At 40.4% G+C, this 72,089-nt stretch overlaps 2 protein-coding genes across 3 annotated transcripts in view; both read right to left on the minus strand.

The window, feature by feature from the left end:
- Positions 1-607, minus strand: part of ubac1 (UBA domain containing 1) — a 19,513-nt gene extending 18,906 nt beyond the window's left edge. Inside the window, exon 1 of the mRNA XM_038703737.1 lies at positions 159-607. Coding sequence (XP_038559665.1) covers positions 159-296 — 138 coding nt within the window. The 5' untranslated portion in view covers positions 297-607. The remainder of the gene's footprint in view (positions 1-158) is intronic.
- Positions 608-1,824: 1,217 nt separating this feature from the next.
- On the minus strand, positions 1,825-48,935 carry LOC119891230 (neurogenic locus notch homolog protein 1-like). Of its 2 annotated transcripts, none has more exons than XM_038702621.1 (34): positions 48,621-48,935; positions 47,760-47,841; positions 33,800-34,062; positions 33,330-33,668; positions 31,581-31,703; positions 31,214-31,447; positions 30,161-30,316; positions 29,597-29,782; positions 28,566-28,679; positions 25,195-25,308; positions 24,776-25,009; positions 24,581-24,691; positions 22,238-22,430; positions 21,397-21,542; positions 21,148-21,261; positions 20,286-20,405; positions 19,718-19,870; positions 19,359-19,587; positions 18,573-18,774; positions 17,989-18,142; positions 17,609-17,793; positions 16,756-16,888; positions 14,252-14,509; positions 13,767-13,879; positions 12,259-12,830; positions 10,870-11,301; positions 10,599-10,747; positions 8,309-8,519; positions 7,894-7,984; positions 7,435-7,597; positions 5,743-6,041; positions 5,049-5,196; positions 4,813-4,910; positions 1,825-4,682 (listed from the first exon to the last, which is right to left on the minus strand). In XM_038702621.1, the coding sequence occupies exons 1-34, from the start codon at positions 48,676-48,678 to the stop codon at positions 3,306-3,308; spliced, it is 7,554 nt and encodes a 2,517-aa protein (XP_038558549.1). In that variant the 5' UTR covers positions 48,679-48,935; the 3' UTR covers positions 1,825-3,305. The 2 variants fall into 2 exon arrangements, with proteins under 2 accessions (XP_038558549.1, XP_038558548.1); XM_038702620.1 differs by having other exon boundaries at positions 7,435-7,600.
- Between the last annotated feature and the right edge of the window lie 23,154 nt (positions 48,936-72,089).

The raw sequence follows: 72,089 nt of genomic DNA on the forward strand, positions 1-72,089 counted from the left end.
ATAAATAGCAAAGTCTACCCAGTTACTATAAATACAAAGCCAGTGACACCGACACTTGACAGTTTACACAGAGGGCATGATAGACTGCAAACACCCCAGGCAGAGGAGTGACAGGACAAAAAAGCAGCAAGGGAGACACAAACAACCCTAAAACCTACATGTTTCAAGCACTTCTCCTTCAGTTTCTCAATAGTGGTGTCTTCCGTGACCTCCTCCAACCACTCCGTGCCGTCCATGGTGCAGATGTGTATTTTCAACACTTTCCCGGCGAATATCTTCTCCTCCTGGACGAACATAGCTAAAGCTATGACGGTAACGTTAAAGAGTACCAGTCCAGTGACGTTAGCTAGCAGCAGTTGCTATGTGCTCCTGGCAAGCTAGCGTGCTAACGTTAGCACCCAGCAAGCCGTCTTTCTGTAAATCCGCCGACAACAGCGCAAGAGCAGGCGCCGATTAGCTGAAGGCCATTTTCGATTTCCTCTGGCAGTACTCGGTGCGGTGGTAACCTATTAGCTCTTTGACCACCAAGCTGTTTATTATCCCAACGACCACACAGCCATCCAGCGAGTACCCTATTTTTACAGTAACATTTGAACTTTGAACTTCAACGGTGCTACTACCGCTGCATCATGGGAGTCGTAGTCCTCTCAGTCGATCCAAACTGGTAACTTTCCCTAGTTTTAAAAACAGACTAAAAACTATAACTACGAACACGGTACAAAGTCAGCATCTACAGTATTCTCTTAACCTGTGATAAGCAAGGATGGATTACCATCCTGGCAAAGCCTGCAACTGCCCTGAGGCCCCAGACCTCAAGGGGCCCCATAAGCTCCTCAACCTACAGTCTATGGTGTCAGCTGGTTTGTACTAATTTTATTGAAACGTTGGGAATTTGCACCACTAAAGCACAATATCAACTGACTCAATAAGATTCATTATCGATTATCTGGCAATTACTTTATCAATTAATTGATTAATAGTTTTGTCAAAAAAAATCAGAAAAAAATTGAAAACTCACAATTCACAATTTTCTAAAGCCCAAGATTATGTCTTCAAATGTCTTGCTTTGTCTGAGCAACCCAAAGTTGTTCAGTGTACAGTATTTCTGACACTTGGCAATGGCAAAGTAAGGGCTTTAAGATGGGTGCTGCTTTTTTACCTGATCTTAAGGTCATATGTTGAAGAGGGGCCCTCTATCAAAATATCATTAAAACATCTTGATTATTTCGGTTTTGTGCTTACATGTTCCACAGTTTATGTATATAATCAAATTAACACACAGCAAACATGGAGCCAGGTACTATTCTAGTTAATGTTTTACACATTGAACGCACAGTTTAAAACTGGAGATTATTTGGGACCCAGTACCCTATTTTTTCCCTGGATACCCTATCAGGTTAATCTGGCCATCGTCATGGCCTAGTCATGCAAATATTGCTTCATTTAGTTTTGATTTTACGCAATATACACAAGCTGCAAAACTAGTGCATCTGAACCTTCCATTTAGGTAAATGAATTGTTATATTTACAGCTAATAATTACCACCACTAGAGGGAGACACACTACATCAAATATTTGTACTTGGCCCCTTCAGCAAATTAAAAAACGTGCTACAGGTATAAAGAGAAAGATCACTTTTATTTTTTACTTGTCTAATGACATTAATAATTGTTGCCCAGAACTGTAAGAGGCATGTGTTTATACAGTATTTATTGTTTTAGATCTATAATTATTAAATGAATCCCTTGTTTCACATAGAAGTCTAGAAGATATTGATCTTTTGAGATCTTGTAAAGTAATTTAAAGAAAAAAGAGACCGTTTTCATAAGTTCAAGACACACAGGTGCCCTTTATTATAGCAAGAAACATTTTTACAGATTGCAAATGAAAAGGGAAATATATTTCTTGCAAATTATAACTTTATAAGAGGAGAGAAACATATTGCAGATATTACAATTTCACTACAACCTAATATTTTTGTTAAATTATAACATTTTGCAAACTAAACCAGGGAGCGTCTCACAAAGCACTGAAGTGGACACAACTGAGAACTTAGCCAATGGTTTTTCCATTACAAAAGCATTTCATAATTTACACAAATTGTTGCCTCAATGGATTTTTATGTGTAACAGAACAGTAAATAAATATGAATTTATAAAACGTCCTTATTTATGTATTTTACCTTTTTTATGAGAAAAATGTCTCCGAACAATATAATGTATCTATTTGTATATAGTTAAAATTTATTTATGCATAAGGGACAGTAAAATACAAAATATATATTCTGTTCTGTTTGACATTTTAGAGGCTGTTGAGTGGTGCGAAACCTATCAAAATTGCATGCTTAAGACATCAGATTTCTTAAACAAAATCTTGCTTACAAGGGAAATGCACAACATATTTACAAAAGGAACAACACAGCCATAGGCTCAAACTAATAGGAGGGAGAGGGGAAATTAAGTTTCCTATTCCCCCTGAACAACAACATACACTGTGGCCAACGGGCCAGTTCTCCAACACCACAGGACTAACAGATACTCAAGCCTGCCTTAACTGCCAATCTCCAAGATGGCTGTATACTGTACAACATATCACATCTCCATCACGTCTCTACATATGAAGACAATCAAATGTAGAGGCACAACATAATGTTGTTCCATTGGTTCAAGACACATACACAACTCTAGAGAGTGTAACTAAGAATCGCATGATATTTAAAAAGGGGAAAACTGCTCCTAAATCATTTAGGACATGTGCATGAAATACAGGAGATGAATTCTGTTAACATTCACAACTTATTCATCACCAACTGACTAGAATATTTCCCACACTTAGAACAAATAACACTGAAACTTAAAATGTGCTCTATGAAATGCCCCTTAATCACAAGTTTATTTATAAACAAGATTATACAAAACAATAACAAATTAAAAACAAAGATTGAGAAGTCATATGAAAAAAGGCAAATACTAAAAGTCCTTAGGAAATAAATACCCAGTGTGTATGCTGAGGTTTCACTGCAGAAAAGAAATACTAAAAGAAAAGAGTCTCTCTTAAGGACTTTCTCTGTCCTGTATATGACCCAGCACCATCCCCCAAATTTCTGTAAGCAGGTAAGCAATGCGCATAAATAAGGCATTAATAAATAAAAAGAACGGATGAAACACAAATGTTGCTGTTAGTATAAAAGCGTATAAAAAGTCCTACTGAATCGTGTTTACAGCTTTGCCCTTTTTCTATTTTTTCACAAAGAGTGCCTTTTTTATAAAAAAATATACAGCAGCTCATCTGGGAGTACAAGCTTCTTATTTGAACTGTTCAGGTATATGTCCAATCTGAGACTGCATGCTTGTCGGTGGACTTGAAATGCCCTCTGACCAGTCGGACATGTTGGAATGAGGAGAAGAACTTGACCAGTGATCGGGGGAGCCGGGGGAGGGGGTCAGAAAGGGATGGTCAGGCACTTGGACCTGATGGTTTGGAGTGTTGTCCATGGGGCCTGAATAGCTGTGCTGGGAAGGTGGGGTGAGGAACTGTGTGCTGGGCATTGACTGGTTGATGGAGGAGGGCATAATCTGGGTTTCCTGCGGCAGGATTGTGTGGATGGGCATGCTGGAGTTGCTTGTGCCCTGCTGAAGCTCTGGGGAAGTGAGCTCCCCGCCGATGAAGTTCTGGCTGCTGGTTGCGTTTGAGTTCTGGTGCTGCAGCTGGATGCTTTGTTGTTGTTGCTGCTGTTGTTGGAGCTGCTGCAGGTTCTGCATCTGCTGCATCTGCTGAGCCTGCTGCTGCATGATGTGGGGCTGTGGACCTAGTCTGGTGCTCTGGATCCCCTGGTAGTTCATCATCTGAGACAGGCTAGTGGTGGGGTGGCTATTGTGGAGGGAGGTCATCATCCCGTGCTGCCCTCCCTGGTGCAGACTTCCCTGACCACCAGGAGCTCCTCTCATGGGGTTGAACTGGCCCGGCTGATTTAGGCTGCCATGCATCCTGGACAGCCAATCACACTGGCCGTTTATGGGGGCCTGGCCACTGGAACCAGATACGGGCAGATGGGTAAGACGGGGTGGCAGTGGGTCAAACTGCATTCGAGCCAGCTCCTGCTTGTTTGGCATCACCATGTGGTTTACAGATAGGTGTGGGTCAGACATACCCTGCAGATGGTTCAGGGATACAGATGGCGACTGCTGGAAAGGTGAGGTCATCATGGGCGGTGAGGCCACATCAGAAACATAGCCGTGTGGAGACTCCAACGAGTCAACTGGGGACAGAACGGCTGAGCTGTCCAGGAGGTTCCCAGACTTCCCATCCTGCGAATTCTTCTTCTTCACCTTCATGTCTTTGCCATCCTTGCAGCCGATGCCCTTGGCACTGGGCTTGCGTGCCTTTTTGCCCTGACCTTGACCTTGAGGCTGGGGCTGCTTCATGTTGCCCAGGTAGCCATTGGGTGAGCAGAGAGGGGGTGACAACGTGGTGCTGAGTGAACCTCCATGCATGTGAGGACTCCGTACCAGGTTGTACTCGTCCATCAGCCGCACAATGTCGTGATGCATTCTTTCCTGTGCAATGTCTCTGGGTAGCCGGTCCATGTGGTCAGTTATTTCTCTGTTGGCAAAGTGGTCCAGTAAGACCTTTGCTGTCTCGTAGCTTCCTTCCCTGGCAGCCAAGAATAGTGGGGTTTCCTCCTGAGGTAAACAGAAAGGAGACAACACGTTAAGAGATTCGCAGACAAGCGAGGGGTGATGTTTCGGAAAGATTTTTCGCTATTGTTTTACAAAACTAAGAGGAGGAGGAGGAGACAGATTAGTGTTTTACCTTGTTGTTTTGCATATCCTTGTTGGCACTGTTCTTGAGAAGCACAATAGCAGCCTCCACGTTATTAACTGCTGCAGCCCAGTGTAGAGCTGATTTACCTGAACAGACACAAATAACATTATTAGATCTGTGTTCATTTGATGCATTTCAGGCTGTCCAACATTTGACCACATTCAGCACCAAGTTGTAATGATTTCTAGGCTCATATAAGTGGCGCTAAAACAGTGAAATTTTACCAAAATCATCAATTGCATTGACGTCAGCATGACAGTTTATGAGCTCCTCCACCATGCCCTCCACTGCCAGTCTGGCAGCCAAGATCAGGGGTGTAGTGCCATCATGCATGCGGGCATCCAAGTCTGTGGCGCGATTCCTTATCAGAATCTATAGAGACATACAATAGGTTTACAATAGCTCCTTCTGAGCTAAACATGTTTCCATCAACATAATAAAAATGTCATACTTCAAAGGTTGATTCAAATATTTTAATTAAATGTACTTTGCACAAAACTGTATTAATGAAGGTAAAGCAAGAATTTTAAGTATGTCTAACCTTTGTTAATTCTGGTCTGCAATAGTATACAGATTACTTGACAGCTATACATTTTAGGGCTGCAACTAACAACTAACTGAATAGATCAATTTATTATTTAGTCCACAGAATATCAGTAAACAGTAAAAAATGACCATGATAATTTCCCAGAGCCCAAGGTGATTTCTTCAAATTGCTTGTTTTGTCCAACTATCAATCCAAAGATATTCAATTAAAAGAAATATAAAATAAAGAAAAGTAGCAAATCATCATATCTCAGAAGCTAGAAACTGCAAATGTTTGTCATTTTTGCTTGATAAATTGCAATTGACTGACAAACTGAATAATCCTTTTCTTATTTTAGCACTAATACTTTAACTGTAGCATATGAAACCTACCTGGAACACCCCCTGGGCATCAGCTGCCACAGCAGCATGCAGAGGCGTCCTGCCCATGTTGTCCTGGATGTTGGCATCAGCGCTGGCCTCCAGCAGGCGTTTGGCAGCATCAGAACGAGCATAGCGGGCAGCCAGGTGAAGAGCGGTTTCACCTGTACGGTCAGTCTGGTTGTGAAGGTTAGCGCCCTGGTAGATAAAGTCGTTGATCACATTGGCAGATGCATCCTCTTCTTCCTCGCTGTTGCCTGTTTCTAAACCTCCCCCACTGCAGGATGCAATCATCAGCGGTGTGAATCCATCTGGACAGAGAGCGGAGAAGGAGAGGGGTATATGAACAGACTGCCAGGTCAGCACAGCACAGGCCCAGTAACTGCTACAAAAAGACAAGAGCCTGCACTTCAAAGCAGCAGGCAGATCAAAACAAAGCAACAAACAAATCGAATGTGGGTTTGACACTTTTGCCTGGGTTGAATCATCACAGCTCTCTTCTTTCGATAATGGATTCTGATCAAGGCCTCGGCACAGGAGAAGCTTCAGAAGAAAAGCAAAGCTAGGGGGATAGAGGCCGGGGCTTGCTGAAAGCTAGGCTGCTGCAAAAACGAAGCATTAATATCTAACCGTGAAAGGCAGCTCAGTCAGTTAGACTTGAATAGGTTTTCTCCTCTTCAAAAGGATAGCAAGCCCCAGATCTCGCAGATTTGGTTGATTCAAGTGCATCGATCCACAACGGGGAAAAAAGTGTTGTAACCCTATTACTTTGATTTTTCATAGCTTTTCTTCAGGGAATTTGGCACTTACTACAAAATTGGGTTTTTGCATTTGATGCCTTCCTTGGTTTTTATAATGTGGAGTAGAAAACACAGAGGCCCATTACTGGTCAAATGATTAATCTGATCAGGAATCAGTGTTTCCCCCCCAGGCGCCTGGCTTCCAGCCGGCTGCTTTGAAGAAGATCCTTTACCCTGAGGACACGGGGCTTTAGCAACTCCTACATGCTTGATTACGCACACACACAGACACACACACACACACACACACACACACACACACACACACACACACACAAGAAATCTGAAATGTTCACTCAGAAAAGGCACAAATCAATCCAGATACAAGCACACACGCACACACACACTTCTACAATGTTCGTTCCAAAAGTTATGAGTCAATCTGCTAAATCTTTTGTTCCCAACCTTTTTAAACTTGTGACCCTTAAAAGACAAAATCACTGTCTTCATGCGACTCTTGCTCACATGTTAAGGCTTTACTGAGCACATAGGTTGTTATACCAAAGCCTAATTTTTCTTTTACCAAGTGTTTAATTTGAAGTACTTTTGGAGGTCTGAAGAGAAGAAACTATCCAGTACACAAGGAAAAAAGCAACTATTTGAGGAAAGTCACAAATAATAGAGCTAAGTTTATGTAACATTTTCTTTCTTATACCTTTAATAACCTTGATTAGGTTAGAATGTCTTCTGAAATGATTTCATGCATGTTTTCCCACACAATTAAAGCTATGCTGACATATGAAACAATTACATTGTATTTTTTTTTGTAAACTCTTTGAATATGTATTGTTCTTAATAAAGACAAGTCCTCCAGAATAAAAAATTTGGTCCACGTCCATCGATTCTGCCCACATTCATTGGCACATAACTCGATCAGCGATAAAGTAAATGTTCAGTCACCCACCTGGTCCCCGGACATTGACATCCATGCAGTCATTTTCAATCTCGCCCTGAGGGGGAGTGGGAGCAATGGAGGGGATGCGCAAGTCAGCAGCATCCAGGTGCTGCTGTGTCCACTGCCGATGGTCCGTTTGGTCATCCACTTCCAGTACAGCCTGCTCGTCAAACTGCTAAAACAGGGACAGCAAGAGGTTAGAACACTGAGATTGAGCGAAAAAAGGTGTTCGAATCAATTCAAAATATAAAAAAAACATTAAAACTTAAATTTACATATGTTCTTTCTGAACAGCCTTCAGAAAGAAAAAAATTAAAACACACAATAAAGACATTTTCAAATCACATATAGGAAATTTTAACATCCCAGAATTAGGTTTTGTAGGAAATAGTTGCTCAAGTTGTAAAAAAAAACAACAACAACCCAAATGCTTAAAAGCTCTGCTGTGTAAAATTTCTTTTTACTTACCCTGAAGCGTTTGGCATCTGACGGTTCGTCTTCTTCCCATTCATTCTGGGCGTCATCCATGAGTGAAATGTCTGAGATGTTTTTCAGTGGCCTGTGATGACGCAGAAAACCCAGTAAAAATCCTTGTACTATACTGCTTCCATTTCATCTAAGCCACTCACCATTAATGGTGCAACAATGCCGAAAAACAAAAGCATTGATTAAAGCCATACCACACCCCTCTTCCCCAACAAGTCAATTAATGCGCACCTAAACCTGCTATATCATTAATGATCCAGGCAGAATCCCCTTTTCCCAAATTTGACTGATCTCCAGTTCCACCCATTTGTCCTTCAGAACTAGCCCTTCACACGACCCGCAAAGAAACAGGTACCCGATGACACTGAGCACCATTGGTGAATAAACGGAAACTTACTTTAATCCCACCGAATCCTCTCCGACAGGCTCACGTCTCTTCTTCTTGCTGGTCTCTGTGGTCTTGAAGCCTTCGGGGAGCCAGAGGCGCCCGTGCTCATGGCGGCGCTTTCGGGCAGCCACCATCCCCACTCCGAGGAAGGCCAGTATCCCTACGCTGCCCAGGACCAAGTAAATTAGGTAGTCCGGTGGATACTGGTGGTCCACACCGCCTGATAGGAAAAGGGACAACATGGTCAAGACGGCACTGCAGAACAGATGTGAATTGGTAGATAGACCAGGACACCCAGGATCAGCCTGAGGGTTCGAGCAGGACTAGTCCGGCTCTTCTTCGCCCCACGGTTGCCACGCCAAAACACACCGAAACAAGCAGCAAGCACCAGAAACTGACTGACGATCCTCACTGTTGGTAAAGCTAGCTTCTACTATCTATTCAGTAATAATCAGAATTGCTAACCACTTTTCATCAAAAAGGGAAAAAAAGGGATGGGGCGGGATAAAAAAAAGAAAAAGGGGGGAAAAAAGAACACCACTAGCTCCTCTCTCCCTTCTCAACCGAGGGTACCAAGAGACAACTTTACCATTTCTTCTTTAAGAGAAAAAAAAGGGGGGATTAATGAACTTCAAATTACTGCACGCGCTTTAAGCTGTAAAGACGAAGGATTTATTAGGATTTTCAAGATAACAAAGACTCCCAACTTCTAGCACACTCCCGATCAATTTTTCCCCTTCTCTTTTTTTCCACTAACGATTTTGAAATGATAAACTCCCCCAACCTAAACCCTTAGAGATGCATTAAGTCCTGGTATTACATTCAGTGAGGTGAAGGTTGCAGCAGCCCCTCACACTGTGGGATGAAATGCATGTGTGTGCGTGTGTGTGTGTGTGTTGTCTGTGAACGTATATGTGTACATGTCTGTGAAAAGGAAGAGAGAACGGGACAGAGATAGAGATACATTGTGTGAGTAGAGGGTTGGATGAGTTGATTTGCAGCAATTAACCATTTTGGAGCCTGAAGCCAGTGGATTTACACACTGAGGAAAGGATTGATTGTTTAGGCCATGAGATCCACAATTGCATTTGTTCACCCCTGCATTAACAAATACACAATCAAAGACTGCTAGGGTTAGGACCCGACCAGAGGGCTTGGCGAATACTTTCAGTTGGAGTGTGTGCGGAAGAGCACGTGTCCTATCCTACTTGTGTGAGTATGTACATATGTGTGGACACCAGAGCAAGACCTTAAAGGATCATCATACCAGTGGTTTTGCATGTTTAAGCCTCTTTACTATAAATCGCATTTATTTTACATCACATCTGATCATTACTTTTAGTAGTGGTTGAGATTATTCTTGGCTGTATTTTTCCAAACATTCCAGGCAGCTTTTGGTTTGCACAAACTGGACCTGGACTTATTTGAGTTGTGTTAACAGTCACAGAGAACATCAAACATGCACATTATTGTAATGAAGTTTAAAGGATAAGGCTGGATATATTGTGTAATTTTGTTGTTGTCAACAAATCCTATTAAGACCAAAATCAGTTAGTAAAAACACACATAATATTTTTTTTTTAAACGGCAATTTAAACGGCAACATAATTTCCTTACACAGCTATGCACAGCAGTTTTCAGCAAATTTTACTCAAACAGAAGTACAATATATTTGTTGGGGACTATTTTCTGCAGCAGAATTAATTCACATTTGGTGCTCTACTGAGTATTTCCAGCAGGATGGTGTATGTGTAATTATTGTAATTATTTGTTATTTAGTGACTCAAAATAAACTGCAATGCCCAGCACAACACTGGAGGGCTATGGTACAGAGGAATACGATACATCAGACTCTGGATACACAGAGAATACTTGTTAGTAGGATACATTCATTGTTGGCTTTGGTCTTTTCAGTGGATTTGTTGACAGTGCAAAAATTATGGAATATCATCAGACTTATTGTTTAAGTGCAGACCTATTTGATGTCATCTATAATGGATTATTATAACTGTTATTTTCACAAATCTGCTAATGGATTTTAATATCATATAGAAAGTAAAAGAAACAGACGGATGCATAGAATAGTAGGGAAACTACATCCAAACTCTTAAACAGCAAAAAAACTTAACTATTCAATGGATATTAGGGAGTTAAAACCTGCGAACAACCAGTAAACACACTGGTGTGGTCATTTAACTCACGGAGATTGCTATAAAGAAAGAAATGATACTAAACAATTTGAGGGCCGGTATAATATGTTTATGGACACTTGTTTTTTATTCATGCAGACTTTACTCACTATAAACAGCTTCAATGGTGTAGGGAACATCCAGTTTTCCACTGGAGGCCAAAGCCCCGAGGAAAGCTGCAGCATCGTCAGTGCTCTGGAAACACTCCGTGGACTGCTGGAAGCACTGACGGTTGTCCACCTCCAAGTGGACAACTGAACTGTAGAGAGAAGAGAAAGCACACACAGAGGCCATGTTGAATCAAAAGACTGAGTATGGCCCATGGTAAAAAACCTATTTTGTACACTGAATCCTTAAAACTTGCATTATATTCTTGCTCACCCTTTGATCTGCAAGTGATCCAGCTCCCTCCTCATTCTCCTGCTCCCACCTGCTACATCATCCAGGCTCCTCTTCACCACGTTCAGTACCTTGCCAGGAACCTCTGCCCACGTATCCACTGAGCGCTTGACGTACTTCTTCAGCTCATGTTCGCTCCCGTAGTACGGATATACCATCATCTCGCCCTTAGCATCTTTACTGAATATCACATTGGTACGGAGGACGCGGCTCAGCTCGCGCAGGAAGCCGAAGGAGTTGTTGAGGAGCTGTTCTGGGTTGATGTGGACCACCAAGACCAAGTGGCCCACTGCGAGCTTCTCTGGCATGTTATTGGCACAGTCCAAGCCGTCCCACTCGCACTCAGCGTTGTTGCAGCCCTGGTCACAGTGGCCGTCAGCGTAGTGGTCCTTGCAGTACTGGTCATACAGAGGACTGAAGAAAACATATTAAGTTAGGAGTAAGGTCATTTGGATAAGCAGTTCATTATGTTGGGTATCATGACTAATGCACCCTCTTGTGCAAAGCACTATTACATTGGTCAAAGATTTATAAAGCGCTGAAAGGTTAAGGTATCTAAAACTTACAGAAACACAAATACAGACTTAAAAGGCGTCGCAATTAAACAGAATTTCAATAGTGTCCCGTAATGTTACATGATTTAGGTTGAAATAGATGATTTAGGCTCAAATAGAAGCAGGACATGACACATTGTTTGTCTCTATTCATAGTTTTCAGTCACATGACATGTGCGGTGACCTAGAGGGCAAAACAACAGACCAACATAGCGGCTCACACCGCGACTCCCCCGTAGAGACGCCACAAAAGCAGTCAAATTTTATTTGGATCACCTTTCAACATAAGAAAAAGAAAGATATGAACACAAACTGTAAGTGTTGGGCATATTCAATCCATATAACGTAACAGCATCCACTGCTGCAATTCTACCGTTAAAAACCGCCAGATCCCTGCCGCAGCACCTCGTAGGGAATCCCTCACCTAACACAGCCCAGGCTTGTCTCCTCCTTGATTAGTGCATATGAAAGCACAACAACCATCCAGCATTTTGGCAATGCAATAGTAACAAAGCGGCGGAAAATAACGTATTTTTTTTTGCCCTCCAAGGGAGCGTTTTCCTTGGAATGTGACGTCACGTGAAAACTATGAATACGTATGGATATGATATATAATAATATATGACTTAGATTTTTTCCTACAGTGCTGCTTTTTATATCATACATCATATTTAAGGTTTGTGGGTCTGTGGGACAAGATACTCTTCTTAGCGCCATTTAATCAGCACTAAGCCTGATCGATATATGTCCAGAAATGTCACAGAATTTGAATTCTTATATGAATCTGGTCTAATTTATAGACACAAACACCACTCACTTGCACTGTCCTTCCAGATTCTGGCAGTCAAACCCATCGTAGAGACATCCAGCGTTGTCACACTGTGAATCGCACTTTCCATCATTGAAGTATCGCCAGCACTGCAGCGAGGCAGAGCAGTTTTTCCACGGATCGTTGAAATTGAGCGAGCAGTCGCCATTGTCCCAGCCACACGCGTGGTTGTTACAGAGCACATCGCAGAACTTGTTGTGCTTAGCTTCCTCACACTGCGGGATATTGCAGGTGACCTCCACCTCCGTTGGTGGTGGGATGTCATGGCCGAACCCTCCATCAAAGTTATAATCTAGGATGTGGCATCGGAGACCGTTGAAGTTTGTGGGGCAGACGCAGTGGTAGTACGGTGCCTCAGAGGTGTATTCACATGTGCCACCATTGTAGCAGGGGTTGGAATTACAGGGGCTGTCAGTGGGATACTGGCACTCAGGTCCAGTGAAGGACGGGGTGCACAGACACTTGGGACTTTTATGGCCAGAGATGCAGGTGCCTCCATTGCGGCAGTGGAGGCTGCCGCAGGCCTGGGCGTCATATTCACACGTGGAGCCAGTAAAGCCCTAAGAAGAGGACAAACAATAAGAAAAACACATTTGAATTAGGAGTATAATTTTATTTTAACCAATACTTTAGACCTCATTATTTTCAATTTATATAGAAATAAAAACGGTGGAATTTATCTGTTTGTTTTGACATTAACTGTACAGTAACTTGCACTTAACTTGCAATTACCAAAAGTATATTTTGAACTATCCTTGTGACTATAGGTGTCATTTAATGTAAAGACTTCAGAGCAGTTTCTTCCCTAAGGCTGTGCGACTCCTTAATTCATCCTCAGCACTCCATCATGTAAAATATTTATCCACCCAGCTATTGTATATAATTTTTGTATTTAACGTTTGTATATGTGAATATAGTAGCATAAAGGGAACTACAACTTAATCTTGTTATACCACCCTGTGTTGTAATACGATAAATAAATCTTCCATGTACCATGTACCTTGTCTATAAGTAGGAAACATTTTGATGTGTGAGGACATAAAATCTGAGTGAAAATTAGTTCAGTGTCTTTTTAAAAAAATCCTTAGAATCCTTAAGAACTGGTCCGTACAGGTTTCTGTCAGAGGTGAACGTAAATTAAATCATAGAAAGAGGCAACAGAGAACCAACCATGATAGTCCTATTTGACTAGTTGTGTGTTTTCATTTTGTGCATTGGCAGGTAGGTCAAACGTGTGCATGTGTGGTCTGAGTTTACTAGTATTGATCTGGGTACAGAATTCACATGCTTGCAATGCGGGGACTAATCCCCTCTGTGGGGACAAAAATCTGTCCCCCACAAAGTTAGAGGTTAGAGTATGGTTTAAAGGTAGGTATGTAGCAGTTACAGTTAAGCTTTGGGTATTTATCTGGGCAATTGATTGATTGATTTTATTTAATAAAATAACCCTTATAAGTGACAATGATCTGTGTGTGCAAGAGTGTGTTGGCACTCACAGGAGGACATTTGCAGATGAAACCATGTGGAGTGTTACTGGCAACAGCACAGGTCCCTCCACTGCGACATGGTTTTCCCTTACAACCATCAAACACTGTGTCACAGCGCTGACCTACACAGGAGTTAAAGAGGATGTTAATCATACTGTGTAAATGTTAAATATTCTAACATTTCCTGCTATGGTTTCATTTGGGCCAATATAATGTGAAGAAAAAGTAAAAATGTGCTCATTACAGTTGCCAAACCAATCCTAATCAATCAATTGACTAATTGTCAATTTTAAGAAATTTGCAAAACCTCAACAGAGCAATTTCAAACATAGCAATAAGTCTTAAGTAGAGCATCAAATGTAAGAACTTGGGTTTTTAAATGGACTGGGGAAAACAAACACATCAGTTGCAGAACACATTATCAAATTTATCCCTTATGCTCTTAGTTGACTCTAAATGGCTGACAAGTTTCCTCCCCATGACCGACTGTTTACCTGTGTATCCGGTGCGACACTCGCAGCGGTAGTTGTTGGTGAGCTGGATGCAGCTGTGAGTGCCCCGCGGGTCACACGGGTTGGAGAGACACTCATTGACGTCTCCCTCGCAGCGCTCCCCTACGTATCCTGCAGGGCAGATGCAGTGGTAGCCTCCAACTCGATCCACACACTTCCCTTTGTTGAAACACTTGGGCTCTTTGGTGACTGGGTCAGTGAACGGGTTGCAGTCGTCCATGTTGATCTCACAGTGCACACCTGAGGGAGGTAAGACAGGGGAAGAGGGACAAGGAAAAACTTTATTCCTTGCTGTTTTTGCAACATTTAATCTTATACGTTTAACTCTTTACAGGATGCCTTATGATAAGGTGATGTAATCTACTTTATTGCCATAACCATTTCTCTCGAATCGAATGATTCAACAACTCTCTAAAGAGAACTTATAAGATTAAGCAAGAGGTTCTATTCATAAATGCAAGGCCGACCGGCGGCATAGGCAACATAGGCGGTCGCCTAGGGTGCAAAATGTCAGGGAGTGTCGGTCGTAAGAGAAGGTTTTCAACTCCGCTCGAATTAACTCCGCCCAGCTGATGCAACACTGGCGATTTTAATCATGTGCACCTTTGAGTCGAGACAGTAACGAAACTGGTAGAGTTTTGCAATACAAACATCTTAAAACTGAAGCGCAGCCTTGCTCTGTTTTGGACTGTGAGCTGCACTTTATCGGAGCTGCTGAAGTTAATGTGTGAATTTGTAGTGAGATTTCTGCCTGATCAGTAGTGTTTTTGGTTGGTTTCGGTTTCACATGCAGTATGCTGTCCCAAACTGTGTCGGTCGAACAACAGTCTAAAGGGCTGGCTATATATTTTTTTCTGGACATGTCAGAGAACACTATAGGAGAGATTCTGAATGTGCAAAAGTTTTGAACATAAGCAGAAAACCTGCTGAAACACATGAGCAATTAAAGTCCAGGAGTTTATAACTGCATTAAAATGAATTAATTTATCACTGAGGTGAAAAGGTCCCAAGTAGGCCTATTAAAATCGCCTAGGGCTCCAACACTGTCAATGTTTCATGCTGCTGTGCCTTATGGTCAATTAAGTAAAGTTAAAATATTTACATGATGGTTGCAGTCTGATGGGGTTACATGGTATGGGCTCATCATTTTTGTTTAAATCGTATTAGTGTTTTTGCCATTAAAAATATATAATAAATCTATAATACAATAATCCAGGTAGATTTGTAAAATGACACATGCTGGACAAACTCAGTTAACACTGCAATTAAACAGTTTTGTTTTTTTAAAGGGTTTTGACATATTCTGAGCAGCTCATTTGCTTTTCTCTTTCATTGCAAGAGAACCGCTTTTGATCAGTGTCCTCTTGCAGTAGCAACTTTTGGATATAGGGACAGAATCTGGGTGAAATTTGGTGTAGTTATTTGAGACTTTTTTCATTTAAAGACTATTCGTTTGAAATAGTTTGTCTTTTTTTGGCTATTTTGCATCAAGCACTATTGTACGAGTTCTTAATATAAGAACAAAGCTAGAAAAAGTTGAGGTGTCCAGAAATTAACTAATAATTACAAATAGAGACTTTAAAGTGGCAAATAAACAGAATTTCAATGGTGTCCTGTCTCAGTAATGAAATATACTTTAGGTTGAAACAGAAGCAGGGCACGGCACAGGGAGGGACTGTTTGTTAAGTATTATAGTCAAAAAGTTGAGATATGTTTTAAAAAAATATTTTTCGAAGATATTTTAGAATCTGGTAAAGAAAAAAAAACTAAAACAGTGAACTTCAAAAATCACAGTTTAAATTTAATGGTGGGTTTTCTTGGGCGGCACGGTGTTGCAGTGGTTAGCACTGTCACCTCACAGCAAGAAGGTTGTGGGTTCAAACCCTGGTTGCCCTTGTCTTTCTGTGTGAAGTTTGCATGTTCCCCCCGTGTCTGTGTGGGTTCTCTTTGGGTGCTCTGGCTTCCTCCCACCATCCAAAGACATGCAGGCTAGTTTGTCTAGGTGTCTCCACAATTGTCGTCAGGATGTGGATGTGAGTGTGTGTAGTTGTTTGTCTATGTGTGGCCCTGCGATGGACTGGTGACCTGTCCAGGGTGTACACTGCCTTTCAATGTAATGCCCAATGTAAGCTGGGATTGGCTCCAGCCCCCTGCGACCCTGTACGCAGGATAAGCGGTGACGATGGATGGATTTTCTTTATGACATTTTTTACTTGATCAAAATAGCTCCAATAACATGTTTGCTTTTTTGGGATACACCCAACTCCGCTGGCACTTTGGGCTGACCTACAACACACACTTCCTTCATATCTGAGGGAAAAATCAATGGTGTATTTGACAAGTAGAGGAAGGGATGGAGGCAAGATGGGAGGAGTTTTCAGACATGCCCTGGATGCAGTTAAGCCCTAATTAATGAAGCGTGGAGATTGAGAGGAGTGAATGGGGAAGCAGAGTGGTGTGGAGGAGTGTGTGTGGGGTCTGCTGACCTTGGGTTCCCCGGGGACAGGAGCATTTGTAGGTATTGATCAGGTCAATGCAGGTGCCCCCGTTCTGGCATGGCTGGGAGAAACATTCATTGATCTCGTCAGAGCAGTTGGTGCCCACGTATCCTGGCATGCACTGAGAGAGAATAGGAACAAGAGAGAGAGAAGAAGAAGCCAAGAAAGAGGAAGAAAAGGAATGGAGAGCGAAAAGCGAGGGAAAAGTTTAATCAATGTCTGACATGAAACAAAGATGGGTTTTGTTTACCTGGCTGTTTTCTGGCCTCCATCCTGCCAAGGCCAGCAGATCCTTTATTGCAGAGGAGATTAACATAACCAAGCTTTTTGTCTTCTATTTATAAACAGGCCTCTTCATTAGAACTGCCTAGTGTTGTTTCAGCTGAAAGGAAGCCTGTACACCCAGGCATTTTTAACAAATTCATGATACAAAATTGAGGTTTGAAATGATAAAAAGTATAAAATGAGGTGAGCAAGTTTCATGAAATTGGAAAATGTAATAGGACCTTTGAGATGCCAAGTAGAGTGGCAATTAAGATTCAATTTGTGATTAAAATCAAGATTAAATTAAAAGAAACTACATGATTGGGCTGATTTTCAATGAAGAAATTTCACAACACAAACACAACATATGTATATTTAATAAATTACTATTAAATGTAAAATAGCATACCTGACAAATCTTTCAAATGCCTTGAGTCTATACATGTTACGAGTCTATTTAGACTTGTAAGTATAACTTAAAAGAGATTGACATTATTATTAAATTCATATTTCAGTAGCATTTTACATTAGAATTATGCAAAACAACTGGACGCATAGTTTTTTTCAGTGCCGTTACCTTGCAGGTGTATCCACCTAAGAAGTCAGTACATGTAGCTCCATTTTGGCAGGGGTTTGGGGTGCATTCGTCCACCTGCTCCTCACAGTAACTTCCAGTATATCCAACCTGGCAATGGCAGTAGTGAACGTTTCCTGCGTCCAGACACTGACCCGAGTTACGACACAGATGGGCAACATCGACTCCTACGCAGCAAAGGTGAGTCAGTAGGCTTTAGTGTTGTGTTTTGATAATGTAATTTGATCAAGGGAGACTGGATGAGCCTCTATACATATTGTGATTTTAATATATATATAATATAGAACATATGTGCACAAAGCAGACTGACCTGCAAACACACACAGAAAGATTTTTTTTAACCCCGGTAACTCCCATTTTACCTCTCTGTTTGGCTGCCACCTCACAGGAGACACTTGGGACGTCACAATAAAGTCCAGTCCAGCCAGTCTCACACTCGCAGCTATAAGTGGTTCCCCTCTGCCAGCAACTTCCCCCGTTCTTACAGGGTGACGAGTCGCACCAGCGAACCAAGTTCTGAAAGTTGCAGTCACACAGTATTAACCGGAATACACTTTTTACCAATTTAAATATCAGCTTTAATTTGGTGATTTGCAGGTCAAAAGAAGTATGAAAGTCTAGGTTACAACTGAGCTAAACTTGGTTGGAAAGTAGTTTTGCATTTAAATTATTATATGGTATTTCAATGTTAAACAGGTCCTAACGACACAATGGAATATAGGAATGCTATAGAAACAACAGCTATAGAGACATAAAAATAAAAAAATTGACTTTTCAACCAAATCTATGCCAGTTTTTACCTTGACAAATAGGCATCATTTCAACTGCAAATCACCAAATCATTGTTTCTTGAATTTTCTTTATTACACTCGATGAGAGGTGACTGGAGTAAAACTTCAAAGACAAACAGGCTAACTACACCTAAATCCTCTCTCCATCCTCATACCTGACAGTTGAGTCCAGTGTATCCATGTGGGCAGGTACACTTGTATGTGCCATAGCTGTCCTGGCAGGTGCCACCGTTCAGACAGGGTTTGGAGTCACACTCGTTGATGTCATGCTGGCAGTAGCTCCCAGTGAAGCCCGGCGGGCATAAACATGTAAAGGTGTTGATACCATCCACACAGCTACCGCCATTGAAGCAGGAGCTGCAGAAAAAAAAAGATACGAATGTTGTATGAAATTCACCAAAATGAACCTTTTCTGCAGCTTTTTAGGAAGAGGAGGAGAGCAAATAAATAAAACTCTCATTACCTGAACTGCAGGTAAATTCACATAATTTGTCAGCAAAAAGTTAACTTACCACTTCATATTCAGATTTACACGATTTCCCACCTGTGTACAGCTACATTGATGATTTTGATGGCAACCAGTCTTGGCATTTTAACAACTCTACAGTTAAAAGCTCATTTTGGGTACGTGCTACTTAACCTACTGTTTATGGGACATCTCTACAACAAAAGAGATGCTGAAGTTAGCTTTTGTATATTGTTCCTCCACCAGAGGGGGCAGTGGTGGAACAAGAAAATGGGCTTCACAAGTGGATGAAAGTGAACCTGTTGATCTGACCAGATCCCTCACTCACCAGTCTGTGTAAATACACACTGAACAGCGTTCATTTGCCTGTCTTATCTTTTAAAATAAAAGCTGTGGGGTTTGAATATGATATGAATATGAGCTCTTGATACTTTGTGATACTAATATGACACTTTCTGATCTGTATCCTCTGTACCTCTCAGTGCAGTCAGGGGTGTTATTTTCACAATGGATTCCACTGAAGCCGGGTGGGCACGTGCAGGTGTAGCTGTTGACACAGTCGGTACAGTTGGCTCCGTTCTTACATGGGTTGCTTTCACACTCATTGATGTCCTCCTCGCACTTTGTGCCCCGAAAACCAGGCAGGCAGGTACACAAGAAGCCATTCACCTCGTCCTTACAGAGGCCTCCGTTGCTGCAGGGGTCTGTGGGAAGAGGGATAACAAGTAGGTATTTGACTTGAGGTCTTCGCAAAGTGCCGCTTTTTGGTTGTAATGAGTCTACAGCATATTAATTAAGCAATAGAAGTAAATGGAGAGAGACTGGAGAACATACTGGGCTTGCAGTCATCCAAGTTGGTTTCGCAGTGGCGTCCAGTGAAGCCCGGTTTGCAACCACAGCGGTAACTGCCCAGTGTGTTCTGGCAGGTTGCTCCATTGCGACAGGGATTCTTCACACACTCTTTGATATCCACCTCACATGTTTGGCCTTAATGGGAAGGAAAAAAATAAATTTGTCCTCCTCTTTGACAAAAAACAAGCACATATGGGTAAGAGGATAAAATAAGACAACACTTTAATTGATACCCGGGAGGCAGAATAAGTAAGTATATAAGTAAAAAACTATATAAGTTAATAATGAGTGAGCTGTGTCAAACTAAACTTTAAATCTTCTGCACAGCAGTACAATTTGGTCGAACTGGTCAAATCCTGACAAAATGTGAAAGTATCCATAAAGAGAAAAGGGTGTGTGAACCTAAGAACACCTTTTAATTTTTAGTTCTAAAATTGGCTTTTCTCTGTTGGGAATACATATGCAGACATATATGACCACCTTTCTGCTGACAATTATAAATAAATTGTTCCTGTAGGAGATTTGCAGACACATTGGAGGTAATGTTTACCTTGCCATCCTTCAGGACAGACACAGGAGAAGCTCTGATAATCCTCCGACTCCTGACACATCCCTTCATGCTTGCAGGGTTTGGTGCTGCAGGGCGCCATCAGGGTTTCACAGTTCTCTCCTGTAACAAACAAACACAACAGTACTTCTATTAAAGCACAGCTTTAATTAAAAATAATTATAAAATGTGTTTAACTTTTACTCTGTGATATCATGTAGGAGTCATGAACTTGGAGATAACCCAACCCAAATGGACACAGAATCATCTTTCAATCAGTGCTATCATAAGATTGTAGCCAGGTTCTGTCAGTATTAGAGGCCTGCAGAGACATTTCCCTATCTGTTTCCACAACACACAGCTCGTACAGGAAGCCGGCTCCATTTTCCGGCCATTGTGAAGCCATTTGCTGTTCTGTGAGACAGGAAGCAGGCAAACAGGAAATGTGTCAAGCACCCCGTTCCCACCCCGGCACAAGTAAAAGCCTTTTATTATTCAAAGTCCTGTGGATTTTTCCAAAAAGACGACTTTACAAATAGAAGAATACTTGCCCTTAGCCTTTCCATCAATATCTGTTCTGTCAAATAATAAGTGAGGTGACATAAAAATATTTTCCAGCTCTCTTATCAGTGATGCTTGTGTATCACAGAAGAGTAGAGTGAGTCAGAGGTTTGGTGTCTTTGAGCCCAGAGGAAGTCTTGCTGTTGAACTTTACTCAACAGTTATTTCATCTGTCACACGTTTTTCCTCTTTGCCCAATGACTTCAAGTGCATAGGCTGGGGAAACTGTCCCCATAGCAAGGAAATACCAGAACACCAGGCCAACACATAGGCATATCAAATATTTTCAATAATATTTTCATACCCGTGTAAGGCAGGATGCAGTTGCACTTGTAGCCTGCGACATCGTCAATGCACGTCCCTTGGTTGAGGCAGGGGTTGGAGGCACATTCATTGATGTTGGTCTGGCAGTTTGGGCCTGCAGTTAGAGTGGACAATATATCACACACAATTCAGTTTAAATTGAAGGTCAACAGTCAAGTGGCATGGAGGTAAGTGTGGCTTGGATGACAAGCCAAAACACGTGCATTCACACAACAACACAAATACTGACCGGTGAAACCCATTAGACAGGTGCAAACATATCCGCTGGTCATGTCCTTGCAGGTTCCTCCATTCATACATGGGTTGGATTCACACTCATTGTTGTTGATGTCACAGTTTTCACCACTCCAGCCAGAATCACACAGGCATTTATAGCTGTTAGGGAAAATATTTGGGAAAATCTCTCAGTAATAAATCTCTGCAGTTACATTCAATCTGACAGACGTCTGTTGGATAGTTAGATGTTAGAAGTTTTTCCTTCTTTTGTTAAAAGAATAGTTTAACATTTTGGGATATAAGCTTATTCACTTTCTTGCTGAGAGTTAGATAAAAGATTGATACCACTCAAATCTTCGTCTGTCCAAAGATATTTTTTTTTAAATCCACCTACTTTACATGTCTAAAAGTCAGTATAATCATTTCCCCCTGTTTCCAATCTTTATACTAGCATTATATTTAAGGGACAGATATGTGAGTGGTATTGAAGTTCTCATCCTACTCTTGGCAAGAAAGCAAATAAGCATACTTCTTGCTCTAGTATGACCTGTGGCTAATGTTTGAAACTTTGGGTAGATATTTCAGTAAACTAAATGTATCAAATGTTTCTTATTAGATATTTATTTTTTTCATTACATCCTCAAAAATATTTACTAAATTTGGAATAAAAATAATACACAACCAACACATAAATGTATTGTACTGATGCTTTTATTTGGGTTGAAAGATGTTTTACAGTTTATTTTAAATCAATCCTTTTTTAATGCATTCAAAAGATGATACAGTGTGTAATTTAGTGACACACACGGTAGCATAAAATTGAACGTCTTGGATCAGCTTGTAGACTGGCTCACCCATTGATCTTGTCATCACAGTGACCGTGGATGCAGGGATTGCTGAAGCACTCGTTGACCTGGGAGAAGCAAGTGGCATCATGGTAACCTTCTGGACACACGCAGGTGAAGCTGTTGATGCCATCAATACAGGTGCCGCCATTGTGGCAAGGGTTGATGGCACACTCGTCGATGTTGATGTTACACATGGTACCTAAAAGAAAAGCGTAGTCTTAAAGCAATGGTTCTCCATTTTGGGAAATACGCTTATTTGCTTTCTTGCCAAAAGTTAGAGAAGAAGATTGAGACCACTGTAAACTAAATATGACTGGCTAAGCTTATCATTAAGACTGAAAACAGGGGGAACCAGCTAACCTGGCTTTGTCCAAAAGTAATAAAATCCACTTAATAGCACTTCTACACTGCAAAAAGTGAGATCACAAAAACAAGGGAAAAAAGCATTAAAAATTAAAATTATCTGCCAACAGAACAAGAATTTTTCACTTGCTATTAAAGGACAAAAAAACTTGAAACAAGTGAAATTCTCTAACATAAAAGCCACCTCGTAAGAAGAAATATCTTGTCAGACAAAAACAAGTATATTTTGCCTTCAATTAAGATAATTAATCTTACTTAGATTTTAGTTTTTGCAGTGTAAAGCTCACTAATCAACACATTGCATCTTGTTAGTGTAATCCATACAAAAAAACAAAGTGTAAAAACAACAAGGCATGTTTATATGGGAGGATATTTGCAGGACTATTTCTTGGCCAGGTGCATTGACTTCTTGTCTTGCCAGGTAGGAAGTAATTCCTCCTGGCCAAGAAATAGTCTTGCACCTAACCCCACTTAAACAGCATGACTGTATTTTTTACCTAGTCAGGCTAGCTGTTTCAAGTCTTTATGCTAAGGTACGCTAAGCGCCTCCTGGCTTTAGCCTCATAGGTAATGGAAAGATATGAAAGTATTTATCTTCTCATCTAAGTCTGCCGTCACATCACATAATGTGTTTATTGATGTATAAAAAGTGAAGTGGCTTGGAAATAACTGAAACCATTTCAGCAACACCTGTCAACAGGACAATTACACACTCCATCTGAAGTATTATTTCAAATACACAACGCCAACTCACACACCAACAGACAAGACCTCTAGACAATGAAGTCTATTTCTCAGTGCAGTGAATGTATCAATTTCTAGAAACATGAGGGGTTTTAAGTCCCTCTTTGTCGGTCACTTGAAGTGGTGATGCCATTCAGCCTGGTGCCACACATAACATAAAGGCAGCCCATTTAGCTTTAAAGCAGGGGCCAGATTCCAAGCTTTTAAAAGCTCAACTTTCAGGAATCTTTCAGGGAATCTTTTCTCCTGCTCAAACCCCAGGTGACTCTGTGTGCCAGTGTATGTGTGGTTCCTCTCTTTGTATGGAAGGGTAGCTTGCGTGTCCTAACAGCAGCAGGTTGGGGACAGGGTGGAGCTGGAAAGTGACACCGGTCGAGCCTCAGAGGAGTGAATACTCTCGTTCGCCATCTGCCACCCTCCCTCCCTAGACACACACACCTCCGTCCATACGTTCGGTCCTCCAATCCTGCACCTTAAACACTCATTTTGTCCACTGGTCACCTGAGATGGCTTAAATACAATTTACTGTCGCAGAGAGCCATTCTGAAAATTGAAGGGCTACAATGATTCAATAGTTTGAGAGAGAGAGAGAGAGTCACCTCTAACACAGTAACAAGGATAACTTTCCCTCTTAGGGCGCAGCAGCAAAATAACTAACTAGGCTACAAAAATAGCCAAGTCAAATTAGCCAAGTCTCCTCTTTTGTTGATCATTTTGTGTTTCTGTTCTAAAGGATTGTGCTGGTTGAAGTAATTGTTGTTTATTGTTTATTATTAATTATTTATCTATTCAAATTTTTTTCCTTCTTGTTAAAAAACTAACATTCAGTAATACGTCATTTAGTTTTGGCAATAATAAAACTAGCAAATATTCATGACAATAATGATTGATTTATTTGATTTGATTTGAGAGAAGATTGCAAAGTCGTCTCGTCATTCAGAAATAAAAAAATTGCAAAATAGCTATATTTTTTTCATTGATACTCAAAACTCTCTCTGTGATAGTCTCTGATTATATTTGTTGGTATGTGCTTGTTGTTTAAGGTTATGTATACACGTCTGGTCATGTTTCTTGAAATTTGATATATCTGTATAAATGTTTGTTCTCTTCATACAATTCCAAACATTCTGCTCTACTCTTGATTTTTTGCTTTTGCAAAGAGGTTGAGCTAAATCAACTGCCATATAAAAGCCACACACTTCAAGACTGAGCAATAATATGACAAATGCTCTGTGTACTTACCTGTGTAGCCAGGTTCACAGGCACACTCGTAGCCATTGATCTTGTCAATGCAGGTCCCATAGTCACAGGGACTGCTCTTGCAGTCGTCAATGTTGATTTCACAGTTGATTCCTGTCAGAAAAATTGCTTTCAGTAACCTTGAATGTCTGAAAAAAGTTATGTTTGCATCTGTATTTAAATGTGAGTGGTGGTTACCTGTGGTGCCCTTGGGGCAGCTGCAGATGTAGGCGTTCTCTCGGTCCTGGCAGGTGCCTCCGTTCCTGCACGGCTGGCTCAGACACTCGTTGATGTTGGTCTCACACAGCCGACCAGTGTATCCAGGGTTGCAGTGGCAGCTGAATGAGGCCAGACCGTCAATGCAGGTACCATAGTGGCACGGGTCAGAATAACACTCATTGATGTCCGTCTCACAGTGCTTCCCAGTGTAGCCTGGCAAAAGAGTTATTATGAAGTTATGTTCTCATTTTTATTAACTTGTTAGGGTGTATTTCACTGGTTTGTTATCTTTCTACAATTCCAAACATTCCACTTCCTTTTCGGCGGGTCGTAAAAGTTTCTTCTCTATAATTTCAGCTTTTGTTAAACCTTTTCTACTGTTGTCAAAACTTGTATACCTTCAGTGCAATCGCAGGTGTACTTGTTGGGTCCATCTGTGCACTTGGCGCCGTTTTTGCATGGCGTGCTGGCACACTCGTCAATGTCTATCTGGCAAAGGTTCCCAGTGAAGCCTGGAAAAACAAATAAAGAGTGTTACAGTGTGCATGTCAGCATGAAGGTGTGTGTGTGTGTTTGTCTGCATGTCTGTGTGTGTGTGTGTACAGACATGGCTACTGTGTTCTCAACATTTCAAACCAGTCCCACTCATAATACTGAGCACATACTGAAGGGGCTCTCAACGAATCAGAAATCTGCATGTTAATTAACAACTGTGCAACACTACTAACTCCCTAGTTTCCCTTTCACCTCTTTTCAGCACGACTCCAGCAGCAGAAGGGAGAGTGGGGGAACCAATTCGTTTTAAGCAGGGGGAGGGAGAGAGGGAAAGAAATGAGGGAAGAATGAAAGTTGCGAGGCCTTCTGACCAAGGGGTGAGAGACAAAGGAGGGCCTGTCTGCTCAACGCAACACCAAACTGAGCCCGTTGCCTCTTTTGTCCAACCAAAACTTTTCCATCACAATGCACATTCTCCAGTCTTGCTTTCACCTCTTCTCCACCCCCCACTCCCTGCCTGCCGCTAAAAAGAACCACCTTGACCTTTGACACTCCACTATTCAAACTTCTTGTCATTCAAAATCAACCATCGGGCTTTATCCTTTTTCCTGGAGATATTCTCATCTCAGATATTTTCTTGTTATCTCCCCTGTCACATGATAGTACAGTCCAAAACTAGTATGATGTTGATGAAGAGATTAAGTTCCACCCTCTTCCTCCACCACCGCAGGAACACACAGTTGGTTGCTTATAAAACTCGGTGGCAGCTAATCCAGTGAGGAAGTATATGTGTGACTGGCGGTGACACTCATATTTACATACATACACATACATACAGGGGTTAGATAATATCAGGGGCTCTTAAAAATACAAAGTTTTATTCAATAAAAATGCTAAAGATTTGGTACCACTTTTTAATAAGGGATTAAAGCAGTTATAAGAAATAACTACTGGCTAAAATTAATTATTAATACTTTTAAGCTATAAATAACAGCAAGGTTAGTGTTGCCAGGTTGGGAAAAACTGATTAATGAACTATTACCAACATTTATTTATAACTGGATTGTTACAAAAGAGAAATGACCAGAAACACCAGCCAAAGGGATTGTTTTTTACAACACTGCAAGAACAAGGCACCGTTTATCAAGGGTTTATAAATCATAACTAATGGCTTTTATATGATAAATAAAGAATTTATCGATCAGTTATAAAACATTTTTCTGGGGAGCCGCGTTGTAAAAAATCCTTTGGAGGGTCCTGCCACCCTTTTCCAGAAGGCAAGTTGTCAAACTGGCAACCCAAAGTTGTTTTCATTAATGGCTTAAAACTAATCTATAAAGCATTAGTAAAATACGTATTAACGATTATTAAAGCCATTAGAACCCAGATTTTAACAACTTTCTCTTCCTTATAATATTTTCTAGCTCGAGTGTCTGTATATTTTAATATGTACATTAATAAACCATTAGTAAAAACTTATAAACATTTTATTAAGGGTGACTGTCTTAATGGGAAGTGGCACTAAAAATTTAATTTTTTTGTAAAGACTATATTATTTTAATTTCATTAAGAAACACCGCCAGCAAATTAAATAGAACCGCACATGAACTACTGAATCAACAATAAACAAAACAGCCAACATCATAAAGAAGAAACACCAGTTTCTCCTGTATACAACATTGCGAGTTTCCAGCCCTGGGCAAGAAGCCGCAACAAACCTCAGCAGAGTGTTTTTTTTGCCAAGATGCAGTGCAAAAGTTTCTTCACAGCTCAGTTACAGTGCCCCAAAATGTACTCCTGAGTGAAATAAAAAGGTTGAAGAAAAACTCTATGAAAGAGTTTCTTACCCAGATGCACACATATGCATACGCACACAAAAGATGAAGCAGAATTGCAAGCATGCACAGGGGCACACACGCATCATGCACTTCAGCAGCCAATGAGGGATTTATCCCCAGACTGCTGGAATCAGACATTTCAATGGCTCTCAGTGGGGTTTCCATGGCTATTCCATGTACAGAAATAATAAGAGGGGACCCTCGCTTCGGGCCTGGCTCGCAACTGGGACAAATTTACATCTCAAGCAGGGCGGTTAAGACCCCTTCCCCTTTACCCCTCCCTTCCTGCTTCAGCATAACGGTCTGTGCGTCTCAACACCCCCCCCCCCCCCCCCTTCATCTTTCCTCCCAAAAAACACTTTCACCACCACTTTGTGCTTCTTCCTCACATAACCCTCTCTCACTGTCACACGCAGAGTTTTCTTAGGCATTAAGCTCTTGTGTTCCCTCTTGTACCCCCTCTCTATTAATTCTAAAGCTTCCTTGTTGGGATGTCTCTCTCTCTTTCTTTCTTTCTGCCTTTCCTTCTTCCTTTCTTTTTTCTCTCAACAGGAGGAATCCTCCCTCTCTCCACCCATGCCGCCTTTGATCCACCCAACTTGGAGCTTTGCTATTTTCCTCCCCGAAAAGAAAGAACGGAAAAAAAAAAAAATCACTTCCACCTCGATGATCCCACTGAAAGAATGCAAAACAAAACAACACATTTGGGTAGTTTTGAAGATAGTTCCTTGCCTTCTTATTTTCTCTCTTTAACTCTCTATCCAAGATTCAATAATTGCATTCCTTCATCCCTTCCTTCATGAACAAAACATCAATATGTCTTGTCCAAATAGTGTAACTTCAATGGCATTTCTGGAAAAAAGGCTGCAGCAAAACAACCAGCTGCGCTCAAAATACACCAAACGACTACCTCATTTACCCCCACAGCACAGAAAATGTCATTTCATTAATACATTTTGTTTTATTTAGCATAACAGTAGCTCTGCCTGCTATTATTAGCTCTCTCTTGTTCTCAGTCACATTCAAAAGTCTTGTTTAGATCCACAAGTTTCTGCTCACTCATCACACTTTGTAAAATGGATAAGAAACTTGTTTAAAAAGTTCAAACTTCCTCAAGCCTTTCCCTATAGATTTTTTTTTCTCTCTCTCGTCCTCGACTGCTGCGTTCGTTTGGGGCTACCCGGGCCTGCGTAAGCCTGCCTCAGGGCTGGGATTAGTGCCCGTCCAGAAAGGTGTTTGTGTGTGTGTGTGTGTGTGTGTGTGTGTGTGTGTGTGTGTGTGTGTGTGTGTCTGGGTTTGAGAGATAGATATAGAACGAGGTATAGAGAGAGAGAGAGAGAGAGAGAGAGAAAGATCGACCTCTGTGCCCCCTGGCCCTACGCCTCCTCCCCCTCCACTCTCCCTTCCCCTCCTCTGCAGCAGTACGGCAGCCTCACCTGTAGGGCACTGGCAGTGGAAGGCGTTGATCTTGTCGATACACTTGCCGTTGTTCAGGCAGGGGCTGTTGGCACATTCGTCCGTATCGATCTCGCAGAACTCCCCTTCGTAACCTGGCCAATTAGCAAGGGAGGACCAGGAGGGAGATGGATTGGTTAGACAGAGACACAGTGAGAAGCATTTTCACACTGCTGTTATATACTGCTGTAACAGATTTAAATTACTCACTGGCTGTACAAATAGGTGAGGGAATTTAATAAGCAACTATTTTCTTGTAATCAATTAATCATAGTAAAAATGGCTGTCATAATGCATGCTGTGTTTTGTGCAACCAACACCTCCAAATTTGGTTTACTATCACATACGACAAAGAAAAGCAGCAAATTCCTCAATATTGAGAAGCTACAACTAGACGTTTGGCAATTTTGCTTGAAAAACTACTTTTATACTTTTTTTTATGATTGATCAATTATGATAACAGTTGCTGATTATTTTAATAATTGACAAATCGTTTAAGCTCTATTTGTAAGATAAATTACTTTGTTGATACAGTGTCAGAGAAGGTGACACCTTCAAATAGCTAATTGTTTCTGACCAACAGTTCAAAACCCAAAGATTTTCAATTGGCAGTGATTTAAAATAGAGACAATCGGCAAATCCTAACATTTGAGAAGCTACAAACTGATTTGTTGGGGATTTTCCTCTTTATAAAATGCTTACATGATTAAGTGTGTATCAGAGTTGTTGCTGATTTATTTTCAGTTGATAGACTAACTGATTAATTGAATCACTTCAGCACTAAATATGCACCATGTGACTTGTTCAAAAGCCTTCATTTACTGTAATATGGCAACATTATGCTAACCAAATGTCATTTCCACTATATTTGAGGTTAACAATAAGAAAGTTTGTGATCATGCCCAACGACAACATGAAGGGCTGTGAAACGTGTTAAATGTCACTCCAAAATGTGGTCCACTGAATATCACATTTTCTGGTCAAACAGGGATGTAATAACTAACTCTCTTACCTGGCATGCAGATACAGTGGAAGTCTCCTATCTGGTCCAGGCATGTGGCCTCATTCATACACGGGTTCGACATGCACTCGTTGATGTCCAGCTCGCAGCGCGGTCCCACGTAACCCTGTTGGCACTTACACTGGAACGACCCCATGGTGTTTATACACTTCCCTGCATGCTCACATGGGTTGGAACCTGTTTAAATAGATTAAAACTTTTACTTTCCTTGACTTTGACAGGCCGGACCAGGAGCAATCTGACTGTAAAGATATGACAATGAGATGATTTGGGTGGTTTAGTGTTTTTTTTACGAAGCCAAACCAAAAGCCTTGACTGTGTGTGATTATGGCAATAATACCCCTGAGGGTGTTATTTACTCATAATTATGGGCACAATTATGGGTGCAAAGTACCCATAATAACAGGAAAGAATGAGCTTGTATTGTGACTTGTATAAAAGAGTTACGAATGCATGCGTGATGGTCGAAAAGCTTTCTTCACAGTGAGATAGCAAACGTTTAAATATGTCCTCAATCATTCAGATTGTTTGCAGGTCAAATAATGTGAGTTTTACCAAGTGAGCACTCGTCAACATCCTGATCGCAGGAAGCTCCATAGTATCCTGATGGGCAGGTACAGAAGTGATTTCCATTGACAGGGTTGGTGTCACAGTTGGAGCCTTTCTGACAAGGGTTGCTGATGCAGGCATCATCCAGCTGGCACAGCAGTCCTGGAACACAGTACAGAATATGGACTTTATGATACTGGTCTTGGGGAGTATGACTGCGTATGTCGAAAAGCTGCATAAAGTCTTTTGTAGCTCCAGAGGGAGCTGTGCAAGTACTGCCTCAAGTGATGTCACGTAGCTCAAAGCTACATTAGCTGCTTCTAGTAGAATAATATCTCTGGTTCTGCTGCATCAACTTTGATCTTTTTTTTATAAACTATCCATCATGAGTCAAATAAAATGAATAGGAGTGCAATGCTAAATCAGTGGAGTACTCTGTTGAACTTTACTAGGCAGATTTTATGAACTGCAAATCTTCTAAAACCTCAGTACCTCAATTCCATGCAACATAATGGTCACTTTTATGACTCCAAGTCAAAGTTTTTTTGTTTCACATGACACATATAGGTTGAGGTAGGCTGGCTTAAACAGAAAGAGATGTTGATAAAGTGCAGTATCTAGTATTCAACAGATGCACTACTATAAGCACACATGACAACAGGTATTTACTTTGATAAAGATTAAATTTTATTTGAGGAGGAGAAAAAAAGGTTAAAAAGACGTCTCTGCAACAAAGTAATGGACTGCTTCACATTAGTGTCTTCAAAGCGTCATCAGCAAAAAACACACTCATGTTTACCAACATGAGCAGCTAAGGACATCAAAACCACAGGAGAAACCAAAGATCAGCAATTAATAATGTCACTTTCTCAGTACTTAATCACTGGTGTTGAGTTTGAAACATTTAAATTTAGTTTTAATTTGTTACTTCCCATTTTGTTTACACCCACCATAAAATGCCATTTTGTGAAAGAGAGCTTATCTATAGAATTTAAACTTTTACGATTGTTGTATTTTTTTTAAATAAAACCATTTCCTGTCATGCAAATATGCAAATACCTGTGCGGCCATGGGGGCATTCGCAGTAGAAAGAAGCTACGCGGTCATGACAGGTGGATCCTTGGTGGCATGCAGCACTGGCACAGTCATCTATGTTTTCACTGCAGTCGTCCCCAGACCAGCCATTCACACACACACACTGGTAGCTGCCGTAGATGTTGTGACACGTGCCGCCATTTTGGCAGGCGTTGGGCATCAGCTGGCATTCATCAACATCCTCTGTGCACAGCTGACCTGTTGGAGAACAAGGGCTCAGAAGATTAAAGTGAAATTGGTTTGCATCCCAAAAAACTCAAGTGATAATAACTTTAGTTTCTTAACTAAGAAAGAGCAATGACACGCTATAGTAGAACATCACTATACAAACCTGTAAATTCTGGTTTACACTGGCAGTTGTAGGTGTTGACTCCATCTACACATGTCCCTCCATTCTGGCAGTCATGACCTGGACAGTCATCAATGTTATGGTTACAGTTTTTCCCTGTGAAACCTGAAACAATGACAGAAATATAAGTAAAAATTTGTTTCTTTTAATGTGTAATGTCTGCTAGTGGAGGCTTCAGATTTTCAGTTACTTGTTTCTCCTGGTTTGAAAACAACAAGCTCCCATTTACAACAAAGGGAGTGAAACTTCTCTGCAGTTAAATGTGGTCAACTGTCTTTTTCCTCCCAAGAAAGAAGGCAGCTGTACCCTTTTGAGGTTTGTGGCAACCTCGCCATGTAATAACATCCACTCTGCTATACAGTTACACAACAGTCAACCGCTGGACTGTACATGTGGCATGCTGGGTAATATAAAGTGAAATTCAAAACCAGCACAAGTCATCAATTCTTTTTGGTCATCTTTATGAAAAGCATTCAGAGGTTTCCTAAATAACTGTTTGTTTACTTCTGCATTCAAGGCATACAGCTAATAAAGCTGACTGATATCAGTTTCTAATAAAAGATTTAAGTGAATTTCAGATATTTCTGCAAAATAAAATGGGAATCAGTGTTTGTTGCCCTCAACTACTGTACCTTCACATGAATATATATGAGAGTACGAGAGGACCACGCTGTTACATAATTGCGGCATGTACGCTATGGTGTTTGATAAGCCAATATATGATATGGAGGGAGATGACATGCAACAAGGGGCCTTACCTGGACTTGAATTGGGGATGCTGAAATTACGTACAGCCCAAAGTAAAGCTCTTTTTTCTTTATTTTTCAGGGAGTGGAGTTCAGGAGTGGAGGCATTTAATGTTTAGCAGAAGCATGATATGACTGTTTTGTCTACAGGACAAGAAGCAAAAACAGGAACCATAATGTTTTCCAAAGTTTACTTGTAAAAAATGTTTTTTGTCAACCTTCCTCTGTATCTTTCCATCAGAAAAGATGATCATTTACGTAAAAACAATTGTGCATTGTTTACATCCATGTTTGTAAGCTTGCACAGTTGGTATGGAAAGTTGCCACGCAAATGCATTACATTTCTGTCCTCAGTGGTAACAGACAAAAACAAGGCAAAGGTAGTCTGTGTGGAGGCGATGAGGTGGTGGGTAGGACTATAGGCTATAGTCCCGACAAGCTTTGCTTCAATCTGCTATGTGAAAAGGATGTTGTCCTTTGACCATTTCCTTATGATAAGCCCCAATGCCTTCCTGCTCTGACTTGTTCACACACTGTACACACCAAAGTAGAAACACACACACACGTACACACACAAACACACAAACACACACACACACACACACACACACACAGAGGACACAACATAAGCAGGAACAGCCCTGCCTTAAATGACATCATCGCTTAACCAGCAACTGCAAACCATTCCTCTTTTGTGGAGCCTTTCATACTCTGACAGAGGAGGTTGAAAGTGGATGCTGCCACAAAGCTAATAAGCTACAATAGCTTCCTCCATTTTGGACTGTCCTGCTCGCCATTCCCTCAACAGAGCAAAGCTGTGAGTCAAAGTTCACCAAAGTTGAATTTGACTTGTAAAATTCACATGGATTTAAATGCTGGCGTGACCAGGCCTTAAACGATGGAACAGCAGATCATCACATCAATAAAGACTCTAAACCTCCTGTAATGTAGCTCTTCAACCCTGAGTTTAGTGTGATGTTGCTACCTGGCACACAGGAGCATTCGTAGCTGGTCTCTCCCTTCTGGATGCAGGTGCCTCCATTATAGCAGGGCGATGGGTTGCAGGGAAGGTAGCGGCTTTCGCAGTTCTTGCCTGTATACTCCTGCGGGCACTGGCATCTGTAGCCACCGACGTCATTGATGCACGCCCCACCATTCTTGCAGGGCGACGGGTTCACATCACACTCATTGATGTCCTGTTTGCAGGTCTTTCCAAAGAAGAAAGGCGTGCAGGTACAGATGTAGTGGGACTCAATGGCGGAGCACTGCCCACCGTTGGCACATGGATTTGAGGCACAGGGGTCGGCTTGTTGACACAGTTTACCTGAGAGCAAAGAGAAATGATGATCTACTATAGGCAGAATAATATTCTGTTGCGACACCTCAGATATGTCTTATGACCAACTCCCAAGTTAGAAACCACTGCTCGATTGTCATAATACTGCTGTGTGTTACCTGACCATCCAGGCGGGCAGTGGCACTTGAAGGTCTCAAGACTTTCAAGCTCGCAGGTGCCTCCATTGCGACACGGTGAGCTGATACACACATTGTTGATGGGTGTAAGGCAGCGGCGGTCGGTGTAGCCTAGTCTGCAGGTGCAGTTAAAGTCCATCGTGCTCCCCTTGGACACGGCACGACACGTGCCACCGTTCATGCATGGCGAGGTGGTGCACGGGTCACGAAACTGGCACTTGCTTCCTACGTATCCATCCCGGCACCTGGGAAAACACAGGTAGAGAGGTCAGTAATATTTTTTGCAGCTACTGACAGGTAAGGAATGAGAAGGTTGGATCTATGAGGAAGATAAATTTATCTTTCTACCAAACCAAGTGTGCTGAATGTTGTGCTCAATTCTTTGGTTCATGAGTTCAAGTACGGATCATCTCAATAGTATATACATGCTGTTAATTGCATATTTTATTGCATTGCATTGCATTAAACCTCTGACCCAATTACTTAACGCTGCACAGTCGATTGTGTACATCAGTATAGTGAGTTAAAAAAACCTCAGCTCACCATTTAACACACCTTTAAAATGTACACAAAGACAAAAATAAGGTATTTTTAAATTTGACTCATAAATGATATGATCCAAAATTCATATCATGACAAATTGTCATATTTATCTTGATAACTAAAGGAAGCATTTTTAAAAAATTACATCAATACAACATGCTATATTATTTTTTTTAGGCTTGTCTAGGTTAATTAAATATGAATATGACATATATGATATTCTGGATTTTGAACTGACTACTTGAACGTATGTTTAGATATCAACTGCAATGAGAATTAATTTAGATCAGAAAGCGAATCATATGGTCGGTAATTTGACTCAATTTATTGTCCAGCCTGCTTCTGGGTAGGTAGGAAAAGTATTAAAATTCTCCCAAAATCTAACTTTCCCTTTAAGTTATTAATTATGAAACAAATGATTGTTAAAAAAAACATCATGAATTTACTAATGATTGAATAAAAACCTTCTATCGACAAGATATATTGCTCAACAAATTAATGTCCGTCCTTCATTTTTCATATTCAAAATTACCATTACAAAGAGTGGAATTTGTCAAAGGGAATTCCCAAAAACTCTTTTCATCCATCCAATCTTTTTTCAGCTCAGCCCTGATTGAGGAGTTCACAAGGATAAGACAACACCTCGGACCAGCAAGTATTCTCCCTTTGTGTGCTACTAAGTCTAAATCAGCTGCTTGGGTAAAAGTATTTACCAATAGGACTAACTATCCATTTCTCTCAAAAGATAGTCCTCTCCTGCTGTTTTTACAACTCAGCACCACAGCCATGAGAGACAGCCACGTTTTAAACCAGACATTCATTTTTCTACTGTCACCCCCAGTGAACAATGTGTTTCAGGCTGTAAAGCAGAGGAAGGAGGGGCAGAAACTCCAGTGATGTTTCTCACAGGTTTTGTCTTGAGTCATAAACGCCGCTCAGATCCCGGTGAACAAGTTCCCAGAGAGAGAGAGAGAGAGAGAGAGAGAGAGAGAGAGAGAGAGAGAGAGAGAGAGAGAGAGAGAGAGAGAGAGAGAGAGAAAAAGAAAGAGAGAGAGAAAAAGAAAGAGAGAGAGAGAGAGAGAGAGAGCTTCTGCAGATCACAGGGACACATTCACACATTTACAATTACAATGAGAGGAGTTGAAGGGTGTCCCCTGAGGATACGCACGGCTCAACAAAGGGGCCACACACACAGAGCATGTACACACTCATACCTAGACAGCAGTCTTTTACACACACACACACACACACACACGGGAAGATTACGCGTGAAGATTATGCACAGGACATTGCGTGCATTTTCACACACAATACTGTAGCTGATGGTCAGTCAAGTGAAACTGTGCAGCTTTGAGACTAGAGCTGAAATGTTCCTGCTAACAACTGTGTTCAATCTGATGGTATGACAGTGCAAAAACAAAAAAATGTTCATGCTATAACAAAATGTATTGAGGTCCTTTTTGTATCTCTTTCCGACACCAAAACCAACCACCTCAGACCTGCTATATTAGACCCTCCCTGCCGCCACATTCTCATATTCATCACCGCCAGAGATTCAATACAGTTGTCAACAACGCTGGGTGGCCAGGGAGGCTTGGTCATTACAAAAACAAAGCAACTACTCAATCGCACTGCAGACCAGAACAAAAAAAATCTGCCGTATTTGGAATTCCTGTTCCTAATCCATCCATTCCAAAAGTTGAGACACAAGAAAAGCCGCCATCAGGGCACCCTTCAGCAGCTCTCAGGGCTGAAATGTGCCCGCTTTGACCCCTTTGTCAGCACTCATTCATCCTGAGGACAAGGCAGCATCTATGCTACAGTGTTTGAGCTGCAAGCCAACATTATGGGAACTTCAAAGCACCGTGCCACCACCTCAATGCTCGTTATTCTTCCTTCCCCAGAGAGGATTTTCTCTAGCATCAGACAACGGATAACGGATGGGAAGACAACGGATGGGAAGAGGATGAAACGGAAAACACACAACCTCTGTCAAGAAACATAAAAGATTTCTGCAAAGTGAATTCCTGCCCAAAGGACAATTACAATTTTTTCTATTAACACAGTGTGCAAATCTTTTGTCTGAGTCTTGTTTTCTTTGGCACAAACTTGACAAACAACAGTACTCATGGAACATTGTTGTGTTTTACACTCATGCATAAAAAAATTGTGCATAAAACATCCTGCAGACATCAAAGCAGTCTTCCCACAACATTAAAACCGGCTGTCACTCTCAAATACCTGACCAGAGCCAGCAAGTCTGTTAGCCCTGAGGGGCTGGCAGGACCATGTCCCCAAACATTCCCAGGGGGTCCAGTGTGTATGTGTGTGTGTGTGTGTATAAACGGGGACCGAGCTGTGGCCCCTCTGTAGGGACAGGCGTGTGTTTAGACAGAGTCTCCCTCTCAGGGGATTAGGCAGCCTTAGGACTGTGGTAAGGAAAAGAAAACATCACATGCTAGGCTGCCCGCTGCATAAACAGTAGTAGTGAGTGGTGGCATCTCACCACGTAGAGAGCAGAGTGCTACCTTGAAGTGTCATTTAGCCTGGGATCATTGTAGCATTAAGGTCAAACAAGCAGAGGTGTTAGAAGCCGAAAGTCAAATCAGTTCTATGCAAATTAAAAAATCTCACAATTACCAATTACTAAGTAATTAGTAAAGTAATTATACAGCCCAATCAATACTTTGCCTCAAAGGGCTTTACAATCTGACCCAGAGGAGAAGAAAGAGAGCCGGGGTAGGACTTAAGGCTGCTCCTGGCTAAGGTCCGGTCTGTACGAAATGGTACTCAGTCTGACAAGCGACGGGGGAAACTGTTCTGCCCACATCATCACAGAGAACTGTGTTACATACATACACACATGCATGATACCTTGATATGACACCCTGTATCATGAGACCCTTGATTCACACAAGGAAAAAATCTTCCAAAAATCACTAACAATAGTAACATAGATACAGTAGGCCTTTTAATCAACATACTTTGATTACGTACGTGTCTGAAAGGCAAACCAACCAGTCACAAATGTACCAGAAAGTTAAGAATCCAGTTTTCATGTCCCTCAAAACTGTCACATTTTGTCTTTGCATACAATCCTGATTTAAAGAGATGATGTCTACTATGAAATTCAACATAGTTGAGCCAAAGTACTTTACAGCAAACACAAGAGAAAAACAAAATCTCAGGACACACATAAGTCTTGATGATCTGAGTTCTTGCACGGTGTAATATGGGGAGTTCTGTAATGTAAGCAGAGGTGTGACCATTTAATCTTTTGTAAGAAAACATCTTACAAAAAATAGAATAAAAACCAATAAAAGGGAACCTCAATAATAAAAATACGAACACAATATTTTACTAATATGATTGTATCATGCTGAACACTTATAAATTATACCAGAATTTTACCAAATAGGATTAATCTTAAATAGTACTTCTTCAAAGAATAGTTACAAAGTGCATCAGACATGATCTCTGTTTTAGTTCCACTTTATGATTTCATCTGATCTTTACATCAAAACTTGGTGGTGTAGCTGGAAATTTTTCCTCTTCTTTTCTGAGCATCCTTATCCAGTCCTGTGTGTGTAGTTCAGGGAGGGGGTCAGCGGAGAGAGGCAGCAAATCTGGCTGCTAGAAGGCCAGTCTAGCTAAGTCCCAGCGGTGGTGGGTGCTGAGGTCGTGAGGCGCCACACGAGCTCGCTGGAAAAAGGCCGCAGGGAGCAGGTGCGCATGTTAATGAGGAGACAGCAGCTGCTGCCCCGGCTATTCACCCCCTCCTCCCCCTCGCCTCCTACATCCCCTATCCCACCACTCTGCCTCCTTCCTCTCCATGGCACCCCATCCTACTACTGTCGTCAAGCCTAGACAGAGACAGGGGCCATGCGCTGCAAAAAATAAGCTTAATAGCTTAGGAATTGGTCTAAATTTGTTATTTTGAGAATTGCTCATGGCAGAAAGGAGGTTCTATCTATTAATGAATAATTAACAATGATATAAAATCAATTAATAAAAATGAGTGTGGCTGTTATTGAAAATATTGTCAGATATTTACTTTAGACTCGCCACTACTAAAGGACATCTTGAGTTGGACATTTTTTACAGTGTTGGTTTCTGAACGTCCCCCTCTACTTAGCAGAGAAATGAAGAGTGAGAGAGGAAGAGAAAAGAGAGGGAGAGAGAGCGAAGGATGAGTGGGCCCATTGTTTTTCCTCCCCATTCAGAGTTGACCACAGGCCGAGGCGTATTCAGTCGTACACCTCCTCTTTCCTCTTCTTCCCCTCCTCTTTCTCCTTCCCTGTTTACAAAGAAAATCTTTCTCTGAACCTTCATTTATTATATATCGCTCATCCCTGAATTTTTCCCTCTTTTTCTCATTATTGGTTTCACGTCCTCTGTTGAAAGCTGTATGGTTAATGGCATCCTCTCACTCCCTCAGTGCACCTTCTCTCCCTCCAAACCCTCTCACCCCTCCTTCTCCTACACCCCCTTTTCTTTTCATTTGTAAGACACATTAGGATCTCAACTGGCTACTGCTCACTCTCCCAAAACTTCCTAGCAAGTTACTCCAGGCTGCTCTGCACTTACATTTTAGTGGTCTGCGATGTTTCAGGGAAAACGTAGGGCACAACAAAAGCTTAAAATCCAAAACACACACAAGCAAGTGGGACAAACAAAGGAGTCTGAAAGAAAGGAAATTGGAACTGGTTTGGTTGTGTTTTCGAAGAGAGAAAAACAGAAAGGGGTTGCCAGTTCAGAAGGAAATTTGGTGTTTACTCTAAAGAAATTCCTGTCCTGATTCTTAACCCGAGGCTCGGTGGAAACCTCACTTTATGGTCCCTCGAAAAAACTTTGAAACCGGGTTTCTGCTCTCGCAAATCAGCCCAGCGTTTCACAACGAGGTCTAAAAGACAAACAGAGCCCCTGCACCCTTACCTCTAAACCTTACTATCTAAACATACTCTGGCTGAGGTGCAAACAGTAAGTCAACAGTAGCACACGCTAGGCAAAGAATAGTAACAGTTTGCTCTTTAAGTTAGCTGGACCCAGCCAAATACACGCTCAGCACAAAACAGCTTTTACAGGCATCAAGCTTAACTGCCTCAATGAGAGCACAAACGAATAAAACAGGGGGGTAAAACAAAAGATATTCAACAACTCTTTTATGGAGTCTTGGCTGTATTCAAAACAAACACAGCAAAGCAGCTGCTTCAACAAGAGAAATGTGCTGGCCTGGCGAGTGGGATAATCTCAACAGCAGCAGGTAAACTGGGCTGCTGGAAGGGTAAATAAAGAAGACATGAAAAGAGAGGCACAAATCAGAAGCTGAGCAAATATCAGGTGTTTGGGAGGTATCGTTTAACTGTAGGACAGCAGTGGAATAATCTGAGGTAAGGCCGATACTGTTATTAACTTTTCTGTCATCCCTGCCCAGTAGCCCTTATTGTTCTCCTCTGCGCTCACTTCTTCTATTGCTGCCGCAGTAGCCCCTGGCAACAGGTCTGCGACACTGATGGGATGCATAACAGGGTCGGGCGGTGGCTCGAGCCTGCAGCAGATGTTGTGGTGACATCTGACCCTTGGCCAGGCGTCACTCTAAAGGGGTTTTCCTCAGTGTCGGGCCAATCTGCCATCTGCCATCTTTCTGAGGTCACATACAGATGGGGACAGAGGCTTTGAATGTAATATGTAGGCTACACATGTTCGCTGTATACATATAAAAACCTTGAATGAGTACACAGATTCTGGCAGCTGTACAGGTCCAAACCTATATCCATTTTAAGGAGCTTAGTGAATTAGGTTGTGCATTTATTCAATTATTTTGCCATGTAAAGCTTTGTGGGAGACAGAATCAGCGTCTGGTTCCATTTCTGTAAACGGCCTAATAATTAGGATTATTTTCAGATAATGTTTTTTTTTTATTTATAGATTTGAGTAAAAAATAAGAGAAGATAACTTGTTGTTTAGTAAATAAAAAAATCTGATTTATTACAACTTAGTTGATATTTTAATAGATTTGTTGTTTATAATAATACCTTGTACCCGCCAAAGTAATTGCTGAGGCCTGGGAACAGAGTAACGTCTGATATGACAACAAACACAAACGATCAGACGATCAGACGACCAGACGAGCTGTGGACAAGCCAGCAGTAACCAGATTATCTCTAAACCCCTTTATTTGGAGATAAAACTGAAAGTAAACACACGCTTAATGTCAGAAATCCTGCATTATACAGGTACATTAAAAGACTTTGCTGTTTGGCAGGTCAAAGTTGAACAACGAAGTAGAGCTGAAACTAGAATTGTTATCAACAGAACATTTATCCTGCAAATCTGACTGAACCTTCTGAGAATATGCTGCTTTTTTGTGCTTTAGATAATTGTAGATTCAATATCTTTTGGCTTGTTAAAGTTGTCGGACAAAGTTATTTGAAGGCGTCATCTTGAGCTTTAGGAAATTCTGATGGCCATATTTCACTATTTGCAGACATTTTACAGACAAAACAGTGAATCAGTTATTGGAGAAAATAATCTCCATGTTAATCTACAGTATAATGAAAATAACAATTAGCTGCATCCCTGCTACAAAGTCAGACAATAAAGGGTAATGGATTTATACCACAGACGGTTTTGGTAATACTCTTTTTGCTTTTGCTTCTCAGACTTCGTTTTAGCTCTGAAGCCAAGCTCCCCAAAGAGGATGACCAAAACAATGTAAATAAGCAAGTTGTAATAAACCAGAGCTATGCTTTAAAATAAAATCTCTCAGGTATATCCTTTAGTAATGAAGACCTTTCAGTCAGGAGTCAAACTGTGTTAATGAAGCATGTTTGTAAGGTTTGTATCTCTGGCCCCCCTCCCCTCACCTCTCCGGTCTCACCACCGCCAGTTCTCATTTCCTGGCTGTTTGGTTCTGTGCCTGGGCTAAGTCCCCTTTAGTCTTTGCTGATCTGTTTTAAAAGCACCATCTGAGGGGGGCCTCTCTCATCTCCTTTCCTCCCCTCCACACTTCCCTCTGCTGTTTTGCCCTCTCTTGTGTTTTCCTAGCAGCATATATAGTGGCTAACCACAGTGACAACTCCGCCACCAATGATAGGAAAAATCTACACTAAAATGCACACTTATATTTAGCATCAATCAAACAAATTGAGTCGAGAGAAACAAAAATAGCTGTTCTACTGAAACCCAAGCTGGCACAAAAAACAGGGTTGTTGTTTGTTGTGGAACTGAAACCAAAGTTACCACCAAATCCCCACTGGCTTCAGTAATTACAGGGAGAAACGCTGCCCCTCGTTCCCTCTCCTTACATCCATCCTTCTATTCCTTCCTCTCTAATCGTACAGGAGAGCTGACCTGGACAGCCCACATCTGGCAGCCTTTATTAGAGACCCTGTTTATTTGGAAGTATTATGGACAGAGCCCATGGGAAAGAGCCAGCTCTCCAAGGGACCAACCAGTCAGTGTGTGTGTGTGTGTGTGTGTGCGTGCATGTCTTAAGAGTCATAGTAGCTCTAATGACCTCTGCCACTGCCTACTTAACGAGGCTGGGAACCACTTAAAAGCTTTTCGGGTGTCTGAAGGTGTAGCTGACAGAGCAACCGGACACTAAGGTTGTTACTGTACAGAGCGACTTCAAGGTATGGCAGGGTTTTAATATTTTAGAATGTATATGCTATATATATATATATATATATATATATATATATATATATATATGCTATATATATTCTATATATATGTTTATTTTGTGAGTTAACCAAACTCCAACTGTTCAACTGGTAAATGTGCCTCGCAAACCACTGGCTTTTCGCTTGACCAATGATGCTTTTAGGGAATGACATGCTACTCCCTAGTCTCAACTGAAACAACTGTGCACCCCCAAATAGCCCCACTGTTTGTTTTTTTTACCTATATTTATTTAGGAAATTGGCACCATTAAAAGTTTGCAGAATCAGCTATTATCAGTTTCTTTTTGCAAGGGACTCATGGATGTACAGACAACTATAACTGCATTACTTTGAAACTCTGGCAAGTTCTAGAGTTATAAGAAGTGTCATTTTCTTCTACAATAACTGATAACATCAAGGATAACCTCCACTATCTAATCTATAGATATGTGTATCGTGTCAGTGTGTCAGGTTTGACTTATGGCTCAGAGGAGTACAATTCAAATGCACCTCACACAGTATCTTTGCCTCACAGTTTGAAAAACTGTACTTTAGTGTAATCAAAACAATACTAGATGCAGTATATGTCTAAAACAATAAGTTCTAGCACTCACAGTTTTCAGTGAGCCCCTAGAAAAGTACTAAGGGGTCTATTTGACCCCTCCCAGACAATCCTGGCTCAACCACTGCGACTTGTCATTTGTGGACTGGACTGGATAAATGCCATTCTTTCCCTTGTTTAACAGACACTGTGAATGGTATCAGCCTTACAATCTACATTGCTGCTTAACTGAACATAGTGCTCTGTTTCACTACAAAGGCATCACGCTGCATTATCCTAAATATCCTGTGAGTGAGGGTGTATCAGGCAGTGAGAGTGACTGAAAGCTAAAAGCACACCTGGCAGACAAAGTTGATCTGCTCCTGTGTGGAGCTGAATGGGCAAAACCACAAGTAATCATGGGTATTATGGAGCATGCTGCTGCATATGAGTGCACGTCCTGCATTGTTGTTATACTATAACCCACAGACAGGTGGTCTGGCTCAAAGAGAAAGAAAGAAATGAGGAAGTGTGGTTTGGAGTATGCCCAGTGTCTTTGTCTCTCACACACACACACACACACACATACAATGACTGTCAGCCCAATCAGCCTGCGATCAAAGTTTATGTGATTTGTCTTGGCATATGCCAACTAGGAAGGCTCAAATATCATTAATCCTCTGCGCTGAGGTTCCCCACCACCAAACCACTTCATTCAGCCAGAACACTCTTGACAATCAGCCCTCTCACCAGCCAGGCTCTTGCCAAAGGGAACCCAACACCAGTGGCAGCGGCCATATAAAAGCCTTACGCTATGTTTCTCGTTGTGTGATGATATGATCAGATAAGGCACCTTTTCTTCCCTCTGGCCACTCTGAGGCTGTTTCCTGACTCTGAATGGATGGGTAGAGGGTGGGGAGTGTAGTGTGTGGAGGGGAGGTTAAAATAGACTCGTCAAACTGGAGCAAACAGAGGTGCCATTAAAGAATCCCCAGAACTGGAGAGACAAGGGCTCACTTTCTTTAAAGTGGATGTATACTGTAGCAGTCACTGCACATACCAGCACAGAATTAAAGACTCTGTTATCTAGTGCAATAACAGAAAAATCTGAAAATCCTGATTAAAGTTCTCACGTTTCAATTTTTGCCACCCACATTGAAATCCCCCAAAATGTTATGCACGTTCAAACATTTCAACACATCACTCATGTCATTATTCTATACGCATGTCAACAAAAAAGACACATTTGTCAATGACAATGATAACTGTTATCATTTGCAATCGGCTATACAAAAGTACCAAATAAAGCACTCATGGAAAGAGTGGGAGGTGATGGAAAGTTGGTAAGCGCAGATATTTTAGATGTGTTTAGCAGAACAATAATGACAGTAGTGATGAGTATCGAACCCTTCGTACATTCTGAAGTATCGGAAAATATGTATTTTTAGCAAAAAGTATTTAAAGCCGTGAAGCTTCACATGTTAGTGATGAATCCGTGGCCAGACTCTCTGTCGTTTACTTATCAATCGGCTATTTCCAGGGCCTAATAAGAAAATCAACTTCAACTCATTTTAGAGCGTATTTTACTAGTTCCTGAGTAGCTTCTTATGTTTAGACAAACGGTAAATACTGTTGCATAGATAAGTTTTGATTGTTTTGTTAAATGAAAAAGGTATTTTGCAATAAAACATTTTTATTACTCAAACTACGGTATAAATATCCTTTACAGGGTATATAATAGTATTATTGTGTCTGTAATTGAGCTCAAGGATCCTGTTGGCACTAATATAAAAGCAGCTTTTTGCCAATCAATACTTTAGTAAAGCCCCGGTACAACTTAACTGAATGATTACCTAAAGTGCAAGCCATCAGGACAACTACCAAATTATTTGTCTCTATTGACAAACTAGAAGAATTTCTGTTGTATGCTTGAATTCTTCCAGTCTGGCCTCTATACAAAGTTTAGTCCTTTATCTACAACAAGAACCTAAATCCTCAAAGTCCTCATCACGTGACTCCCTGCAATCAACAAGCTGTCAGAAATCTGCTGTATCATTTCATCACACGGTCTAACTGATGATGAAGGTATGTGATCTCTCTGCAGCCCCCCGACATCTCTCATCTCTCGGAGCAGAGAGAAGCTCTGCTGCGAGCTGCTTTGATTCTGGCTATTGTGCCACTGGAATCTGGGAGTTATTTTTCCTGGTCTGGATTGGCTCGGCTCTGTCACTGCTCCCTCCTGCTGCCAAGCCTCTACAGTAAATGAGAGGCCTCCTCGAAGCTCTTTGGAGATAAACTTCAGTCAGAATCTCACTGGGCCATGCAGACCAGATATGAGGAAGAGATGGTATTTATGGTATGGCATGTCAAGGAGGCATCTCTCTCAGACTATATAAAACTGAAGCATCCAATGCCACTTACTTGACCTCGACATAACACTTGAGTTCAAGAGCGGCAGCTTTTTGATTGAAGGGAAACCAAAACCGTAATTTTGTCAAGAATGAAGTGAGGCTCAGGAAAAAAAATCTCTCTGCATCCTTTCATTAGGAAACACTAAAATTTTGTTTATCCTTCACCAGGCCAAAGCAGGATATCACAGTTAACAGATTCAAAATATATCAAATAACCCTTTGCTGCATTAGTGAAATGATACACTTGTAACTGTCTGACCTTTAACACCTTTCTTTGTTAAGTTACTGCAATAAGAACACATTGCTTTAACACAAACTTTAAACAGGATCCACCTGGGTGTAATTATTTCTTGACTGTTCCTGATACTGCCAGCTGTGCTGTGTCAATGCCCTCGCTATGGAAGTCATCAATCTTGGAGAATGCTAGCAGTACGTTCATGTAAAAGGAGTGATGTTAGCAAAGTTTAGCCTGTGGAAACAGTTGTATAATGTTTTCTATGGTTTTGACCAAATAATCCTGGGGGTGTCATCAGGGTTATCTTGGCTTGGGCTTGAGATGTCAAACTGGGGGTATGGAGTCTGGAAAGTCTTAGGCCTTTACCAGGGAGGGTCTAAGGAAAGATGCTATTGCTTGCATTATGTTGGATCCTACCAGCAATATGTTTAGCTTGACTAATATGAACTGAAATTCTGCATATCACACGTCTGCTGCATTTAATTTTGACCATTCTTCTTTCAAGCTGTCTCTCAACACATACCCAGGTTTATAAAACTGCAATACTTCACAGCTGAATTACCACTCAGTCATGTAACAGTAAGCACTTAGCTTCCTCTGACAATGTTAGAACTCACATGCTGACCTCTGTTGCTTTAATGAGACATTGTTAACATTATCAGTTTCAAATTGAAGAACAAATATAATTTCCACACATAACAAACAAAAACAGCAGCTGGTTGAATCCTCACTAAGAACTGACAATACATTGTTTGAAAGAAAAATAAATAATTTAAGAATCTTATTTCACTACAACAACATTTTGTAACAGGAATGCAAACAAAACAGAAACTAAAATTAATCGAGTAGAAAAGGGAAAGAAACACTAAATCATCACCATGTTATTGTCTCTGTAAACTTAAATCAGTATAGTACTTTAGTATTTTGACTTTTTGAAAGTAAACTCTGAAGAGTTACCTTTCAGATTAGACCAGACTCGTAACCCAGGGAGATTAAGAAAAGTTTTATTTCGGGTTTGTCAGGTTTGGGCTAGTGCACAAAGATGACAGTGCTTGTTGGGTGGATTAACTTGAAGTTATTATACAGTAACTCCAGCAGGGAAAAGTACACAAGGAACAACTAAACACAACTAAACACACAGCCTAAAATCATGAAAACTATCCATTCTGGATTTTTATAATCAATTCATCTGCTGATTATTATTTTGACTAATCAATTAATCGCCTAGTCTATAAAATGGTGAAAAAATACCCATCACAACTTCCCAAAGTGGTGTCTTCAGAGTTCAGATGTCTTTTTTGGTTCAGTCCACAACCCAACAATATTCAATTTACAATAATATATGACCAAGAAAAGCAGCAAATCTTCATATGTGCAAAGCTGGCACCTAACTTATATTATTATAAGCATTTTGCTGGCCAAATCTGATGAACCTAAACTTTTCTCTGGTGGCACAGTGGCAACAAACACGATAAGAGAGCAATGTATTAAACATACACACGCAAACAATGTCACAAACTGAGCCTTGTGTGCGCGCTCAGACCTTTTCAAAACTGAAAGGATGTCCAACTCCATGTTTAATTGGAGAAGTCTGAGAAGGGGGACAGTGCAGCGGCATAATGATTGTTTTGTGGCCCAATGAGGAGGTGGGGAAGGTGGGGGAGTGTGTGACTGAGAGATGAATAACACAACTAGACCCAATTAAGATGTGGCGGGCAAGATGGCTGCCTGCGTCTTGCAGTCTTGAAGCTGTGACCCGGTCATTACCCTCGGTCACCAAGCTCTGCGACAGTAAGATGACACTGGCTGGTGCTGCTCATGCCAGGATGGAAATAGAGCCAAGAGCAAAGTAGGCTATTGTTGTAAAAAAAAAAAATAGAAAAATATAATAAGAGTTCTGGGCAGAGCTGAGGCTTATTGGTTTATATGTGGACTGGAAATAATCTCCAAATACAAAACTCAAAAGACCAAAGGCAGAATTTGTCTTGATTTTTTAGCGGGTTAAAAAACATCTACCCTATGCCATCTGTCCAGGGGAATGAGAGCGAGAGTACTGAGGGCCATTGAGGAGGGGACAAAATCCCAGGAGAGAGGAGGGGGTGGTAGAAGGACAGGGTCTGAGGGTCTCACTGGGAAGCCTCACCCAGATTAGTCACACAGAATTAATCGCAGCAGAGAACAATGGTCACCGAGCTTCTGGCAACCCCAGCTGTCGCTTCGTGAAAGAAAAGAAAAGCAAGATTTAGGGCTGCGCGAGTTTGGCTGCAGAGGGAAGACTGTGGTGGCGGCAACACACACACACACACACACACACACACTTTCTCACAGTGACCCCTGTCCTCATCAATGTCCACTCATTTCTCTCTGAGCTCTCTGACCATTTGCCTCCCAGAAATAGCAATACTGGTGTGAGCGCTTGAGCCTTTACGGTCCTCACATGTCAACCAAAAATCTGAGTCATCTCAAACTCCACAACCACACATTTCTCACAAATCTCTGCAGGTATTCCACACTATTTATTTGTTGAACAGGCGTTAAAACTTACTTGCACTCTCCATTGCCGCCTGGAGTTGCTTCACACCTCCCGCCATTCAAACACGACTCCGTGGGCATGGAGCATGTTAGACCTGCAAATGGAAAGTTTTAATACACCTGCACTTTGCAGAAAACATCTAAGAACTTTTATGCAAGTCTGGAGTTATTTCTTTCTGGCAGTTATTACAATATAACAATCTTCCAGGTGATATAGCAAATATTTGTTTTTCCTCAGTAGAATAGCACAGGTATTACTCCATAAATGTGAAGTCTAGGTGTGACTCTTGCCACCTCAAAGGGCAGTTTTTGGTGGTGAACAGTCCCTTGACACTGGTTTGGCAGATGCATGCACCTCTCTGCAGCTGTCCCAGAAATAACGTGCCATTTGGGGAGTAACACAGCCTTGAAATAGTCTATATAGGCTATATAAAATGTAAAAAAAAAAACACAAAAAAACACAAAAAAACACACACAAAAACAAGCCCACTGCTCTGACTCTAAACTGCAAAGGCATGCGTTTACATACTAGTGAGAAATAGTTGAGTGTTTTGTTTTTTTTAAAACATATATTGATCCAGTTTGCAAGGCAGGAAAGCAGCTGGCTGGGGAAAAGTCATGTTTAGGATCATGCCAACAGGTGCGTGAGACATATAAGCTAACTTAATGAATTTAAATCGTAGTTAGCTCCGGAAACTTTCAGCATGACAGAGTCGCGATCCATCTGTTTACAAACCAGTGAATGCAACAAGTTAAACGCAAACTTAATCTGAGATTTAAGGAGTAAATAAATGTAAAACTACATTTTCTTGTCTTATCGAGGCAGAAAACTAGTCGGAGAGAATCGCACCCCCCCACACACACCGCCACTCACCTCGTGTTAGTGCTATCAGCGACAACAAGAAAGTTAGTTTCACAAAGAAAATATGCATTCCTTCTGGTTTAAAATGGTTGTACAAATCCACGTGGGTTTTTTCATAGATCCGATATTGTGTCTTCCTCCCCGTGAGATAAAAAAAAGCAACAACACACAACGACTTTCAGTTCATCCTTGAGTAGATCCACAGAGAGAAAGTACGTTGCAGTCTGTGAACTCCGAGCATGGGATGTTGTCACTTCAGATCCTGGGTTGGAAATGACTTGAGGGACGCACTTTCAGTTCGCTGCTCCGCACCGAGGGGCGTTATTCTTACACACACACACACACACACACACTTGAACAATCACTCAGATGGACCAAGCTGTACAACATGATGAAAAGATGGTGCCAAAGTTTAGTTTTTATTTCCCGGGCGTTTTCCCACGCAGTGATTGGTTAAGTCTGAATCATTAGTCCAGCAATTACTCTACGCCATCACACACCAGTGGTGGACGAAGTAGCCTACTTAGGTCCTTATTGTAAGTAAAAATAGGCTAGAAACAAAAATACTCCATTACACGTCCTGTATGTGTTACTTAAGTAAAAGTATAGAAGTGTCATCAGCTAAATGTACTTAAAGTGTCAAAAGTAAAAGCAGGCTACTAATTATGCAGATTGTCCTTTCACGGTGTTAGCCTATATTATTATAGAATATTAGATTATATAGTTTTTAGTAGGCTACGAATAGAGCATTTTAATGTTTATCAATGTGGTACCAAGTACACTACTAGGTACATAAGTAGTATAGTACTGTATTATATTAATTATAGGCATATCCAGTTTTTTTATGTAAAAAGTAACTAGCGAGTCTAAGTGCCAAATACATGTAGTATTTTATTTAATATTAATTCATATTTCCGTCTGAAATGTAGTGGAGTAGAAATGTAAAGTAGCATAAAAATGAAAAAGTTGGCTCATAAAGCGTGTATTAATAAGTGTTGAGTACATATCTCAACTTTGTGTAAGGGTTTGTTATGACTCGTGTGTGTAAAGAAATACAAATTAAAGTAAGTTGCAAATTAAAAGTTACAGTATGAGACATCACGTCTACTGTTGGTGTTGGGTAAAAACTGTACTTTACTTGAGTATCTCCATTTTGTGTTACTTTATAATCCTACTCCACTTTCAGAGGCAAATATTGCACATTTTACTCCAATACATTTAGTTGATAGCTTTAGCTACTTTGCAGATATAGATTATTACAAAAATGTTACATTATTATCATAGGTTACCCAGCAATATACAAAGTAAAAGTGATTTACACGTAAATGCAACAATAAGTATGATCCAGTGATAATAGTAGATATAAATACTTTTACTTTTGGTACTTTAAGTATATTTTGATAATATAAACTCAATACTTCAGTACTTTTACGTGAGCAAGATTTTGAATGCAGGACGTATACCGGTAACAGAATATTTTTATACTGTAGTATTGCAATTGTACAAAGTAATTAAGGTTTTTACCAACAATTCATGCAAGACCACTATCCACCAGTTTACCAGTTGATATCTGAAAACATTACATTGTTCCGATAAACTGTTTAGATATTCATGTAGCCAGCTCACTTCTTTTTCTCTGTAAAGCACTAGTAAAAGATAGCAGTTGTCTAATTGCTGAGGGTTTTCACAAATAATATTCTGGGGAAAGACTGTAAGAATCATAATTCCAGGGAAAAATTAGCCAAATGCAGCTTCTCTACAGAAATTTGCGTGTAAGTTTCGGCCTTTAAGGGCCCACATCAGTCAAACCCTATCCTGCGGTCCAGGCATCACAAAGCCTGAGAAGCAACCTGTTAGCAGTTGGGATCTTCTACACTGATAAATAAATGCTGACAGCAACTCATATAAGTTTTCAGTCAGCCATCCTGCAGAGTCAGCAGAAACAGCAGTAGATGCCATCTTAGTGTGAGCAGCTTCATGCAGGTAACTGCACAGGTAAACAAGATATTTACTGATGTATTTATGTAGTTTTAAATTTTCCAACTGGGGTCTGTAATTGAGGGTTTAGATAGAGTTTAACCTAGGAATAGCAAGGAGATAATAAGGACAAGTATGAATAGAAATGATAGAAAATCATATTTTCATAGAAAATCATATTTTCTATCATTTAGAGAAATTTTAAAAACACTTCCACGTAATATTTTCCCACACAAACATAAATTAAACTCTTAAAGAGGCCATGTGTAATTTTAAGTTGCATCTAGTGGTGCGGTTCAGATTGCTACCACTACCTTCCCAAGAGTGTGCTCTTGTGCAAACTCATGAGAGAGCCAAAACAGTCCAACACACCAGAGATAGCTTCACAACATACATTTATTTATATACATAGCAATTTAGGAATAAAAACTCATATAATCTCTGAGATTATAAAGTGCACCATATGCTGGCAAGTATATGCTTTTTGACAAATATTCTGCCATGTAATTATCCCACTGTAAGCTCCACATTTGAGCTGTGAAATTGTGAAGTTCTTAGGGATTGTGTAAAGGAACAGCGCTGTCCAGAATGCTGAAAGGGAAAGGAGATCAAATCATAGGTGGTTGTCTTAGCCTGCTTGCTTTTCAATAACGGCCTAACTTTCTGAGATAATTCCTTTTCCACCCAATATAGCAGTTTGAGAGAGAGAGAGAGCAAGAGAAACACCTGTTTAAGCAGGCCTCCCTTGCTGATTTTAGGTGATTTTAAGTGAATGAAAACAGCAGCAACAAGATGATAATGTGGTCATCATCCTTACATAAGAAGTTGGACATTTGGGATACAGGTTCCCACTACCTTTCTACAGCAATCTCTGATTTTCGTTTCTTTGCCAACCTGAGTCACATTTTGTCCAGACCAGAGGTTTAGGAGCAGCCTTAGGCCCAAGCTGGGCCAACATAGCTGATCCCGCTCTCTTTCCTCTCCTCTGGGCGAGTTACCATCACAGCTACCGCTGTTGGCGGTAGATACAAGATACTCAACAAGGCAACAGCATTTGACAAGAACTCAGACCAGCTACACTTACAGAGGGAGATGGCTGAATAACTGCATAGTCAAACAATTCCTGGGAGGCTGGATGCGGGTGGCTGGATTGGTGTCCCAATCATTGCCACCCGCAAACTCTCCCTAAAGTTCTAGGAGGAGTTTGTTAAAGTATGGTGAGTGTAAACAGGTTGAAATTTCATAAATAATTCGAAATGGCTGACTTTGGTGCAAGACACTACCAGGGGCCTGACCAGCCCTGCCAAAAGCAAAGGCCAGCCATGAGGAGTTAAAACTAAATGTTTGTCATGCCACCCTGCCAGCAAGACGATAAAAAGCCAGTCACACTCTCAGGCGTTTCTTTGGTCGAGTGCTGCTCTCTTCTTGAGGCCTCAATATACTATCTTGAGGTCACAAGGTAATTAGAATTTATTTTTTTGACTAAGTGGGTCTAGGGGGGCTCTGTAAATTACACTGTTGACAAGTGTCAAAAAAGCCACGACTAATCTACTTTGTTCTAAATCAAGAAAACATGAAAACTTAAAACGGGGTGAATACTTTTTGTAGGCACTGTATTTACAGTATAGGGTTACATTAGATAGTAAAACAGTGCCAGACCACTGCAGCGCTGACTGGGCTGCTTTGAAACTACATTTTCAAAAATTCCTTTTATATTAGGATAGCTGACAAGCAAATTAAACCTTTTTGATGCAGTCTCTCAGGACTGCGAACCATACATAGGTGGTAACACTGACAGGCACTCATTTTTCAGTGACACATAGAGACTCTGCCAAGGATGTTACAGGTAAAACCACCAAGCAAATGTTTAAACCCTGAAGGCAGACAGAGCATTGGAGTGCTGGAAAAGCTGACGATGAGAAAATGAGAAAATGTTAAACAAGGAGGTTGAGGTCACAATGAAATGATAAGAATGTGTGTAACCTATACACATCAGTCTGTTTACATGGACACTAATAACTTATTATATGGGTATTGTCATGTAAATGCCTCAGTCTGGTTATCTTATAATCAGCTTTGGCTGTTTGGCTATTAACTCACCTAGATTTTAGTTCAATCTGTCAATTAATTTAAGCACTTAAAGGAAAGTGATTTCATTTGGTGTATTGAATCTACACATGATCACATGCAGTGTTTCTATATAAACACAGAAGTATGGCTGTTGATGGCGGAACATTAGATTAAACATTAAAATCAAGCCCTCGTAACAGCTGATAGATGGAGGTTTATTAGACAACTGCTGTTTCCAAGGTCAAGAATTCATTTTAACTTAGACATCTATAAAAAAGGACATTTGAACATTTTTTATGACAACAGCGCACATTCCATCTGCTGATGAAGATCATGTCACATCTTTGAAAGCTTCAGAACACTAATGATGTCCCTCCATTTTCTTTGGTTGCTGTGAACCATCATGTAACATTTTAATAATGGAAATATTATATTTGTTCACTTATTCACAGCATTTGGGTTATGGTGTTCATACAAACCAGGTGTGAAGATTTATTGATCCCCAACAGTAAAATGCTCTTTTCATATGCAGGTTCAAGCCCAATCAGCAACAGAACAACAGCCCTGATGCAGATAGACAGTGTCATGCAAAGGGACACTTTAGCATGGAAAATGTTTTTAAAAGATCCTTTTATTGTAGGTTCCCACTTATTCGCCCTTGCGTTGTGCCATCATAGCTACAAGATGACAATCATTACAATCTGGTAGCTTACAGTGAGCCAAATAAACAAAAGGCAATTTAAAGTAAGTCTCAATCACACTTCTAAACTGTCATCTCTACTAGGACATAATAGAAAAACAATACATTTCCATGTTATTTTAGAGGGAACGTTTTGCAGTGGAGTGCAAAAGGTACTAACAAGAGAGAAGTGGGATCACATTTGAATGTGGGACATCATCCAACTCTGTGTCCTAGAAATTACATTTATACTACTAATTTGGATTGCCAAATAGGGTAATTTGGTTGCACTGCATTAAGATAATAAGAGACATGTCTGGGGGAGGATTGACATGCTGAAGCAGAAAAAAACACAAACTGGATGTTTAATGTTTGTTTTTAATAAAGTGACATACGAGAGGATGTTCCCAACATTGGACCTTTCTGTAAATACTGCTTATATAGTTCTTCACCTGTAAACACCAACTAGAAAATGAATAAATGGTGTGTGGCCCCACTTGACATGTTCAACACTGGACTTTCACGCCAACTGGGTTAGAGTTTGATCTCAGTCTCAACCCCTGATAAAGATCATTCTGTGGTATCAAGTAACACTTATTAACTATTTCACATTGACAATCATCTCCCAGGAGAGTAGGACTCTCGCACTGCTGCACCATAGCAAGATCACAGCACTTACACTTTGGTCTGCATTGGTTGGGCAAGCTAACAAATATTAACCAAACAAAAAATAATAATAATTCCTCCCTCTTGCAAGATTAAAGACATTTTCACTATAGAACATATGCCTACAAAAGCTGTATTTCATTCAAATAGATCCCCATTGTGCTGTTGTTCATTGTTGGGAATGGTGGGAAATGTGTTTATTGTATTACATTGTGAGATGGAGAGTAAACAGGATTTGTGTTGATTTCCTTTTCATTGTGTAGACCTGGGGATTAGGGTCTGTTCCCCTCGACTGGTGCAGCACAGATGGAAAGACCTGTTCTACTTCATCATCCTCCAAAAACAGAGACAGCGGCTCAAGGTCAGATCAAATCAGAAAACCACTGTACTGTCTGTGAATCCACTTGCCCTCATCCTCTGAGTGATGCATGACTAGGTACTGTGGTGGAAGAGGTATCTTTTCTAAGTAAAAGTCCTGCATTCACAATTATATTCAAATAAGGTATTAGCATCTAAATATATTAATATATATTTATTTCTAATCTTATTTTAACCTAGAATAACACATCATATTTTGATTTTGATTATATTTTGTATTGTTAATCTGACGGCGGTCCCCTATAACCCTATGGAGAAGAAGAAGGAGATGAGGAGACCAGACAGAAAGGGGTGGCCGGAAGGAGTGCAGAATGCAAGAGCGAAGAAGAGGAGATGGGTTGTGTGGGTATTTATGGAAATGCCGGGAGTGACATGATTGATGTGTGGTCCCGCTCCTGAAACTCTGCTATTAGCACCACGTTATGAAGATTGGTCAAACAAGTGTGTACTCGTTACCCCTTATGGTCTCATGTAATCAGTTCAACAGATATTCGATGCACTTTACTCTAATGGCAGCAACTTTAAAGTCCACCTCTACACAAATAAGTGCTTTTCTTTAGTTGTTTGACTGTCACTGTACAGAATGATCTATGTGTAGAGTTTGACACTAGAAGGAGGTTTTCGCATTCATGTAGTACACATACCACAAGAGTGGACTTGACGTAGGATACATCTTGGGTACACAAGTTAAACTTGTTTTTTTAATATAGGAGAAGGAGTAGATGTGCTTTTAACACTTTTGGAAGTAGTTTATTGAACTTCTTTATAAGAAAAAACATATTAGACAAATTGTTTTTCAAAGCAAAGTATTTTCATATGTCTTATGTATAACATATGTGGAGAAAGACTGATAAACTGATCTTGTTTTCTCTCAAACAGACCAAATTAACAAGGAATTTGTCTTCGTAACAAGGATCGTCTGTGTATTTACATCCTTGCAGTATATAGTTTGTGCCTTAATTCTTTAAATATCATTAAAATAACACACTAAAGTGCTAAAGAACTGTCCATGTTGTGTACATGCATACTAGTGGACCAAGTGGTGTGTAAGTGTCTTCAGAAATGCAATATGGGTGCAGTCAAACCTGCATTAAAGCTGTCTACTATGCAATTTTGGTGCAGTTTATCTACTACTTTTGCCTGGTTTGAGTTTAGTTTAGTTGTAGTTTGTATGTCAAGGACAATGCCTGTAATGGAGATACGTAATGATGACAATAAGATTAATATGTAGGTTATGTTTTCCATATTTGTATTTTTTATTTAGTTATTCTGTAATCACAAAACCATGTTTCACTGTGCTTTTTTGAAATGCTTTCCTTTAACATAGAGAATATCTTCCCATATCCATGAATAAAATGTGTTTGTATGAATAATTCTCTATGGCTTCTTTTTTTCCAGCAATTATACAGGCATTTTCCTGTCTTATCATAAATTTAACTGTCACAAGAAAATGCAATCATGCATGTATCCATTCTCATGACTGTTTAACTCGTGACACTTTGGCTGGTTGTCATGTTGGTGACAATGTAAACTTGTTGAACTACTGCACTCACTGTGTTTCATGAATGAGATTTCTGCCAAGAATGTACACTATTAATATCACTTTGCATAGAAGATCTTCTGTTTGCTTCTTTGACAAAGACTGTGGGTGGGCGCCTGGCCGCCTGCAGCGGCAGATGTGGTGTGTAAGGGACAAGTCAGGACAAGTTTGTGTAGCTCACTGTGAGTACTCCGCTTGTATCTATGCATCTATGACAGGACTGAAATCTCAAAGATTATAGATGCTTTGTCTCTAGTGTTTATTTTTTTAATATCTTCATGTTAGTGAATTTTTTTGATGGTAAAATATTTCCCCTTTAGATAGTTGCTGTTTAGAATCACAGCTTGTGAGAGGTTAAATGAATTATTTTATAACCAAGTATTTGCTCTTTGTGTAGACTGTCCCTACAGTTTACAGATCACCTGTTGACATGGACTGACGTGAACTCTCATTTTTACACGTAAAATGAGAGTTATGGCAAGTAGAGCCAGAAGAAGAATTTATCCTCCTTTCTTAATATATAAATTTCTGATTGCTGCCAATCTTCAAAAACGTCACAAATACATAATTTAATTTTTGAAAAAGGTTTAGTGTTTTTCCTTAAACAGCTGTGAACTGTAGGCTAGTTTTTAGAAAAGTTAGTTGCAGCCGGTAAATAGTGCAGCCGGAGAAACTATTCTGAGTTTAGGATTAACAGACATTTAATGTGCTTGTGTGTATTAAAACCATGTATGTGGGATTGACTGACAAAAACTACAGTAGCCATGTTCATCAGAATGTAGGAACATATCACCCAGTACAACAATGCGGCTCACTGATATGTCTACCGTATTTGGACAACAGGGTCAGAGGAAAAATTATGTAAGGTTTTGGTCACACAGACAATAGTTGTTAGTAGACTTGTAGGTTAAATAGTTGTTGGTTTAGGTATTCTCATGGGATTATTATATTATTATAACAGTAAATAAAAGATAAAATATCGCCGCCTATATTCCCGAGGGGTCTCGAGATTAATCTGTGAGGAATCTGAAAGAAGAAATATATTTCTGTTGAACAAAGTAAAAAAAAAAAATTTGTATTATAAAAGTATTCATTACCTTTCTACTGGCTTTGCAGTCAGGGCTCCTCAGCCACTAACGCTGCAACCTGTGACAAGAGGTCGTAAGTAGACACTGACATTCAGGGCTGGACTGGGACCAAAAATCGGCCCTGGCATTTTTGGCCGAGGCGGCCCACCAAAATCGGTCGGAATATAACTCACCAATACACCATCGATCCATTTAGGGGGCAGATTGTGATGAAACACTGAAACGTAACATTTGCACAAAATTGGTGACCCTCCTTCCCTACAGGTTGAGCTACTCCATGCTTACCGCTTCACCTCCACTCTCCTCCTGCTCTCTCTCCCTCAGCCTTGTCACTTTCTCACTCTGTTTTGCTAACACACGCCTCCTCCTCTGCCTGGAGCAGCTACAACTCTCCTTTACTCCTTTTAGTGCCAGTGGCTGCTTCACGCAGGGTAGGGGAGACCAGGGACAATTGTAACATATTTTAAATTTTCCTAATAACTCACAAACTACTTGAGATACACTAGTCATGTTTTGATACAAGAAACATATACATGTGCGCTAATTAATGATATAATTGATTTTCACAAGACTAAAATATTTAATTAAATGCAAAAAGTCAGAGTGTTACAATTGCCCCCGCCAAGTCATATTAACCCACTGCATCTCAAGTAAAAGCCTTGGCTATCTCAAAGTAATTACTTTACAGCTAATAATGTTACATCACAGTTTTTAAATGGTTCAAATTATTTTAGATGTCAGGCATCCTCTGCTCTCTGTTCTAACTTCATAAAATTTCTTTTTACAAGTGAACTAGTTATTCTCTTTGGTTTTGCTGGGTCTTATATCAACTACTTTAAGTCCACTATACAGACAAACTGACAATGAAAGGAACTTTACTTTTGCAGACTTAGGCCTATATAATATTCACACTTTCTGTTAAACACATATAAAACATACTTTTTTTTTTTTTATACAAAGAATGTTGGTGTTGGTGATTTGTTTATACTAGAACAAATCCATTTCTTTTAATACACCCTTTTTTAATATGGTTTTACATTTATATTTAGTGAAATATGTTTATCTTCAAAACAGACAGACAAGCTGCTTACATTGGGCCATGTGGCTCAGGGGCAATTGTAACACAGTGTTACAATTGTGTTAATTGTTAATCAATAACCTAGAGATAAAATGTATGCAAGTTTAGATTTGCAGTCATCTAAACTTTAGACACCAGAAGAAAAATACTGCACATCCAAAAAGTTACTTTCATACCTCAAAATCAGTATTTTGTTTAAAACCTCTGCTACGGTGAAATGATCCTGCTGCTTTTCAACAGGCAGAGAGAGAATGATTGGAGAAATTGAGTGTGTTACAATTGACAATTTTTAAAAACAGTTATATAAATAAATTATTTACATTACACCGGCCTCAAAGGTGCATCGGCCCACCGGGCATTTGCCTGTTATGCCAGATTACCAATCTGGCCCTGCTGACGTTCATTTTGTTCTCAATGGTCTCAAGCCACAAAGGTTGGGAACCACTGTTTTTGGTCTTTGACACTAAAACCTTTGTGGAAACGTTTTATCTTTCACTGAAAACCATTTTGACCAGGAAGAGCAACTGGAAATGAGAGGAAAAAATTTAACACTGTAAAAAAACAGCCCCTAGAAGTGCCACTTTCTGTCAAACACTCCTAAGGATTATCAGAAAAGATTATCATTGTGATAACAAGTAACACAAGCATATCATATACCCATTACAGATGTGTGAACATTCAGTGAGAGGTTGTCTATATACTACATCTTGAAAGGGCGTGACAATTTTCCCACCCACACTTGCAGTTAATGACCCGTGAAAACTGAGCTGCTCTAATCCCCTCACACATCAGCAGACCAGCTTCCACTATTTGGCCCCGAGTGCTGATTTCTTCACTGCAACTGTTGCGCTGACATCTCCAAATATCTCAAATTCAAACTCTCCCACAGATGTTCACTGAGCATCTTGAAGGGCCCAGTAGGATCCCAGAAGTCCCAATCAAGTCGTTTGCAGCTTCCTCAGAGCCCTGTGGTCTCACAACCATGTGACAGTCTTGTTTACTACTTACAAATTTACAGGCCTGTAACGAGGTTTATGGATGGGAAAGAAATTAATCTTGTACCCTCACATCCCCTGAGAGATTCTCATTAGTTGGACAATATTGCTTGGGGCGCAGTTTATCTGAAGGTCTGTAAAAGACCAGGAACAGAGTGGTTACAGTATGTAATCAATTGTTTGATGTTTCGTTCATGTGTTTTAGTACATGTATCATTCATTTTTGCAGGGAACTTTAATAAGGCCCTTATCTTCCTTCCACCCTTGCTCATATCTATGATTTGTTCCTTGTGTGTTGTTACCATAGTTGTTAACAAAGGTAAAGTTTTATTTGATACACTATTTCTGAACAATTTCTGCATGGTTTAAAGTAACAACATACATACAGAGTCAAATTTCCAATAATTAATAAAAGAATATTTACTTGAGCTTAAATGGAGCTTTTTTTTCTGAAGGACATTTTTTTTTTTACTTAAAATTAAAATCAAATGATGTGGTTGTTTTCAGGAAAAAGTAGGGCTGCAACTAACTATTATTTTCATTATTAATGAATCTGCTATTTTCTCGATCAATTATTTAGTCCATAAACTGTTGGACAATCATAAAAATCCTTATCATAATTTCCCAGGGCACAGACTTATTTAAATTGATTAATTTATCCGACCAACAGTCCAAAACCAAAAGATTTTCAATTTACTATCATATATGACAAAGAAAAGCATCAAATTCTTACATGTGAGAACCTAATTTCCTTCCTACTAATACAGTGAGGAAAATAAGTATTTGAACACCCTGCTATTTTGCAAGTTCTCCCACTTAGAAATCATGGAGGGGTCTGAAATTGTCATCGTAGGTGCATGTCCACTGTGAGAGACATAATCTAAAAAAAAAATCCAGAAATCACAATGTATGATTTTTTAACTATTTATTTGTATGATACAGCTGCAAATAAGTATTTGAACACCTGAGAAAATCAATGTTAATATTTGGTACAGTAGCCTTTGTTTGCAATTACAGAGGTCAAACGTTTCCTGTAGTTTTTCACCAGGTTTGAACACCTGTCTATCAGCTAGAATTCTGACTCTCAAAGACCTGTTAGTCTGCCTTCAAAATGTCCACCTCCACTCCATTTATTATCCTAAATTAGATGCACCTGTTTGAGGTCGTTAGCGGCATAAAGACACCTGTCCACCCCATACAATCAGTAAGAATCCAACTACTAACATGGCCAAGACCAAAGAGCTGTCCAAAGACACTAGAGACAAAATTGTACACATCCACAAAAGGAAAGGGCTACGGGGAAATTGCCAAGCAGCTTGGTGAAAAAAAGGTCCACTGTTGGAGCAATCATTAGAAAATGGAAGAAGCTAAACATGACTGTCAATCTCCCTCGGACTGGGGCTCCATGCAAGATCTCACCTCGTGGGGTCTCAATGATCCTAAGAAAGGTGAGAAATCAGCCCAGAACTACACGGGAGGAGCTGGTCAATGACCTGAAAAGAGCTGGGACCACCGTTTCCAAGGTTACTGTTGGTAATACACTAAGACGTCATGGTTTGAAATCACGCATGGCACGGAAGGTTCCCCTGCTTAAACCAGCACATGTCAAGGCCCGTTTGCCAATGACCATTTGGATGATCCAGAGGAGTCATGGGAGAAAGTCATGTGGTCAGATGAGACCAAAATAGAACTTTTTGGTCATAATTCCACTAACCGTGTTTGGAGGAAGAAGAATGATGAGTACCATCCCAAGAACACCATCCCTACTGTGAAGCATGGGGGTGGTAGCATCATGCTTTGGGGGTGTTTTTCTGCACATGGGACAGGGCGACTGCACTGTATTAAGGAGAGGATGACCGGGGCCATGTATTGCGAGATTTTGGGGAACAACCTCCTTCCTTCAGTTAGAGCATTGAAGATGGGTCGAGGCCGGGTCTTCCAACATGACAATGACCCGAAGCACACAGCCAGGATAACCAAGGAGTGGCTCTGTAAGAAGCATATCAAGGTTCTGGCGTGGCCTAGCCAGTCTCCAGACCTAAACCCAATAGAGTCTTTGGAGGGAGCTCAAACTCCGTCTTTCTCAGCGACAGCCCAGAAACCTGACTGATCTAGAGAAGATCTGTGTGGAGGAGTGGGCCAAAATCCTTCCTGCAGTGTGTGCAAACCTGGTGAAAAACTACAGGAAACGTTTGACCTCTGTAATTGCAAACAAAGGCTACTGTACCAAAAATTAACATTGATTTTCTCAAGTGTTCAAATACTTATTTGCAGCTGTATCATACAAATAAATGGTTAAAAAATCATACATTGTGATTTCTGGATTTTTTTTTTTTAGATTATGTCTCTCACAGTGGACATGTACCTATGATGACAATTTCAGACCCCTCCGTGATTTCTAAGTGGGAGAACTTGCAAAATAGCAGGGTGTTCAAATACTTATTTTCCTCACTGTATATTAGTACATCATGGACCTGTAAAATAAAGCATTACTCAATGAAATGATGAAACTCAATTCCAGTTTCTAACTGAAAAGAGCTGCCCAAATCTTCACTATTAGATAATACACTGTAAACTATTTGGTATATTTCCATCTGGACTGTGTGTTTGGCTAAACAGTGACTTCTTTTTCTAAATTTGTTTCTAGAAACACATCTTCTTATTTCTTGTTTCCAATAAATGAATCCCATCATTGCAGAAGAATGAAGCACAAAAGTCTAAGCAGCGCTTTTGTCTGTATTTCTTTTTCCCAGTAAACTGAACTAGTTTTTTTCAGGGCCATACCTTTAACAAAAAACACATCACATCCACCACTGAGATAGTTCTTACAGGCATGGTGTCCACTACAATACAAAGCATACCTGAGGGAAGGAAAATAGGCCATTGTATTGCAGTCGTATTATTTCCTTAGTGTTTAAAACACAGAGTAATGTATCCTGGTGTTGCTGTATTGTTGTTATCGGGGAGGAGGGTTTACTGGCTTTATTGTTGAATTGTAGATAATGTTGCCCAATGTGAGGAAATGCAGACGAGGTCTTTGGCTCCTGCTTTCCTGCAGTAGCAAGGTTAAGGGGAAGGAGGTGGTTGCTGAGAGTCTTAGTAGCAAATGCATTGTTGGGATAGTTTGGAAAACTCTGCTCAGAAGTAAAGTCTTGATTTCTGGAAACGTTTTGTGGTTATTTCAGTTGGAACTAATTGGTGTAAATGTAAAGATTAGAACCATCTAAGCAATTTTATGAGCATTCTTGACTTGAGTTATTTAAATTATAAGTTTCTGAAAATTTGTCTTGTGCCTCTCATGTGTTGAGTTGGTAGTGTAAAGAATCAGAAGTTTGCATAAACTTTTATTTATTAGTAATATTAGAGAGTAATATTCCCGAGAATCAGCAGTTTTGTCAGGTATGACTGATTGATTTCCACATATTTTATCTCTGTTTTTGCGTCTTCATGTATAGCCTAATGACAGAATCACAAAAGCCCCCCATTATATAAACACAGTACTTTACAGGGAGCAGTAAATCGACGCGTGATGTCATTACTTACTGATCCAGCAAGTAAAAATGCCATTAAGACTTGTTTTCTTTGCTACTACCCATTAAACTAATGACACTAATGATAGCTGGTGTGTTGCATGCCATTAACAACATACATTTGTCACTTTTATGTCTACTGCAGCTGCTTCCCAGAATTGTGGCGCCCTGGCTACCTAAGTACAATGTGAGGACAGGCAGACACAGTAGGTCAGTGGTTCTCCAGCCCAGAGTGAAACAGAGTCGTGGGAGGTCCAGAGACCCTGGTTCTGTTTTTGGACATAAAATCACAAACAGGAAGTCCCTGCAAGCTAGTCACACAGGGCCACTTCCCCCTTTTGTTTACGTGGGGGTTGAATAAAACTCCCAATGTTTGCTGCTCCAGCATCCATTTTGCCCCCGTTACTCTGGCTCCTTCTGTTTCTCAGTCTGCTTTCATAGTATCACAGTGAATTTTCTTTCATGGTGATCCTTCACCCAATCACCTCGTTCCAAAGCCTCACCGAAAATATCAAATGAGCTGCCAACCCTGTCACATTTTCAGCAATGTTAGGACTTCTTGGGGAATTGAGAGATACACAAAATTAACTTCAACTAACTTTTTCTCCATTATTCTCCACAGTGCAATCAGTGCAGTCAAAACATCAGCTTCCTGTCAACGCCAGAATGCCACTAGATGTAAAAATGAAGTTATCCTACATCTTGCATCAAACAATTAAACAGAAGAAGAATGAGAGGCCTTAAGTGGAGACAACAGTTGTATCTGCAGTTGAAATTACCAAAAACACTGCACAGTTGTTGTTTTATTTCTTTTATTTTTTTTTTTACATATGATTAAAGTTGACTCCAGATTAACTCCAGAAATGGCAGAAACATAACGATGCACAATGCAGTTCACTTGTGAAAAGCTACCACAGTGCACATTTCCCTTTCAAAGGAATGCATTTAGCTTGTGGTGGCTTAAGACGCAGTGTGACACACCTCTGAGCCACTGTTCCCAGGCATGAGAACACCATTCCTTTGTTCCTTAAATATTTGATAATTACTGCAGAGGGCTCTTGCTCCTCTACATACCACCCTGTATGCACTCCGTCTGCTGCGTCGTGTGAAGTCTCAGCCATTATTGCAAGATGCTTTTTTTTGTAGTTTAATGGAAAAAGTAATATCAGAGGCTGTGTTTTGAGGATGCAAAGGCTTCTCAAGGGGATTATGTGTTGCTTAAAATGTTAGCTTCCCAACGTTACACTGAGGCTACTTGCCTGAGGCACAGCCAGGGAAAAAAAGTGTCTGAGTGAGTTTGGGAAATATGTGGCCTTTCCCTTATTAGGATTTCCCAAGGGACACTGTAATTCCACTTCTCCTTTGTCCATCGCTTGTCCCATCTTTCATACCGGGTTTCTTCTTCTCACTTATAATCTCCTTTACCTTTAACTCTTGTCGTACAACCTCTCCACTCTTTCATTCTCTGTTTTCTCTGTAATATTTCAGCTGCCAGCCAGGAGTATTTCACTCCAACACACCCAGTGGCCACGCCATGAGTCAGAGGTTCAGGCCTGTTTAATTCCCCAGGGGGATTTAAGCAACTTTTCCCCGCAGTGTTAAATTGAAACACGAAACTTCAAGTGAAATATAAAAATAGACTTAATTCACATGCCATGAAAGGCCTGTTGTGTTGCTTAAAAAACATCCAGTCAAGAGCAGCAATGTGTTTTCAAACACAGACTTACTCAAGCAGAAGTCTCCTTCAAAATAATCTTGATTAATCTGGTTGCATGTTTGATGATTTGCTAAAAAGAGCCTAGAAATCTGCTACATCTTACACACAAAGACACATTCATTGATGGCAAATGTTGCACTATGATGTCACCATACTCACCAACATTGAATCATTTCCTGCAGAATAAGGGCCACCACCTAACATTATAGTTAGGTGTGTCACCTTTTCCCAGTCATCCAGCCCATTTTCCTCCAATGTTGGCATTCCTACTTTTCTTGTTATGTAGTTACAGAGCAAAAGCCCCTCTTTTGCAAAAATTTTTAAAGACATTACTCTGGGGATAGAGACAGGAAATGGAGCAAAGAGAGGTAACAGTAAAACATGAGCTGCCATTGAAACCTGTCTTATCAGAAAAGATGTAGTCCATTACTGTAACTTGAGGACAAATCTGTCAAAGCCTTTTTTTTCACTTATTAACTCCAAAATGTACACAAATAAGACATTTTATTTGTTGAATTTTTGGTACCAACTGACAATTTCATTATTAACAGCTTGATTGGAGCAGTATATTTGTGGTTGGCATCAAAAATAGTTTGTAATGTCACCTCAATTTCAGTCATGAAGGCAGTTAACCTGTTGCTTAGTCTTGTTTGTGTACTACTTTACTCTGTGACTTTGTACATTAATTCATGTTGTAATAGGAGTCAAAGGGTAACAAACAGAGAGCTATGGTTGAGCTGAGGTGAGAGCTACCAGTGTCTGGTTATTTGTAATCGCCGTAACTGGATGAAAGAAAGACAGCTAAGACCAGCTGACCCCCTCCTTTATACAGTATAATGTGGGACAACACTGAGTGTGTAGGTGCTGCTTATGATGCAGATGTTGAAATACATTGCATCTCTCCTAGAACTTAACTAATATGCAAATAACTAAACAGCAAACAAATTTTTGAAAGAATGTAATGTTGCCATAATTAGATTTTTGTCAACATACTGTTATTAGGAAATGTTGTTAATTATGTATGCTGCTACAGATACAGTATGTTGCACATACTGTATATCATTTGTTTTTCCTTCAGTGCCTGCTCTTGTAATACAATGTCTGCATTCTGTGCTTATGTTTAGGCATTCACAGCACTTGGTTGAGGTTGGGGAACAACAAGATGACAAGATGACATTTTTTATGTTTAACAAAAAACAAGATCTTCTTGAACCTTAACCAAAGGTCTTTTCTTGCCTAAACCTTACCATACACAGGACTCAGGATGCAGCCTCTGTTGCACTTTGTACGCCCACCTTGAACACCTACTAATGCATTTCGTGCAGTAAAAAACATGTTACTTCACTCATTTGAAAAAGCTTTGCCACAGAACATAAACTAGGCAGTAATTATGTTAATAATTAAGTAAACAAATAATTATTTGGTGAAAGGGTTAATAACATTAACAAAAAGTCAAATATAGCGGGAATCAGTGTCAATTTTAGCAAGCTAAGCTAGTGTTTGGGGGGAAAAACACATAAAATTAACAGCCACAATGACATAAAATTTAGCATACACATTTGTTGGCACCGTGTTTCTTCTTCTCACTTATTATCTCCTTTACCATTAAATCTCTGTTGCCGTACAACCTCTCCACTCTTTCATTCTCTGTTTTCTCTGTAATATTTCAGCTGCCAGGCAGGAGTATTTCACTCCTACACACCCCGTGGCCACGCCATGAGTCAGAGGTTCAGGCCTGTTTAATTCCCCAGGGGGAATTAAGCATTTGGGATTAAATTAATTCCTCTGGGGGAATTAAGCAACTTTTTCCCGCAGTTATAAATTGAAAGATGAAACTTCCAGTGAAGAGCTAAATAAAATTCAGCAAAGGACGATAAGCAAATAACAAAAGGAAAATAAGAATTTAAAAAAGACAACTTTTCAACTTTCCGTGTGGAACATGCTAGCGCCTTGTTCCTCCCAAATGTTGAATGTTTTAAAGAGGTGGTATTATGCTTTTTGGCTTTTTGGCCCCTCTCCTTTATTGAGTTATATATCTTTTTTGTGCGTGTAACAGGTTTGCAAAGTGAAAAAGCCCAAAGTCCAGCCCAAAGGGAGTTCCCATCTCCCACAGAAAACCCTGCTCTGAACCGCTTGAAAACAGCTCGTTTGTATTCCACCCCTTCACTTCCTTTACTTGTGACATCACAATGAAAATGCGTCATAAAGCTTGCCAAGAGGGCTAGCGGGGTCATGCACGCCCTCAAACCAAGCTAGTCTGAGCGGAGGCCCTTTGGCTCGACTCGCCTTTGTTTGGTTTTCCATTGTAGAAATGTTGTACCTGTACAGTTGTCGCAGTCTGAAGCGGCTTTGATTTGGATCACACTACCTTGTTTCTTACGACCCGCCCTTCACTGCTTCTGGTTGGCTAGTAGTCCTTATCTGGGAACTGCGCATGTGCAACTCCCAACAAAGATTTTGTACAAGTAAGATGCATTAGTGATGGGAAAAGTCACTCTTTTGAAAGACTCGAGTTACCAAATCTCGTTTATTAAAATGAACTAATCTTTTTTTGTGTCATTTTGTTCATTTCGTTCATTTTAACTAGGCTAGTTATTGCGGCGCTGCAGCCCTCTAGTGGGCGATTTTTAAAAAAACAGCGCAGTTCTTAAACACTGAAGGCTGCCTGGCTTACTCTAATTGACAAAGTATAATGCACAAATTCACCTCTTGATCTTTCTCTATCATGGTTCTATAAAGCCCCATGGAGCCACAACCAAATTCAAACCATGTAAAAACCACAGAAATATGTTGTCAGTATTTGATTAAGCCATTACGGCTAAATCCGTCCATTTTCACAATCTTTCCTGAGTATACAACCAGACCAGCCATATATATAATTATAATTACTATCACTATATCTCTAAAGTGCTCATTCATACAGTAGCCTAACGGCTATCCATGAGTAAAATCTATATATTAACATCAGAGTTACAGGGAATATATTGAAGTAATAAGCTTGACACACTAGATAAATAAAACACACTCTTATTAAAATTCAACCAATTTAATAATAATCTGAAACACTGCAGGTTGTTCACCAGTGAGGAGCGGTGAAACAACAGCACGGCTCTGTCGATAAATAAAAAGTAAAAGTTAAGTTGTGTTCTCTGGCGGACCGGATCAGCTGTTAGCTGTAAACGCACCACAGGGCTAACGCTAACTGTGCTATGTGGCTGTGTTTTAATGGTTTAATGTCCGGGTCTGTTTGTTTTGGAGAGGAGACGACCTCTGTGGTAATTCGGCCCCCGGGAGAACCCTGTCAGGGCTCTGAAGTGGACCCAGAACAACTCTCATCAGCTGTTGGCTGTAAACACTAGCAGGTCTAAAGTTACGGTGCGGCTGTGTTAAAACTATAACTTCACAACATCAATGCGCTGTAATAACGTTATGCTTTATTAAATGTCACAAAATTATCAAAATAGATAATAGATATATGTCGGTCCAGTGACTGTTACCTGACAACAGACTTGCCTCTCATTCCCCGGTGCTGGCAGTAAGTCAGCCTGCCGAGTGAAGACAGATTCCGAGGAGGACCCATGTGAGCGCTGAAGGATTAGTTAATTCCTGCTCCACAGTAGCCGAGATGAAAAAATATGAAAAAATTAACGACTCAAACCCAGAGAACCACAGTTGAGAGTCGTGAACTAATCAATTCTGTTTCCTGTGCCGATGGAGACCTTGCAGCTTCTGTGTAACGAGTGAATGTAAGAGTCCAAGACTATTCACGCATGTGTGAAAATGAACGAATTACTCACTGAGACAACCCGTTCCTCCTGAGTCACATACAAGATTAGGTCAAATGAACGAAACGTTCTTTGAACGACACAACACTAAGATGCATCACTCTGTAGCTCAAGAGCGGAGCGTACAAAACATAGGGTGAAAAGAGGAACTGCAGCAATGTGCAGTATGAGAAAAATATGGTGTTTTTTGAAAATTAAACATGTAAACCTGTTCTGGTACAACGCCTAAATAAGATTTTGAACCTGAAAATGAGCATAATACCAACTCTTTAAAGAGAATCGCTGATGTTACATAAACACTGCTCTGTGGGCTTGCTGAAAAAGAAAAAAACAATGTCTTGGCTGGTCTATGATGTTTTCCAGTCAGTAGAGCACTACTGAGTTGACAGTACGTCTCCTACAAAGTAGTGGACGTAGTCACCGTGATGTCACCCATTGGTCTGTGGACTGCCATTTTGAAGACTCAAATTTGACATTTGGCATTTTGGCCTTCATCATCTATTTTGTTTTTGGAGCCAGAAGTGACCATATTTGGATGAGAAGGTGGAGCTGGGGAGGAGTGAGGGTTTCTGTCTAATGAGTTCAGACTACCAGTGACAAAGCAACAAGCCAAAGGCGCAAGCTAGGACGGCAATTTAAACTGGTGAGTTATAAAAATTTCACCCTTCGTACAGTGTCATGAAGAGGGAAATTAACTATAGATACGACACTGCTTTTTTGTACCCAGGCTGTAAACATGTTTATTTCTGTTGTAAAGTTGGGTATTTCAACAAGGGGGTCAATGGAGACTGACTCGCTTTTTGAATCTGCTGTTTTTGGCACTTCTGCATTGGCTTAATTTTTAAGCAGAGGTTGATGCCCACTCAGACACTTGAAGTTGACATTCTGTTTTCACAAATATGTCAAAAAGCTGATTAATCCTCTTTTCAAAAATGGAAAAATATCCTCGATAGAAGCAGAGAATTACAATTTCTGTTTGAAATGTTTTAAGTACATTTTACCCCATCCCACATCATGCAATTTTATTCTTGGCTGTGAGCGTCAGTACCTGCAGTTCACAAACTGAAAGATGTCTAATGTCATATCTGCTCTCCTCCGATGTAGTAGTGATCAGGAAGACATGATGTGAAAGGCCAAAGTATCACTGTGCAGCTGGGACAGACTGGCTCCATGACCCTGTTGGATTGTGGGTAAATATCTCCAGCCCAGTCATGGGAATGAAATAGCACCATGTCAAGTCTTTGAGCTGGGGGTTACTGATATGGATTTAACCAGTGCAAGGTCACTGCTGGGACCGAGGGGGACTTTCTGTCTTTCCCCCATAAGGGACTTTATCTCTTTGTCCTGTTTCTTTTTCTGTCTCTGCAAAATACACACACACACCCTCACTGTCTTCCCTTCTCTACTTTTCCCACTGTATGTCTTTGTAAAAAAATATTTGTTTTCCCAAGCTTTTGATGCTCTCCGGTTTATGACTGTAAGATTTAATGTCTCCTCAAAGTTTAACAATAATGTCCCAATAATGCGTGTGTGCTGCTTGTTTGTGGGAGTAATCTCATAATTGTAGTTTGGGTAAGGGAAGGAAGGGTGAGGATTAGTGCTCCGCTGTGTGTTAATGTGTAATGTCTGAATGAGAACAGCGTGGGAGCTCGTGACACAGTGCCACACAAAGAGCGAGGAAACCGGGTGTTTTTTGGGACAATGAGGCACCTGAGGGGTTTAGCTGGACACTTGACACTACAGAGGATGTGACAGAAAGAAATAAATTCACACACCTCTCACTTATTTGCAGCAATGATTCATTCATTGAAAAGTTAGTCAATATACATACATCTTTTGCATGTTAGTTAATTCCAGGACACAGGAGGTGTGTGGTTTGTTTTCTGCTGGTATGAACAGTTCATCATAGTTTCTAATAATACAGCGCAGTGAGGATACAGTGTCGCTGAGACTCCAGTCTGCGGTGTAGTTCATACACGTCACTGATAAACCACAGAACTGTACAGTAACCCTATTTCACATCCACACTTCTGTCCATAGTCATGCTCCCTCTCTCTTTTGCTCGTCTACATGAGCTCTCTCTCTCACCTGTGAGTCTGCATCACACAAAAAATAAAATGATGTTTTTTATAATGCCCCCCAACATATCTACTTCCTGTGTCCATACCTATGCTCATCGAGTGAAATAAGTAGTTCATTGTGGGTGATTTATTCAATTCTTGCACGTGAGTCGGGGCCCTTAGGAGGATGAAGCCCCTTTCAATAGAAATGGTTGAAACATGGCCAAGGCCACCAATGAGCCACTGTGTAGACACTGAAAAAGGTATAATAAGAATACATTTTGAAGTAAAGGAAAGAAAAAAAAACTGACAAACAAACCAAGTTTTCAGACCAAGGACTGTAATCACTATACTTTGATTTAACTTAATTAAGATAAGAAATAACTTTTTTCATCCCAAGGGAAACTGTTCTGCAAGGACATGTGTCTGTTAAAAAAGATTTCTGTGTCAAATTCTAGTTTTACCTTCATTATTACAGTTTTGTGCTTACATGTAGCGTATTCCAAATGTAATCTGTGTTTAATAATATTACTACTCAACAAATATGGGAGCAAGGTAGTATTCCAACATAGATAAACTGTAGACAGCACACAGGGAGTGGAAGGAACGGGGGGGGGGGGGGGGTGTTAAAACACAATCACAATGGCTCTTGTGACAAAATAGAAGATAAGCGGTAGCATGCACAAACATGGAGTGCATACTTCCTCCTCACTGCTACTGGACGGTCAAAATTGCCTACTATGCTGCTTTTCCCAGCAGCACGTACACATTTCAGAGGAAGTAAATGTTTTGTTTTCTGCAATTAAGCTCCTTAGCTTCTAAAAAAACTCTCCATCCCAGGTCTGTGTGATCAAAGATCCCTCTGACTTTTGCTCAGAATTCCCCTTTCACTTCCAAAACTTCTCAAAAATTTACTTGAATTATAGACCTGGTAACTATTTGCTTATGTACTTAATCCTGTGCTCAAAACAAAACAGCTATTTGAGGGTCTGGCTCCCATGCAGTTCACAGGGTACTTGAATATCCCCTCTGTCTAAACAGAGACAAATACAGTAGTCTGCATACATAGACCTCTGGCTGGCTCTCATGACCAGACAATCTTATAACGGTGGGAAATGTTTAATGTAACTGGGCTACATAATTAAATGTGCTGTGAGAACAGTCTGGAGAAATAAAAGGTTTATTATACCTTTTGATGGCTAATAACGGTTATACTGCTTATTACTTTCAACCAAACAAGGACTACTGACAAACAAAACAATGCATCATTGAAAAGGAGTGTTTACCCAACACCAAGTAAAAGGTACTTTTGTTGACTGATGTGTTCAGATTGAATCTCACTCTTTTTTTTCTTCAGATTTCTTTCAGTAATTATTCCTCAAGATGTTTGTTCTCTTGTTTTCCTACTGTATAGAGAGGGTTGTTGGAAGCATGCAGACCTCAGAAAGGTCAGAGTGCACATAAAGATGCAATAAATAACATTTATAATGACATAACACAAAATGCCATGGCAGGGTTTTTGAAAAATATTACTCAGCGATTACTTCAACACGTGCCAGGACTTTCTGCTCAGAGCTCACACGAAAGTCAGTATTTTGTTTTGGAACAGAAATTAACCACTGGTCATCACATTTCAGTTAGAAAGGCAAATTAGTCTTATTCTCAAGGCAAATGATAGCACAGATCTACAGCCTGTGTTCTCAGGACTCTCTGATCTTGTTCGCACAAACAATACCATGCCAATCACATGGCCAGTTCCTTATTCTATGAATGGACTCGAAAATATCTGCGTTGCTCAACTTAGTGTTCATGTAACATTAGCGTGTTGCCATTTTCACCAAAGAGATATTAATATCTTCAATCTCCTATTTAAATTAAGCCCCTCCCCCCAAAATATGATTATAATATTTGGTGATAG

This window comes from Micropterus salmoides, unplaced genomic scaffold, assembly GCF_014851395.1.
Source record: "Micropterus salmoides isolate LMB-PRFRI ecotype aquatic unplaced genomic scaffold, ASM1485139v1 Ms_hic_scaffold_7, whole genome shotgun sequence".
NCBI classification, from domain to species: Eukaryota; Metazoa; Chordata; class Actinopteri; order Centrarchiformes; family Centrarchidae; genus Micropterus; species Micropterus salmoides.

Coding starts and splice junctions, on each gene's coding strand:
- LOC119891230 (XM_038702620.1), bottom strand. CDS start 48,678: ATGCATATTTTCTTTGTGAAACTAACTTTCTTGTTGTCGCTGATAGCA. Junction 19,871..20,285: donor CTGTCCTGAAGGATGGCAAG/GTAAACATTACC, acceptor CTTCCCATTAAG/GCCAAACATGTGAGGTGGAT. Junction 13,880..14,251: donor GTGTCGCACCGGATACACAG/GTAAACAGTCGG, acceptor ACTCCTGTGTAG/GTCAGCGCTGTGACACAGTG.